The sequence below is a fragment of the Tenrec ecaudatus genome, chromosome 5 (genome assembly GCF_050624435.1).
Source record: "Tenrec ecaudatus isolate mTenEca1 chromosome 5, mTenEca1.hap1, whole genome shotgun sequence".
Taxonomy (NCBI): Eukaryota; Metazoa; Chordata; class Mammalia; order Afrosoricida; family Tenrecidae; genus Tenrec; species Tenrec ecaudatus.
In genome coordinates this window covers 100,765,106-100,836,868 of record NC_134534.1, presented here as the reverse complement: position 1 = coordinate 100,836,868, position 71,763 = coordinate 100,765,106, and the positions used below count along the sequence as shown (strand labels likewise).

The 71,763-nt window shown below is 43.4% G+C and overlaps 1 protein-coding gene and 1 non-coding gene across 5 annotated transcripts; one reads left to right on the top strand and one right to left on the bottom strand.

The window, feature by feature from the left end:
• Positions 1–33,843: 33,843 nt before the first annotated feature.
• LOC142448180 (uncharacterized) lies at positions 33,844–58,749 on the bottom strand. Of its 4 annotated transcripts, none has more exons than XR_012784508.1 (5): positions 58,468–58,743; positions 52,818–53,426; positions 48,040–48,222; positions 47,173–47,277; positions 33,846–35,984 (listed from the first exon to the last, which is right to left on the bottom strand). XR_012784508.1 is itself a non-coding variant. In XM_075549777.1 (5 exons), the coding sequence occupies exons 1-5, from the start codon at positions 58,520–58,522 to the stop codon at positions 35,752–35,754; spliced, it is 1,209 nt and encodes a 402-aa protein (XP_075405892.1). In that variant the 5' UTR covers positions 58,523–58,745; the 3' UTR covers positions 33,846–35,751. The 4 variants fall into 4 exon arrangements, 2 of the variants coding, with proteins under 2 accessions (XP_075405893.1, XP_075405892.1); XM_075549777.1 differs by having other exon boundaries at positions 52,818–53,450; positions 58,468–58,745; XR_012784507.1 differs by lacking the exon at positions 33,846–35,984 and adding an exon at positions 44,406–46,332 and having other exon boundaries at positions 52,818–53,450.
• LOC142449374 (U1 spliceosomal RNA) lies at positions 34,658–34,821 on the top strand. The gene has a single exon (XR_012784569.1). It is a non-coding gene; the product is annotated as a U1 spliceosomal RNA (small nuclear RNA).
• Positions 58,750–71,763: the final 13,014 nt, after the last annotated feature.

Genomic DNA, 71,763 nt, shown 5'->3' with positions numbered 1-71,763 from the left:
TCTCCCAGAACCGCAGAATCAATGTCGTCCTTTGAAACAAATTCTTTTCGGGGAGGGGCAGGAATCCACTTAATTTTTGGTGCTGATGCTAGCCTCACAGACCTCTCCACTGGTTCCCTACTCCATGCCGGAATGTTGCATTCAACCTTGTGGCACTGGGTGGAAGTCTGGTCCCACTTTCCCTGTGGAGATATAAACAATACCCTCCCCTTGAGTGGATTAGTGCCCCATGCCCCCACTCCCCTTTTCATCCTTTTATTTTCCTTTCCCCACTCCTCCACTGTTGTCTACCATGCACATCAACGGTTTTGATCTGGTCTCTGCCATACTACACAGTCTTCACCCCAAAAATGTTTGTATACAGTAGCTTTTTTCCCTATGCCCCTTTTGCATTTTTAAAAAATATTTACCTCAGCGGGCTCATGTTGTACTTGTCCTTTTGTGCCTGACTTACTTTGCTTAGCATGATTTCCTCCAGTTCTTCCCATGCCGCTATGGGCCTCATACGTTCATCACTGCCTTTTAGTGGTGCGTAGTACTCCATTGCATGTATATACCACAGTTTTTTAATCCAATTGTCAGTTGATGGAAATTTGGGTTGCTTCCAGCTCCTTGCAATTGTGAACTGTGCCACAATGAACATTGGAGCACAGATGTCTGGTCTTGGTTTGTTTCTTGCCTCTTCTGGGTATATACCCAGTAGGGGGATTGCTGGGTCATATGGTAACTCTATTTCCATCTGTTTCAGGTATCCCAGATTGATTCCCATAGTGGCTGTACATACTTACAGGCCCACCAGCAGTGTATGAGAGTTCCTGTCTCCCCACAGCCCCTCCAACACTGGTTGCTTTCTGATTTTTTGAATTGGGCTACCTTTGAGGGTACCTCATTGTTGTTTTAATTTGCATTTCTCTTATGGCTAAAGATCAGGAACATTTTCTCATATGTTTGTTGGCCATTCGGATTTCTGCCCCTGTGAAACTTCTGTTCAAATCCTTTGCCCACCTCTCAAGTGGGCTATTAGATTTTTTCTTTTTGGAAGCTAGCAGAGTATTGTAGATTTTAGTAATAAGGCCTTTGTCTGATGTGTCATTGCTAAAGATGTTTTCCCAGTCTGTGGACTCTCTTATTAATCTCTTGGTGAATTCTTTCGATGTACACAGGTGTTTGATCTTCAGTATATCCCATTTGTCAATTTGTGCCTCCTCTGTGTTTGTGTCCTTTTCTATTTCTGATAGCCTGTGTATTCCCTGTGCAAAAGTTCTCAGGTTGGTCCCAATTCCCTCATTGATGGCCCTAATAGTTTGGGGTTTAACTTCAAGGTCTGTGATCCACCTTGAGTTTTTTCTTGTGCATGGAGTGAGATAAGGGTCTTGCTTCATTTTTCTGCATGTAAATATCCGTTTTTTCCAGCACCAATTGTTAAAGAGGGCATCTGCTTCCCTTTTGATATATTTGGGGCCCTTATCAAAGATCAGCTGTCTGTATGCTGATGCTTTTATTTCTGGGCTTTCAGTTCTATTCCTCTGGTCTGAGTATCTGTCATTGTCCCGATACCATGCAGTTTTGAGTACTGTGGCTGTATAGTATGTGCCAAAGTCTGGTAAAGCAATCCCTCCCACGGTGTCCTTCTTCTTGAGGAGTTCTCTGCTAATTTTGGGCTTCTTCCCTCTCCATATGAAGTTGGTAATCAGTTTTTCCATTTTTTGAAGAAAGATTATGGTAATTGTATCGGGATGGCATTAAACTTATAGAGTGCTTTTGACAGAACTGAAATCTTGACTCTAAAAATAAAATAAAATAAAATAAAATAAAAAGAAATCTTGACTCTATTGAGTCTCCCAATCCAAGAGCATGGGATATTCCTCCATTTGTTGAGGTCACTCTTGGTTTCTTGAAATAGTGTTCTAGAGTTTTCCCTGTATAGATCTTTTGTTTTTTTCAGTCAGGTGTATCCCTAGATATTTCAATTTGTGTTTGGCTATTGTGAAGGGTACCACCTTTTTAAATTTCTTCTTCTGTGGTATTATCTGATGTGTATAACAGTGCGATGGACTTCTGTTTGTTGATCTTGTATCCTGCCACTCTGCCAAACTCCTCTATTGCTTCCAGTACTCCCCTTGTGGAACTTTTTGGATTTCCCCATAAATAAAATCTTATCATCTGAAAATAACGATAATTTCACCTCTTCCTTCCCCGGACGAATACCTTTGATGTCACTTCTTTGCCTTATGCTGTTAGCTAAAACCTCCAGCACGATATTAAATAGGAGTGGGGACAAGGGGAAGCCTTGTCTGGTTCCCTTTTTCAGTGGGATCGTGTTAGTCTTTTGACCGTTGACTACCACTTTGGCTGTTGATTTTTCATATATAGCTTGCATTGTCTTGAGGAACTTTCCTTCCATTCCTATCTTTGCAAATGTCTTATACAGGAATTGGTGTTGGATGTTGTCAAATGTTTTTTCTGTGTCTATTGATATTATCATGTGGTTCTTATACTTTTTTATGTCAATGTGACGCATGATACTAATGGTCTTTCGTATGTTGAAACATCCCTGCATCTCTGGTATGAATCCCACTTGGTCATAGTGAATTATTTGTTTTATATAATTTTGTATTCTGTTGGCTAGTATTTTGTTAAGGAATTTTGCATCAATGTTCATTAAGGATATTGGTCTGTAGTTCTCGATTCTTGAAGGATCCTTGCCCTGTTTCGGTATAAGAGTTATACTAGCTTCGTAGGAGTTTGGGAGTTTGCCATCTTTTTCTATGTTCTGGAAAAGTTTGTGTAGGATTGGTAGTAGTTCTTCCCTGAATGCTTGGTAGAATTCTCCAGTGTATCCATCTGGTCCAGGGTTTTTTTTTGTTGTTGTTGTTGGTACTCCCTTGATAACCTTTTCTATTTCTTCTATTGCTATGGGTCTGTTGAGATTCTTGATGTCCATCGAGGATAGTCTAGGGAGGGATTGTTTTAACAGAAATTTGTCCATGTCTTCCAAATTGTTGAATTCATGGGAGTACAATCCTTCATAGTACTGTGTAACTATCCATTTGACTTCTTTAGAGTCTGTTGTAATGACCCCTCTTTCATCCCTTATTCTTGCTATTGAGATTTGTTCCCTCCTTTCTTTGGTTAGGTTTGCCAATGGTCTATCGATCCTGTTTATCCTTTCAAAGAACCAACTTTTAGCGATATTAATTTTTTCCATAGTTTTCTTATTTTCCCTCTCTTGAATCTCAGCCCTGATTTTTATAATTCCTTTTCTTTTGCTATTAGTAGGGTTGTCCTGCTGACTCTGCTCTAGTTTTTGTAAATTTTGTGTCAGCGTATCCATCATGATTCTCTCTTCCTTTCTTAGGTGTACTTGTATTGCTATGAACCTTCCTCTGATGACTGCCTTTGCTATGTCCCATAAGTTTTGGTACGTCGTGTGCTCATTTTCGTTTGTTTCTAGAAATTTCCCGATTTCATCTCTGATCTGCACCAATATGCACTCCTTTTGCAGTAGAGAGTTATTCATCCTCCAATTATTTGCTCTTATTTTCTTTGTCTTCCTTCTGTTGATTTCCAGTCTTATGGCACAGTGGTCAGAGAGAGAGGTCTGTATTATTTCAATGTGCTTAAATTTATGTAGATTTGCTTTATGCCCCAGCATGTGATCTATCTTCGAATATGTGCCATGGGGACTTGAAAATAATGTGAATTTTTTATATTTGGATGAAAAGCTCTGTAAATATCGATCAGGTCAAATTGTCTAATTGTGGAGTTCAGCTCTCTAGTATCCTTGTTGAGTTTTTCCCTGTGATCTATCTTTCTCAATGAGTGGTATGTTGAAATCACCCACTATAATTGTCGAGTCTGTGATTTCTTAATCTTTTGGAGTGTTTGGTTGACGTATTGAGCTGGTCTCTCATTCAGGGAATATATGCTTACAATGCTTAGTGGTTCATTGTCTATGATTCCCTTGAGCATTATATAGTGTCCCTCTTGATCTCTTTTTATGTTTTGCACTTTGAGGTCAATTTTATCTGAGATTAGGATTGTAACCCCTGCTTTTTTTATATTGTTGTTTGCTTGGTAGGTCCTTCTCCAGCCTTTGATTCTCAGCCTATTTTTGTCTGTAGCCTTGAGATGTGTCTCTTGTAGGGAGCAGATTGATGGGTTGTTTTTTCTAAGCCATTCTGTTAGTCTCAGTCTTTTAATGCCTGAGTTCAGGCCATTGATATTCAGGGCTATTATCTCCATTGCGGACTCTGTGATGCCATTTCATACCTTTTGTGTTGGGAGTTTTCCTACTTTCCTTTCTCATTAGTGTGTGTTTTATGTGTGTATCATTCTTGACTTCTTTCCATTCTTAAGCCATTGCTGTCTTGGGGTCTGGTTTCTCTTTGTTGTGCTCTGGGTGAGGTTGTTCTATGTGTTCGTCTTTTATTATTGCTTGGTGAGTGTTGTTCTTCTGCCCATACTGAGTCAGCGAGGATCTTTTGTAAGTCTGGGTTTTTTGTAACGTATTTTTTGACTTTTTCCTTGTCTGGGAAGACTTTTACTTCTCCATTGATCTTGGTCGATAATTTGGCTGGGTAGAGTATTCTTGGATTTGTGTTGTTTTCTTTCAATTTTTGGAATATGCTACTCCACTGTCTCCTTTTTTCATAGTTTCTGCTGATAGGTCTGAACATATCCTTATGTGGAAACCTTTAAATGTGATTGCTTGTTTTTTCTAGCTGGTCTCATGATTTTCTCCTTTTGCTCAAAGTTGGATATTTTAACTCTTATGTCCCTTGGTGATTTCTTCTTGGGTTCCCGTCGTGTTGGTGTTCTTTCAGCCTCCTGGATGGTTGCCTGGTTTTCATTCATTAGGCTGGGGAAGTTTTCATCCAAGAATTCTCTCGTTATTGTTGCAGAAGACTTCTTTGTTGTGTCTTCCTCTGGTAGGCCAATAATTCTAATGTTCCGCTTCATAGCATGAGACATAGCCCTTAGTTTTTCTTCACCTTCTCTGTTGATCTTATTAGATCCTTGATCACGTTTATTAAAGTCTGCTTGACTGTCCTCCAAGACACCGATGCGGTTCTTTAATTCCTCCAATCGATTCTCAAGGAACATGATTCTGCTTTTGTATTTCGATATCTCCTCGCTAAGCTCCTGTAACGTTTCATCCTTTTTCTGTACTGTTTCCCTTATATCCTGCATGGCTCCAGGCAGCATTCTGAAAGTTTCTTTGTATGGCATCTCAATATCTGCTTCTTCTGTGTATGTTGCTATGTTCAGGACATCTTCTGCCTTTGTCTTTTGTTTCTCCTGTTTTTTCATTGAGGTTGTTGGGGCTGATGGCTGTTTGCGTTGAGATGTTTTAGAGGAACCAGGTGCCATTTTCTAGTCTCTCTCTTAAAGACTTATAGGAATGCTTCTTAGAACTGCCTACAGCTGATTTTGCTATGGGATTAACCTACCACTTTATCTTCCTGTGGTTTCCCTACCAGGGGAGTGCCTGAGATGGCAGGTCGACTGCCTGCCCCAGTGTTGCAGAGGCTGGGCTGAAGTTCCTGCTATTGGTTTGAATGTTGATAAGTGTTGGCTGAGCTACCTTATGTCCCCAGGTACACAGGCAGGAACTCCCTGGTGAGAAGTCCAAGGATTATCCCCTGGAGAGCAAGGAGGCCTTTCCCTAGCTTTGGGCTATCTATGCAGGGTGGATCTCACCTAGCTGGGTGTGGCCCAGGTGCAAATTTCCTAGGGCAATGGGAGTGCCCAGTTAGTCTGCAATGGAGTGTGAGAGAGCAGGGGAGGAATGAGAGGGGCAGATAAATTAAGAAGTGAGACTAGGGTGTGCAAGCGTATGTGGAAGTGAGGGAAGCAAAAGCAGCTATGTAGCTGGGTCCCACTCCCTGCCTGTGAAGCTGCAAGGGCTTACTTCCTGCCCCAAGCCCCAGCGGCAGTCTGTAGCTGAGCCCCAAGAAGAGTCGCAAGAAAGCAGCTGAGCAGCCCCTAGAGAAGTTGGGGGACAGAGAGCAGAGATGTTAACAGAAGCCGCAGTGTTGCTGAACCCTGATCCCTGCCTGTGGAGCTGTGGGGGTTGGGGTGTAGTCCCTGCTCAGATGACACGGTGCGGCAAGCTGTGGCTGTGCCGGGAAAAAGCCCCTGCGCAGCCCTACAAGGCTGTGTGGGAATAGAGAGCAGAGATGCAAACAGAAGCAACAATGTAGCTGAATCCAGATCCCTGGTGGAGCCACAAGGGTCCTGTCCCTGCCCTGAGGCAGGCAGGGAAAAACTGTGGCTGTGTTGAGACCAAGCCCGGCTACAGTCTCCAAATGATCCTGGCTCCTGCAAATACAGCGGCTGGGCTCCAAATAGTCCTGGCTCCAGCAGATACGGCAGCTGGGCTAGGGTCAAGCCCCAGCCAGCTTCCACTGAGGTAAGCCAAAAGCCCCCAGCCCCTCAAAACCCCGTGGATCTGTGCCTGCTTATCTTTATGATGTGCCTCCTGTGATCCAGTGGTGTTGAATTTCCCGCTACTTGGGTTAGTGAACAAATTCATTTGTTTTTTGTTGTTGTTATATATCTTAAAGATAAAATAATACCTCTCTAAGTTCTCTCATTTAGTTGTGTTATCATTGCTGTTACTTTTTCCACTTGTGATAAATTACCCTCAAATTTAATGTATTATGGAACTGAGAACTAGTTCTGCTAATATTGTTTCTAATTTTCTTCTAATTTGTATCTGTATCTAGAATGGTAATAAAATTAAAAGTAAATCACATGAAAAAAGAAAAAGTGATTAGATATGCAGCCTCATTAATAGAACTTGTGATATAATCAGGATTCTGAGATAATAAAGGTGTAATCTCAAAATTACTCTGTGGCAATTAGTGCTTGAATGACACACTTGTATGATGAGAATGGACATACTAGTTCTGAATGTGTGTGGTTTCTTATTGAGAAATAGTTATCAAAGGGGAAATGGGCCAGTTTAAAAAAATAACTGCTTGAGTGTCTTACTAGGCCTAAAAAATAATGCAAATTATCTAATTACTGTTATGTCTGAAAGTCAGAATAGTGATCTTAAGGTGGTTTATCATGTCATTTGAGGCACATGGTGATAAAAAGCCAGACCATTTGGTAACATCAATTAAGACATTTAGAATACACTGGGAAAAAAGGAAATAATAAACCTATTACACTGAACTGAATCTTGAGGCTTTTAAAACACACAGCTTTAAAAAAAACACAGAGCCTTGTACACTGAGGTTTAGATGTAGATGTAGTTAGTATCTTTCATTTAGATGTCCATTGCTCAAAAAAAAAAATCCTAAGGTACTTACTTAGCTCTTTCTTAGCAGCCTACGTCCTTGAGTGATACAGGCAATTAAATGCTTGATTACCAACTGGAAGGTGGGTGATGTGAACCCAGAGAAACCCGGAAAGACCTAGCAATTTGTTTCCAAAAAGTCACAGCCCTGCAAACTATACATAATTCAGTACTGTAGGTAACACATAGGGTCACCATTAGTTGCAATTGACTCAAGGGGAACTGTTTGATTTTGGGAAGCAGGGATTTGACATCATGACTTTATGTAATACAAGAGTGAGGATTATTTTTTCAGAAAAAATAATTTAAAAGGACAATTCATAAAACATAATCTGAAACCATGATTCTACTTGAAATGATTGTATTAAGATGACTTCATTGCTTATTCAAACAAATATCCAAGGTACTGGAAACAATGCTCTCTTCTCTTACTTAGTTCACTCACCCTGAGAAAGCAGCCCCATTCCTGACAAGGGACTCTACCCAGAGCAAAGAAGAATTTGCTGCAAGTTGAATTTTTGTTTTTACCTAGACAGAGAAGCAACTGGCATGCACAAGCTCTCACCTTTATATATTCTTTTAAATTTTATTTATTTTAAACTTTTTATTGTGATAAAAAGTTCAAGATTACAGAGCAAATTGGTTCTGGTAATTCATACATGTCTTGTTTCATGACATGGATTTATCTCCCCACATTGTGACAATGCTCTTCATTCCTTACTACCAGTGTCCATTTTCCATTATTCTTCCAGTCCTTCCTGCCTTCTGAGTTTATCCCTGGACCAACAGTGCCCTTTTGGTCTCTTATGATAGGTTGTTCTAAAGTTACTACCCCTCTGTTCACCCTATGGGCCTGTCTATTGTTTGACTTAAAGCTTAACTAATGAGGGATGAGTTAAAGTTGAGGTTATATGAGTTAAAAGATGCCTAAGGCTCGTAGTTTTGGGGTTTGTGTTAGGCAGGGTTGTCTAGAGAACCAAATCCAATGACACTCATCTATGTATAAGAAAGAGTTTTGTATCAAGAAGTACTTACATATCAAGAACTCATTCCAGCACAGTCCAACTCAAGTCCCTAAATTCAATGCTAGTTCATAAATTGACTCATGAAGCTTCAGGCTGGTGATGCAGAAAAGTGAAGCAGGAAGCAGTGGGTGCGGAGTCACGTGGCTCTAAGATTGGTGGGATCCTGGTGATTCTCAGGGTCAGGGGGCTCACATGGGGCTGCTCCTAGAGGCAGCCACAAGGTCCCAATGAAGTCCCAGCAAAGGGGAAGTTGAAGTGGCAGAGATCATCTCTGTTCTTCTTGCTTGTATACAAAAGATTTATGACATCAAAGAGATGTCATCAGGCTGTGGCTTAATTGACAGATTTGATTCCACCTCTGGCCTGGATTCCCTAGTTGACATAATCCTTAACTACCACAGGGTTCTACCAGTCTTTATCAGGCTAGTAGGCCTAATATTTTTATTATTTTTTGTTTTGCTCCACATTTTTCTCCCAGTCTATCAAGGACCTCCTACTATGATCCCCTTCAGAGATGGTGAAAGTGGTAGCTAGGTACCATCTAGTTCTTCTGGTTTCAAGGTTGTGGTTGCAGGTGCTCACCTAGACCTTTAATCCATTGAAGTAATTAATTTCATTTATCTTTGATTTTCTTCACAGTTCTTTACTGTGAATGGGAGAGACCAACAGTTGCATCCTAGATGGTAATGTCAATCTTTTAAGACCCCCAGTCACTGCTCACTAAAGTGAGAGGCCTTCTGTGAACAATGTTATGCCAGTTCACCTTGATGTCCTCTAAGACTCTAGTCCTGAGCTCCCAAGCCTAGTGATTTATTACCTTAAAGTGTTTGTTATGGCTAGGAAGCTCTCATAATTCTACCTCCGGTATCCTTTATTATCTACATGGCTAGACATCCAAGTTAGCACATGTCTTCCCTCTAGTTAATGATTTAGTCTCCCTTTGCCTTCTCCTCCCTGGCAACTTTCAAATAATGTTTCATTCTGTATGTGAACCTCATACAATATTTAGCCTTTTATGACTGACTAATTTTATCCAGCAGATGGTCCACCAGGTTCACCTGTTATGAGGTGTTTCCCAGATTCATAGTTTACTCTTTAATGCTGTATAGTATTCCATTCTATATATGTACAATATTTTTCCCAGTTATCCACTGCTGGTAACTTAGATTGTTTACATCTTTTTGCCTTTGTGAATAATGCAGCAATGCACACGAGTGTGCATATATCTGTTCTTGCTATGATTCTTATTTTTGTAGAATACATATGTAGTAGTTGGATCATGTGGTAGTTATATAATCTTGTGTCAACTTAAGGATATTAAGAGAGAAGGATGTGTTTAAGACAGGCTAAGAGTCTAGCATGTTCAACGGGTCACAGTCTGATGATGCCTCCTTCTGGGCATGGCATTCTCATGAGGATTCTGAGAACTTCTCTCGATTCTGACATCAGAAGAGACAGATTCCCCCCCCCACCCCCCTCTCTGCTTTGACCTTCTTGTTGACAAGCCACATGGAGCCGAGTTGAGAAGCCACACAGCTGGAGGAGCCACGTTCAGACCCACACCAGTGCTGAGATGCTTCCACTGCAACTGGATCCACAAGACTTTTCACCCACCAGCCTGTGATCTTCCTGCATTTGGCATCATTGCTGCATGAGTCTGAAGAGGAATTTATACACTAGTATTGGATATATGGGCTGATCTTGGACTTATGTACTTGATCTGTACTGGGCTGGGATGTTTTCTTGATACACAATTACTCTTTGATATAAAGCTCTTTCTTATACATATACGAGTGTCAGAGAATTTGTTTCTCTAGTTGACCTGGTCAAACACATCCAATCTCTATTTGTATGTTTGTTTTTGATGTTTATCTATACAAGTAATCCAAGGTAGGCAACTGGACCAATGGTTCTGGGGGACATGAGAAGGGAATGGGGAAGAGGAGTAGGTACCAATGATGGGTACAAGAGAATAGTAAATATCCTAAAATTGACAGCAAGGAGTGGGTAGCTTTTATTGATATATTTGAACAATTGGATTGTGTCTGAGAGGAATTATTGAAATGAGAATGATGGATAAGCATAACTGTGGGGTATGAGGGGAAATAAGCAAACAAATAAGCATATGTAACAGGGAAGCCGATGCTCTTTGGGCTTCAACTTAAACCCTGTTTCAGATAAATACATTTTCAGCAAAAGATGGAGATTGAGTTGGATTTAATTCATCCATTGTTTCTTCCACAAAGGCAGGGGTTACGAGTTGAGTAGAAATTTTGAAATTTCATGAGACGTAAAATGTGTCTGAAAATGACATTATCCTATAATCTTTTTAAATCATTTTATTGGGGGCTCATATAATTCTTATCACAATCCATACATACATCCATTGTGCCAAGCACATATGTACATTGGTTGCCATTATAATTCTCAAAACATTCACCTTCTACTTGAGCCTTTAATATCGGCTGCTCATTTCCCACCTCCCTTCCCAAGATCCACTCCCTCATGAACCCTTCATAATTCCTAAATTATTTTGTCATATGTTACACTGTCAGATGTCTTCCCCCCCCCCACCCTCTTCTCTGCTGTCCATCCCCCAGGGAGGAGGCCATACATAGATTCTTGTAATTGGTTCCCCCTTTCTACCCCACATTCCCTCCACTCTCCAGGCATCAGCACTCTCACCACTGGTCCTGAAGGAGTCATCTGTCCCGGATTCCGTGTGTTTCCAGTTGCTATCTGTACCAATGTACATCCTTTGGTCTAGCCATATTTATAAGGTAGAAATGGGATCATGATAGTGGGGGAGGGGCGGGGATGAAGCATTTAAGAACAAGAGGAAAGTTAAATATTCCAACATTGCTACCCTGCACCATGACTGGCTCATCCCCTCCCCACCATCCTTCAGAAAGGGGTGTCTGTTTGTATTCTATAGTTTTTTCAGTTGTGTTTTTAGAGTCAGAGGTGATGTGTTGGAGGAAGTAGCTGAGGATTTCTCATAATGATTTTTGAGCAAATAGAACAGAATTACCTTTGTTGGGGAAATTTCTCCTTTTCTGGGAGAAAACTGCTACCAGCTCCACACAGTGACATCTATCCAATGTATGATGCTCATAAAATATGAAGCATTTCGAAATTCAAGGGTTTTAAATTTTATAATCTTCTCTGAGTAATGTTGATCTCTAGTTGCCTTACATGATTCATGGTAATGACTAAATGAAATACCTATTTATTTCTTCCAAGAGTGTCATGCAAATTATTTACACATAGGTTAACATTGCTGGAGAAATTTTCAAGCTACTCATGTGGGTTAATATCTATTTTCTATCCTTCTTGCCAAAAAAAAAAGCTATGCACATACTAAGAAACCAAGGTATTTCAGAAACAAAACCAAAAAACCCTTAATATTTCAAGACTTTCAATTTTCAATTCCAGATAATTTAGTTGTTGTTGGGTGCCATCAAGTCAGTTCTGACTCATAGTGACGCTACTTATCTACCACACAATGGAACACAACCCAGTTCTGCATGATTTTCAGTCATTGATAAGTTTGAGCCACTTGTTGCTGTCACTGTGCCTAACCCATCATGCTGAAGGTCTTCTCATTTTTGTGGAAGCTCTACTTTTCAAATGTGATGCCCCTATCCAGGGCCTGGTGCCTCCTAATAACATATCTAAAGTAAATGAGACAAAGGCCTACATTCTCACTTCTATGGATCTACTCTGGCTTTGTTTTTCCCAAGAGAGATTGGTTTGAACTTCTGGGAGTCCGTGGATATATTAAATATTCATTGCCAACATAATAATTAAAAGATTTGAGTTCCTCAATCTTCCTTATTTTAGTTATGTGATAAAGAAGATACATGAGAAAAAAACCTCTCTAGGTTTCTAATTTTTTAATATGATATTAATTTTAATCTGAAGGCCCAGGCTCTTTTCTAACAAGGTGTTAGCCTTCAGTTCAGCAAAGTTGATCTTTGTTGCCTAGTCTGTAATGGTTTAGCTACAATGAATGAGATCAAAGTCCCTGTGAACGGTAAGCATTCTGTTTTAAATCTTTGAGCACTGGTGTGGAGGTTAAGTACAGCACTTCTAATTATTTTCTAGGGAAAGAAAACATTCTTGGTAGAACATTTACTTGTGTTTGTATCACTCAAGACCATATTTAATTGATGGCTAAAATCCCAACCTTCCCTTAAATGGGATATTTTTTAAGCACTCTAACTGCTAAATTATGAAGAAGCTGATGCTATATGAAATTATATGAGAAATAGCTAAATATACAGAAATTATAAAGAGATCAGTTGAGTTGCTCTCAAACTTAAACATGAACAATCTATCAGCAAGCGCTGCCCCAATACATTCCTATGACCATAAATAGCTTCCTTGAAATCTAGCCTGTTTTATGGAGAAAGGATTAGTCTTATAAAGCCTCCCAATATGACTAGAAAGAAAAGTTTTCTCTTCATCCCATGTGTTAAACTAAGGGACTGGATGAGAATGTAATACAGATAAATCATCCATGTTCATAATTAACGGATCTGGAAAGCTGACTCTATTGGGTTAAGACTCTCACAGTTATGAGATATAAATAAATCTTAATATGCATTCTCATCACTAGACACAGTCCTTCTAATAACCCCCCATAAAAAACTGTCATAAAGGAGCTACTGTATAAGATGAATCATTTCTGTGTCTGGTTACTCCACAACGCCTAAAGGTTATCTATAGATAAAAGCAATAAGGTCCTAAAACCAACCTGTCATAAATGGAGCCAACCCCCTGGAGAGGGCTCAGGGGGATTTGAGGTCAACTAGCATTAGGTCAAGACAATACTGACTTCATTCCTTGGTTATTATGTTACCCACTTATGATATACCAAGAACTATGTAACATGTTAGCTGTATGATGTGTATGCCTTATGAAAGATCTGAAAGCACCACTATATATACCCATTGGAAAATAAATTCACTCTCTCAGTCCTGACATGGGGTGAGGAGCCCTGTGCCCTGCTGTCTGTCTTTAATATTTTCCACAATTGCAAAGTCGCTTCTGAGAACTTGTTTGAGTATTGGAGACCCCCCCCCACCCCAACTATTCCATCTCTATTTAGAATGATAAATGATACATTTTCATTCTAGGGGCCCAAGTGAAAAGCAAGGACGAAATAAGTTCTTAAGTGGGCTGGAAATGAAGAGAGTAGAAACTCTATCCATGTAAAGCATGTGAGCCATAATGAAGATCAGACAATAGGTTAACCCCATGGAGAGGAAATGATGCACTAAGCAAATAATTAAGGATTATTAAATCATCTCAGAAAGGACTGTAAGACTGTAAAGGGCACATTGGTAAGCATATTGTTGATAAATGGTGGCAAAAAATCTGAATTAAATAAGATTTTTAAACAAAAATAAATAAATGAATCCTGCCTCAGTACAAGAATGGTTTGTTCTGATAATGTGGCATTGTATGATACTCACCTTCCTGACCTGATCACTGAAGACAAAATGAGTGCATAAGCAAATGTGGTGAAGAAAGTGTTGCAGGCCAGCTATAAAAAGATATAACATCTGGGGCTTTGTAATTAAACAAGCAGGGAAGCAGCAAAGCCCACAATGAAGAGGCACATCAGCCTGTGTGATTACAAGGTATCGACGGGAAGAAGTTTCAGAAGATCAAAAACACGCAACCCACTTGATGTGAAGGGGCATGAATGTAATAGAGACCCAAAACTCACCTGCAAGAAAGGCCACGTGGACAGGACGATAAATAAATAAATCCAGGGTGTGGCATGGCACTGATGAACCACATAATTATCTGCTAGTTCTTTAATATTTCCTCTCATTACTATTAAGGCATTTGTTTCACATCATTAATCATGTTAGATTTGCATATATTCATTTGTATATTTAAGATCATTTGGTACATGAAAGCCAAGACAGATAACCCTACAGAAATAGTAACAGGAATAATGGTTCCCTGAAGATATGGGGGATGTGAGGGGACGGGGAGGAAGTGGGGAGTTGATAACACTGATGATTGTATAACTCCACTTGAAGGGATTGTGTAAGATATGTCAATAAAATTATTATTTTAAAAGAGTTCCAGCCACTACATTCTCTCCGACATTTGCTGTTTCCTGTTTTCGAGAGCTTTGCTATTTTTAAAAAACATTTTATTAGGGGCTCATTCAACTCATATCACAATCCATACATATACATACATCAATTGTATAAAGCACATCTGTACATTCTTTGCCCTAATCATTTTCAAAGCATTTGCTCTCCACTTAAGCCCTTTGCATTAGGTCCTCTTTTTCCCCCTCCCTCCCTGCTCCTCCTCCCTCATGAGCCCTTGATAATTTATGAATTATTATTTTGTCATACCTTGCCCTATCTGTCGTCTCCCTTCACCCCCTTTTCTGTTATCCGTCCCCCAAGGAGGAGGTCACATGTAGATCCTTGTAATCGGTTCCGACTTTCAAACCCACTCACCCTCTACTCTCCCAGTATCGTCCCTCACACTCCTGGTCCTGAAGGTATCATCCACCCTTGATTCCCTGTGCCTCCAGCTCCTATATGCACCAGTGTACAACCTCTGCTCTATCCAGACTTGCAAGGTAGAGTTCAGATCATGGTAGTTGCAGGGGCGGAAGCATTTAGGAACTGGGGGAAAGTTGCATTCTTCATCGGTGCTACATCACACCCTAACTGACTCATTTCCTCCCCTAGACCCCTCTGTGAGGGGATCTCCAGTGGCCCACAAATGGCCTTTGGGTCTCCACTCTGCACTTCCCCCTTCATTCACGATGGTAAGATTTTTTTTTGATGATGCCTTACACCTGATCCCTTTTACACCTTGTGATTGCACAGGCTGGTGTGCTTCTTCCATGTGGGCTTTGTTGCTTCTAAGCTAGATGGCCGCTTGTTCACCTTCAAGCCTTTAAAACCCCAGACACTATCTCTTTTGATAGCCGGGCACCATCAGCTTTCTTTACCACATTTTCTTATGCACCCATTTGTCTTCAGAGGTCGTATCATGGAGGTGTGCAGCCAATGATATGATTTTTGTTCTTTGATGCCTGATAACTGATCCCTTCAGAACCACGTGTTCACACAGGCTGGTGTGTTCTTCCATGTGGGTTTTGTTGTTTCTGAGCTAGATGGCCGCTTGTTTATCTTCAAGCCTTTAAGACCCCAGATGCTGTATCTTTTGATAGCTGAGCACCATCCGCTTTCTTCACCACACTTACTTGTTCACCCGCTTTGTCTTCAGCAGCTGTGTCGGAAGGGTAAGCATCACAGAATGCCAATTTAATAAAAGAAAGTATTCATGCATTGAGAGAGTGCTTGAGTAGAGGCCCAAGGTCCTTCTGCCACCTTAATATTAAACGTATAAATATAGGCACATAGATCTGTTTCCCCATCCTCATATATAAATTTGCATATGTACATGTCTTTGTCTAGAGCTCCATAAATGCCCTTTGACTCCTAGCTTTTTCCTCTATTTCCATTGACTTTCCTCCTGCACCACTACCATGCTCCGTCCCCACCTGGGTTACAGCTATACCTCTTCTTTACGTTACCCTTGATCATGCCCTACCAGGCCTCCCACTCCCTCCTCACCACCAATTTGGATCCCATGTTGTTCCCTTGTCCCTGGGTTAGTTAACACCACTTCCTTACCCCCCACCTCCTCCTATCCCAAGTCGCCCCGGAACTGTCGGTCCCGTTGTTTTTCCTCCAGAGAGTTCATCCAGCCTGTTTTATTTAGACAGACCTGTGGAGATAATAACATGCACGAAAACAAGACAGAGGAAAACTAAGCAACAGTAAACAAAACAACAACAAACCACTGACAAAGAACAAAACAAAACATATCAAGAAAGAAAAGCTTGTAGAGTTAGTTCAAGGATCGTTTGCTGGCCTTCAGGAGTGTTTTCCAGTCCAGTCTGTTGGGGCACCACACCCTGGACCCAAAGTCCACTTTCAGCATTCCATGGGGACTTTGCTGCTCCATTCCCTTGCTGTTCCGCTGCACACCCCCAGTGCTTTGCCCCGGTGTGGTGGGATCAGGTCAGGTGCAATTCGCATACTGTGTCTCCAGTGCTCTCCCTTGTAGCGCCATTGGTCACTGAGGGGCATCATGTCTCATAGTGGGGGCAGCCATGTTCTCTGTGTGGACTGGCTGCTCTAATCAGGGATATCATCCTCACGGCCTGGTGGGCCAGGTTGTGCTCCACTGTCTCCTCCTCCCCCTTCCTCTGCTCCCGAGTGCTCTGATCAGATATGTCCATCTCCCAGAACCGCAGAATCTATGTAGTCCTTTGAAACAAATTCTTCTCGGGGGAAGGGCAGGAATCCACTTAATTTTTGGTGCTGGGGCCAGCCTCCCAGATCTCTCCACTGGTTCCCTACTCCACGCCGGAATGTTGCATTCACACTTTGCGTCACAGGGTTGAAGTCTGGTCCCACTTTCCCTGTGGAGATATAAACAATACCCTCCCCTTGGCTTGGTTAGTGTCCCATGGCCCCGAACCCCTTTTCTTCCTTATATTAATCCTTTTTCTTTTTCCATTCACCACCTCCTCCCTAGTTGGCTACCATGTGCATCCCTGGTCTCTGCCATACTACACAGTCCTCACCCCAAAAATGTTTGTATACAGTAGCTTTGTTCCCTATGCCCATTTTGCATTTTAAAAAATATTTACCTCAGCGGGCTCATGTTGTACTTGTCCTTTTGTGCCTGAGTTACTTCGCTTAGCATGATTTCCTCCAGTTCTTCCCATGCCGCTATGGGCCTCATACGTTCATCACTGCCTTTTAGTGGTGCGTAGTACTCCATTGCATGTATATACCAGTTTTTTAATCCAATTGTCAGTTGATGGAAATTTGGGTTGCTTCCAGCTCCTTGCAATTGTGAACTGTGCCACAATGAACATTGGAGCACAGATGTCTGGTCTTGGTTTGTTTCTTGCCTCTTCTGGGTATATGCCCAGTAGGGGGATTGCTGGGTCATATGGTAACTCTATTTCCATCTGTTTCAGGTATCCCAGATTGATTCCCATAGTGGCTGTACATACTTACAGGCCCACCAGCAGTGTATGAGAGTTCCTGTCTCCCCACAGCCCCTCCAACACTGGTTGCTTTCTGATTTTTTGAATTGGGCTACCTTTGGGGGTGCCAGGTGGTACCTCATTGTTGTTTTAATTTGCATTTCTCTTATGGCTAAAGATCAGGAACATTTTCTCATATGTTTGTTGGCCATTCGGATTTCTGCCCCTGTGAAACTTCTGTTCAAATCCTTTGCCAACCTCTCAAGTGGCCTATTAGATTTTTTTTCTTTTTGGAAGCTAGCAGAGTATTGTAGATTTTAGTAATAAGGCCTTTGTCTGATGTGTCATTGCTAAAGATGTTTTCCCAGTCTGTGGACTCTCTTATTACTCTCTTGGTGAATTCTTTCGATGTGCACAAGTGTTTTATCTTCAGTATATCCCATTTGTCGATTTGTGCCTCCTCTGTGTTTGTGTCCTTCCCTATTTCTGATAGCCTGTGTATTCCCTGAGCCAAAGTTCTCAAGTTGGTCCCAATTCCCTCATTGATGGCCCTAATAGTTTGGGGTTTAACTTCAAGGTCTGTGATCCACCTTGAGTTTATTCTTGTGCATGGAATGAGATAAGGGTCTTGCTTCATTTTTCTGCATGTAAATATCCGTTTTTCCAGCACCACTTGTTAAAGAGCGCATCGGCTTCTCATTTGATATTTTGGGGGCCCTTATCAAAGATCAGCTGTCTGTATGCTGATGCATTTCTGTGTTTTCAGTTCTTTTCCATTGGTCTGATTATCTGTCGTTGTACTAATATCATGCATTTGTGTGAAATGTGGCTGCATAGTATGTGCGAAAATCAGGTAAAGTAAGCCCTCCCACGGTGTCCTTCCTCTTGAGGAGTTCTCTGCTAATTCTGGGCTTCTTCCCTCTCCATATGAAGTTTGTAATCAGTTTTTCCATTTCTTTGAAGAAAGATGATGGTAATTGTATCGGGATGGTATTAAACTTACATAGTGCTTTTGGCAGAACTGACATCTTAACTATATTGAGTCTTCCAATCCAGGAGCATGGGATATTCTTCCATTTGTTGAAGTCGCCCTTGGTTTCTTGTAATGGTGTTCTATAGTTTTCCCTGTATAGATCTTTTGTTTTTTCCAGTCAGGTATATCCCTAGGTATTTCTATTTGTATTTTGCTGTTGTGAAGGGTACCTCCTTTTTGATATCTTCTTCTGTGGTCTTATCTGATGTGTAAAACAGTGCGATGGACTTCTGTTTTTTGATCTTGTATCCTGCCTCTCTGCCAAACTCCTCTATTGTTTCCAGTACTCCCCTTGTTGAACTTTTTGGATTTCCCATATATAAAATCTTATCATCTGAAAATAGCGATAATTTCACCTCTTCCTTCCCCAGACGAATACTTTTGATGTCTCTTCTTTGCCTTATGCTGTTGGCTAAAACCTCCAGCACGATATTAAATAGGAGTGGGGAAAAGAGGCATCCTTGTCTGGCCCCCTTTTCAGTGGGATTGTGTTAGTCTTTTCTCCACTGACTACCACTTTGGCTGTTTTTTTTTCATATATAGCTTGCATTGTCTTGAGGAACTTTCCTTCCATTCCTATCTTCGCAAATGTCTTAAACAGGAATTGGTGTTTTATGTTGTCGATTGCTTTTTCTGTGTCTATTGATATTATCATGTGGTTCTTATACTTTTTCATGTCAATGTGACGCATGATACTAATGGTCTTCCGTATGTTGAACAATCCCTGCATCCCTGGTATGAATCCCACTGGGTCATGGTGAATTTTTTGTTTTATATAATTTTGTATTCTGTTGGCTAGTATTTTATTAAAGTTTTTTTGCATCAATGTTCATTAGGGATATTGATCTTTAATTCTCGATTCTTGAAGGATCCTTGCCCGGTTTGGGTATCAGTTATACTAGCTTCATAGATGGATTTCTGGAGTTTGCCATCTTTTTCTATGTTCTGGAAAAGTTTGTGTAGGGTTGGTGTTAGTTCTTCCCTAAATGCTTGGTAGAATTCTCCAGTGTAGCCATCTGGTCCAGGGGATTTTTTTGTTGGTAATTCCTTGATAACCTTTTCTATTTCTTCTGTTGCTATGGGTCTGTTGAGATTCTTCATGTCTACCGAGGATAGTCTAGAGAGGGATTGTTTTTCCAGGAATTTGTCCATGTCTTCCAAATTGTTGAATTCATTGGAGTACAATCCTTCATAGTACTGTGTAACTATCCATTTGATTTCATTATGGTCTGTTGTAATGACCCCTCTTTCATCCCTTATTCTTGCTATTGAGAATTGTTCCCTCCTTTCTTTGGTTAGGTTTTCCAATGGTCTATCGATCTTGTTTATCCTTTCAAATAACCAACTTTTAGCGATATTATTTTTTACATAATTTTCTTATTTTCCCTCTCCTGAATCTCAGCCCTGATTTTTAGAATTTCTTTTCTTTTGCTATTAGTAGGATTGTCCTGCTGACTCTGCTCTAGTTTTGTAAATTTTGTACCAGCGTATCAACCATGAGTCTCTCTTCCTTTCTCAGGTGTGCATGTATAGCTATGAACCTTCCTCTGATGACTGCCTTTGCTGTGTCCCATAAGTTTTGGTGTGTCGTGTGCTCATTTCGTTGGTTTCTAGAAATTTCCGATTTTATCTCTGATCTGCACCAGTATGCACTCCTTTTGCAGTAGAGAGTTATTCATCCTCCAATTATTTGCTCTTATTTTCTTTGTCTTCCTTTTGTTGATTTCCAGTCTTATGGCACAGTGGTCAGAGAGAGAGGTCTGTATATTTCAATGTGCTTAAATTTATGTAGATTTGCCTTATGCCCCAGCATGTGGTCTATCTTCGAATATGTGCCATGGGGACTTGAATATAACGTGAATTTTTTATATTTGGATGAAAAGCTCTGTAAATATCGATCAGGTCAAATGGTCTAATTGTGGAGTTCAGCTCTCTAGAATTCTTGTTGAGTTTTTTCCCTTTGATCTATCTTTTTCAGTCAGTGGTGTGCTCAAATCACCCACTGTAATTGTCGAGTCTGTGATTTCTTTCTTAATCTTTTGGAGTGTTTGGTTGACATATTTAGCTGGTCTCTCATTTGGGGAATATATGTTTACAATGCTTAGTGGTTCATTGTCTATGATTCCCTTGAACACTATATAGTGTCCCTCCTTATCTCTTTTTATGGTTTGCATTTTGAGGTCAATTTTATCTGAGATTAGGATTGCAACCCCCGCTTTTTTTGTATTGCTGTCTGTTTGGTAGGCATTCTCCAGCCTTAGATTCTCAGCCTATTTTTGTCTGTAGCCTTGAGATGTGTCTCTTGTAGGGAGCAGATTGATGGTTTGTGTTTTCTAAGCCATTCTGCTAGTCTCAGTCTTTTAATGTGAGTTCAGGCCATTGATTTTCAGAGTTATTATCTCCATCTGCAGACTCTGTGATGCCATTTTATACCTTTTGTGTTGGGAGTTTTCCTATTTTCCTTTCTCACTAGTGTGTGTTTTGTGTGTGTATCATTCTTGACTTCTTTCCATTCTTAAGCCATTGTTATCTTGGGGTCTGTTTTCTCTTTGTTGTGCTCTGGGTGAGGTTGTTCTATGTGTTGGTCTCTTATTTGTGCTTGGTGAGTGTTGTTCTTCTGCCCATACTGAATCTGTAAGGATCTTTTGTAACGCCGTGCTTATTGTAATGTATTTTTTGTTTTTCCTTGTCTGGGAAGACTTTTACTTCTCCATTGATCTTGGTCGATAATTTGGCTGGGTAGAGTATTCTTGGATTTGCGTTGTTTTCTTTCAATTTTTGGAATATGCTACTCCACTCTCCTTTTTTCATAGTTTCTGCTGATAGGTCCGAGTATATTCTTATGTGGGAATCTTTAAATGTGATTGCTTGTTTTTCCCTAGCGGCTTTCATGATTTTCTCCTTTTCCTCAAAGTTGGATATTTTAACTCTTATGTCCCTTGGTGACTTCTTCTTTGGGTTCAATCTTGCTGGTGTTCTTTCAGCCTCCTGGATGGTTGCCTGGTTTTCATTCATTAGGCTGGGGAAGTTTTTCTCCAAGAATTCTCTCGCTATTGTTGCAGATGACTTCTTTGTTGTGTCTTCCTCCGGTAAGTCAATAATTCTATTGTTGTTTTGCTTCATAGAATCAGATATAATTCTTACGTTTTCTTCAGCTTCTCTGATGATCTTATTAGATTTTATTTCATGTTTATTAAAGTCTGCTTACCTGTCCTGCAAGTCACTGATGCGGTTCTCTGATTCCTCCAATCAATTCTCAGGAACCATGATTCTGGTACTGTTTTTTGTTATCTGCTCCCTAAGCTCCTGTGTTTCCCGTTGGTGTATGGCTTTTATCTCCTCTATCGTTTCATCCTTTTTCTGTATTGTTTCCCACATATCTGTTAGGTCTCTCCCTTCTGGGCTAGGTTTCAGCCTCGGTCCTTGGCTCCGCGCGAGAAAGTTCGCACGCTGAAGCCGGGCTCGTGATAAAAGTGAATTTAATGAGAGTTAAAAGAAGCTTCAGGTTTTTCGCGGCACCCTTATTAGGATTCCTTTGACCATGCGGCCTGGCAGAGGCTGCCCTAGGTCACGCAAAGCTCTCTATCCTCCCATGAAGATGACCAGAGTAGCCAAGCCCTCTCCCTTCTGGTCCCCGCCTTTTCAAGGGTTCCTGGGGGAGGTGTTGTGAATGACCCCAGATTGCTCCCATTGGCTGAATTGCAAACACCTGGCCCAGGTGGGCTGCTCCAGGTGTAATGCCCATCTGAGACCCCCGGTGAGAAAATCCAGGTCTGTCCTATGCGGGCTCTCCTGGGCATGCTTTAATGGACTTTCCCATCCCTGATGCTAGCTACCTAACATTCCCCCCTGAAGAGATATGGAACCAAATCTTTGGGGTACTGGACAACAAAATCTCTAGCCGCTTCCTACTGACAAAAGGGCGTAGTGGGTTTTGGGTCCATACCCTTCCTACTCTGTTAGAATGGGTTGTCCATTAAGAGCCCCGGATAGATAAGGTTGAGGTGGATTTGGAAGCAGTGATTTTGGAGCTGGCACACTTAGTTTATAGACCTTTGTAACCTGAGAACTTGAAAACAAACAAACAAACAAACAACAGGTGAACAGCTTAAATGAGACATGGTAAGATTGTAAGGTGGCAGTGCCCTTGAAGTTAGGTTAGTGTCACAGACTTTGGTCATTGTAAACACAGGAACAGAGGAAAGGTATTTCCTGGTCTAAAGGCAGTGAGGGGTTTTGAGGTAGACTTATCAGTCCTCTGGTGGCGATGAAATATCATCCTCAGACAGTCCAGCGGCTCACAGGAGTATTTGTCTGTGCCCACGGTTCCTGTGGATGAATCTGAGGCTCCTCCACTGTGATGAACACCTGGAAGCTGTAGAGGGAACTGGATGAGTCCCGATGACTGCAGGTGTGCAACTTGGACAGTAGGTCTTGGCCTATGAGAGAAGCTGGGCATTCAGGTATCACTGGGAAGCTATGAGAAAAACAGGAGTTAATTCAAAGACACTTGAGAGGCTTAGCAAAATGTTTAACTACAGGCTTTCCTGACACTTTCAGCATGGAGCAGGTGCGGGGTGCAAGGGGTTCAGGGAAGGATATAAGGACAGAAGTGGCTCCAGTATCCAGAAGGAAGTCCACTAACCTTCTCGCTACATCAATGCTCACCCTAGGTTTTAGACTAGTAACAGTTACCTCTTCCTGCTGGGCTGTCCGTACCAGGCGCCTTCAGTCCTCTTCCTCCATTGTCAGCTGGCCTGTGGGTGCCTCCCTTACAGGTTTTGGGCCTTAGGATAGAGGCCAGCCCAGTGGCCAGTCTGCTCACAATGGACGCATGGCGTCTGAGGAGGTTCGTTCTGGTCAGGACAGTTCCTAGCCCAATGACCCGGTCGCCGGCAAATGTAGCACTTGGTACCTGGTTTAAAAGTCTGGGAAACCTGGGAGGCATTGAACGGGCGTCTGCTATTGAGTGCAGCTAATAATTGGGCATTCCTAATGTCCTTTCTTTCTTCCTTCTCCTGGGCTCTAGCCTCGCTTTCCTGCTCCCTATTGTAAAAAGCCGTGTTGGCACAAGCCACCATCTCCTCCAGGGTAGCTCCTTCAGGCCTTTGCACTAGTTTTTGGACTTTCTTGTGAATGTCCTGTGCAGCCTGTGTGAGGAATTTGTCCTTGAGCAAGACTTGCCCCTCATAGGAATCAATATCTACAGCAGTATGATTATTTAGGGCTTCCTTTAGCCTCTCTAAGAAGCTTACAGGAGACTCTGTAGGTCCCTGGTGAATTGCTGTCCCCTTGGCATAATTAATGGCCTTTTGCCTGCCTGACTTTAGTCCACCCGTGATGCACATCAGGAAATGTTCCCGTGCCCACTTGTGCTGAGGCTCACTGTGACTCCAAGCAGGGTCTGTGAAGGGTACAGCAGTCTCTGCCACAAGGTATTTTTCATTCATCACATGTAACTCCTCTACAAACCTTCTAGCACCTTTGAGCACACGCTCTTTCTCAAAATCCATCATGGTCTGTCTTAGTATGATCATGACATTTTTCCAGGTTAAATCATAGGCTAGGGTGAGGTGCTGGAAGTGTCCTATGTACTGTTTGGGTTTGTTAGAGTAACTGCCCTAGTCATTTTTAATTTGCTTGAGTTCAGTTAGGGTGAAAGGTTTGTAAATTGCTTGGGGACCAAGCACCCCCGCTGCCTTTAGTACAGGTAGAATACTCTGGGCTACTTCAGGGTTGAGACCACAGTCTTCCTCTTGTCCAGGGTCCTTCAAGGGGTCCTGGCTGCACTGGGCATAGAGATCCCTATTTTTCCTTAAAAGGAAGAATGCTCGAATAATGGCATCTCCTCCACTCTTCCATCCTTCCACACAACAGTTCTAGCTGCTGCAAAGTTGAAAGGGAAAGTGTACCATTGATTGGCCATGATTCTCCCGCGTCTAAAACATATTGCGGCCAAATGGAATTGCAGAATGTAATCAGCTTCGGTTTGTCCAGCTTTTCCAGACAAAGTCTTTCCCATTGAACAGGATGCATCCGAGGGGGCAATCCCTGGGTATAGGTATCAAGCTGGTCTGTCCTATCTGGAAAGCAAATACACGAAGATTACCAAGAGCTCGAGGTCTCGAGGTTGGATAATCACAGATTCAGCGCCCATCGTGAATCTGAGGCCTTAGGAGGGTGCCCCTGCTCAAGGGAGGAGTCTGCGACCAGTCACGAAACTCTGGTCTGACCGCTTTCCAGATTCCAAGCTATGAGGGCCACTGCATGGCGTGGCACCCTGGCCTTCAGAGATGCCTGCTGGCAGGAGCAGACTTCCAAATCTCTGAAGGGAAGGAGGACGTCTATCTGGCAGCTTGGGAACCTATAAAGAATCGGGATCTCTGGCTAGAGCATCCTGGCAGTGGAGCCGTATTAAGAGCTTTTCCCAGAAAGTGCCAGAGGCAGCATCACTGGAAGGCAGAAGTTATACAGTTACTTGGGCTCGACTTAAGAACGCCTTGCGCCTAGGCCTGGGCAATGGAAGACAAGCCGGTATTAAGGAACAAACCCACACAGGTAGAATACCAATGCAGCATGTTTGGAAGACCAAGGGAAGCTAAAAGGGAAAAGTGGGGAAAGGGGAACATTTGGATCCGGGACTAGAGCAGGGGATAGCTCCCAGAACCGTAGGAGGGGTTAGCTAACCAGGCACCGTCCCACCATGCGGTTGGAGGGGTGTGCGCCATCTTGGCAGGGTCACGTACTCCGCTGACCCATAGCAAAAGTGGCGGACACCAGGTGGCGCCATGTTGCCATGGCTCCACTACTCATGTGGTCCGGAAAATGGCGGCTGCCACTTGTGGCCTAGAGGGAGATCAGCATGGGGCAATTGGGATGCAAAGAGGCTTGGGCAATGACCTTTAGCCCACAGTGTCCCTGTCCCCTCCCAGCATTCCAGCTGGGGGAAGACATGCAAAATCTCAAGAAGGCGAGCACAGAGAGACAGATGCAAAATCCCGAACACTTAAAGGAGAGGACTTCGGGATTACTTTACTGATATCTCCATGGGTCGCCTTGAGGAACCATCCATCTCCCAGACGTTGCCAGAGTACTTCAGCCTGAACTCCTTAGTTATGGCCGTTTTCCAAGGGTGGGTGTCGTGAAAAGAGTCCAGAAAGTGCCCCAAACCAGTGAGACCAGGATGGGAGGAAGGGGAGTTCTTGGTTCGCTCTTTACCTGTGTTGATCCGAATCACATGGCACCATATGTTAGTCTCTCTCCTGGCTAGATTCCAACCTCAGTCCTTGGCTCTGCGTGAGAAAGATTGCATGCCGAAGCCGGGCTCATGATCCAAGTGAATTTAATGAGAGTTAAAAGAAGTTTCAGGTTTTATGCGGCACCCATTAGGATTCCTTTGGCCATGCGGCCTGGCAGAGACTGCCCCAGGTCACGCAAGGATTCCTCCCACGAAGACAACCAGACCACTCCTCCCTTCCAGTCCCTGCCTTTTCAAAGGTTCCCGGGGGAGATGTGGTGAAAGACCCCTGGTCGATCCCAGTGGCTGAATTGCAATCACCTGGCCCAGGTGGGTTGCTCCTGGTGTAACGCCCATCCGAGTCCTCTGGTGGGAAAATCCAGCTTTCCTATGCTGGCTCTCCTGAGCAGGCATAAATGGACTTCCCAATTCCCTAGGCTACGGTGCCTAACAGAAGCTTCAGGTTTTACACGGCACCCATAGGATTCCTTTGTCCATGTGGCCTGAAAGAGACTGCTCCGGGTCACTCAAGGATCTCTTTCCTCCCACGAAGACGACCAGACCAGCCGAGCCCCTCTTCCTTCTGGTCCCCGTCTTTTCAAGGGTTCCTGGGGGAGGCGTGGTGAACGCCCCCAGGGCGCTCCCATTGGCTGAATTGCAATCACCTGGCCCAGGTGGGCTGCTCCAGGTATAATGCCCATCCGAGCCCACCGGCGAGAAAATCCAGGTTTGTCCTATGCGGGCTCTCCTGGGCATGTGTTAATGGACTTTCCCATCCCTGATGCTAGCTACCTAACAATATCCTGTATGACTCCAAGCAGCCTTCTGAGAATTTGTGTGGCATCTCAATGTCAGCTTCTTCTATGTATATTGTTATGTTCAGGACATCTTCTGCCTTTGCCTTTTGTTTCTCCTGTTGTTTCGTTGAGGTCCTTGGGGCTAATGGCTGTTTGTGTTGAGTTGTTTTAGAGACACCAGGTGCCATTTTCCAGGCTCTCACTGGGAGACTTATAGGAATGCTTCTTTGAACTGCCTACAGATGATTTTAATATGGGATTAACCTACCACATTATCCTCCTGTGGCTTCCCTATCAGGGGAGTGCGCCAGATGGCTGGTCGGTTGCCTGCCTTGGTGTTGCAGAGGTTGGGTTGAAGTTCCTGCAATTGCTTGGAATGGTGAGAAGTGTTGGCTGAGCTGCCTTATGCCCCCAGGTACACAGGCTCAATTCCCTGGTGAGAAGGTGGGCTGAGTATTCCCTGGAGAGAAAGCGGGCCTTTCCTTAGCCCTGGGCTAGCTATGCAGTGTGGAGCTCACCTAGCTGGGTGTGGTTCAGGCGTAAATGCCCTAGGGCATAGGTCACCAGTGGAGTATAAGACAACTGGGCAGAGATAAGGAGGAGGAGAAAAATGAAAAAGTAAGACTGTTTAGACTGTGCAGGGGTACAGGGAAGTGAGGGAAGCCAAAGCAACTCTGTAGCTGAGTCCCACTCCCTGCCTGTGGAGCTGCAAAGGTTTATTCCTTTGCCCAAGCCCCAGCAGCAGGCTGCAGCTGAGCCGCAAGAAGAGTCGCAAGAAAGCCGCTGCACAGCCCGTAGAGAAGTGGGGGAACAGAGAGCAGAGATGTTAACAGAAGCAGCAATGTAGCTGAACTCTGATCCCTGCCCGTGGAGCTGTGAGGGTTTGGGTTAAGTCCCTGTTCAGACGATGCGGCGGGGCAAGCTGTGGCTGTGCCATGAAAAAGCCCCTGCACAGCCTTCCAAGGCTGTGTGGGAATAGATAACAGAGATGTAAACAGAAGCAACAATGTAACTGAACCCTGATCCCTGCCGGTGAAACTGCAAAGGTCCTGTCCCTGCCCTGAGGGAGGCGGGGGAAAACGGTGGCTGCGTTGAGACCAAGCCCTGCTACAGGCTCCAAATGGTCCCGGCTTCAGAAGATACAGTGGCTGAGCTAAGGTCAAGATCCAACCGGCTTCCACTGAGGTAAGCCAAAAGCTCCCAGCCCCTCAAAACCCCGCGGGTCTGTGCCTACTTATCTTTATGATGCACCTCCTGAGATCTAGCAGCGTTGAATTTCCCTCTAAGCAACTCTCCTGGCCTGGACTCTGCGGAGTCCCCCTGGTATGTGTCACTCCGTCGCCATCTTCCCTGACCATCAGAACTTTGCTATTAATGCTGGGGTGAGATGATATCTCATTGTTGTTTTGGTTTTCATTTCTTCATGTGTTAGCCATATGAATATCTTTCTTTGGTAATGTGTATATTCATGGCTTCTGTTCACTTTTAAACTGGATTGTTTGTCTTTTGTTCTTGAGGTATTAAAGCTTACTATATATTTTAGAGATTGGAACCTTGCCCGGTGTGCCACTGCCTAAAATATTTTCCCCAGTCTATGGGTTCTCTTTTTGCCTCTTGGTAAAGTCTTTTGGTCCACATAAATGTTTAATTTGTAGATCAATCCAGTCATCTAGTTTGTCTTTGGTTGTTGTGTGTTTTTATTTATGTTTTTGTAGTGTATTTATGTCTCACATTAGGGATCCTAAGCTTGTCCCTATTTGTTTTTGTAGTTTTAGCTTTTACGTGCAGGTTTTTGATCAAACTTGAGTTAGGGTTTTTATATATGATGAGAGATATGGATCCTGTTTCATTTTTCTGTAAATGGATATCCAATTTTGCCAGCCCCTTTGTTTAAGAAGGAGCTCCTAGTTAAGTGTTGGACTGCTAACCATGAGGTCAGCAGTTTGAAACCACCAGCCACTCCTTGGGAGAAAAATGAGTCTTCCTACTTTCGTAAACTGTTAGGATCTCAGAAACCAAAAGGGGCAATCTACCCTGCCCCTGTAGGGTTGCCACAAATCAAAACTGATTGAATGGCAATGAGGTTTAAAAAATTTTGATCATCTCTTCTCTGTTTAATGTTTTTAGGCCCATTTTCCAAATTCAGCAGTCCATAGATAGATTTATTTCTGGGTTCTCAATTCTGTTCCACTATTCTACGTGTTCATAATTTTACCTGCATCATTCTGTTTCGACTGTGTAGTAGATTTTGAGAATAGGAAGTGTTATTTTGTTGAGCACTTTAAAAAAATCATTTTATTGGGGGCTCATACAACTCTTATCACAAGCCATACATACATTGTGTCAAGCACATTTGTACATTTGTTGCCATCATCATTCTCAAAACATTTTTTTACTTGAGTCCTTGCCATCAGCTCATTTTTCCCCCTCACTCCCTCTTGAACCCTTGATTTATAAATTGTTAGTTTTTCATGTCTTACACTATCTGACATCTCTCTTCGCCAACTCCCGCCACCCCCCCTTCACCCACTTTATTGTCTGGCCCCCAGGGAGGAGATTATATATAAATCATTGTCATCTGTTCCTCCTTTCTACCCCACCTTCCCATTACCTCTTGGTATCACTTCTCTCATTATTGGTGCTGAAGGGTTTATCTCTCCTGGATTCAGTGTGTTTTCAGCTCTTATCTGTACCAGTGTACATCCTCTGGTCTAGCCAGATTTGTAAGGTAGAATTGGGATCATGATAGTGGGGTGGGGGTAGGGAGGAGAGGAAAGTTGTATGTTTCCTCCGTGCTGTACTGCACCCTGACTGGATTGAGCACTTTTTATGTCTATTTTTATCAGGACTGTTGTTAAATAATTTGATTTTTTTAGAAAATTTGTCTAGTTCGGGCACCAGGGCTATGTTTGCTTTTCAGAATGAGGTTGGGGGTTATCCATCCTTTTCTATGTCCTGGAACAGTTCAAGTAGAATTTGTGCCAGCTTTGCCCTGAATATCTGTAGAATTCACCAGTGACCTTGTCTGACCTAGAACTCTTTTGGTGTTGATGGAAGTTTTTCTTAATGGCATGTTAGATTTCTTTTGTGATGAATCTGTTCGAATTTTGTACTTAAAATTGTGTTAGTTTGAATAGTTTGCTCCTAGAAATGTGTCCACATCTCCTAAGTTTTCAAATTTGTTAGAATATACTTTTTTCATTATTTTGTTATCCTTATTATTGTCGTTGGTTCTGTTGTGACATTGCCTATTTAATTTCTTACTTACACCTCCTCATTCTTTCCCTTTGTTAAATTTGCCAGTGGTTTGTCAATTTTATTAATCCTTTCAATGAGCCAACTTCTTTTTGTTGATTGTTTCTAGTTTTACCTTTTTATTTATTTTATTTCTGTCCTAATCTTTATTGTTCACTGTTTTCTGGTGAGTATAGGTGCTTTCTTTTGTTCCCCCCTGTTGCGTTTCTGGTTACTGGAGAAGTTTGGTTAAGGGATTTAGGGATTTTCTTTTTTTCCATGTGTGCATTTATTGCTATAAATTATCCTCTAGCATTGCTTTTGCTGTGTCTGAAAGGTTTTGTCGTTTTCATTCTCATTTGAGTCAAGAAATATCATTTCATTTTACATTTCTATTACTCCAAATTTTTAAACATGGTGTTTTTAAGTTCCAATGTATTTATTTTTTCCTTTGATCATCCTTTTATTGAGGTCTAATTTTATAGCATTGTGACCTGAGAAGATGCTTTGTAGTATTTTACATTTATTAAGGCTTGCTTTGTGTACTAACTCCCAATCTGGGAGAATGTCTGGTGTGCTCTAGAAAATGATGCATATTGGGTGGAGTGTTCTGTATATGTGCATAAGGATAAATTTTTGATTATGTTGTTTAAATAGTTTGTATCTTAGATGAGTTTTTTTTTTCTAGTTAATCTATCCTTCATAGACTGCTGTGCATTAAGTCTCCTACTACTACTGTGGACATGCTATCAGGAGAAATCAATGCCTGGAGAAGGATATCATGCTTGGTAAAGTGGCGGGGCTGCAAATAAGAGGAAGACCTTTGACAAGATGGATTGACACAGGGGCTATGACAATAGCTCAAACGTAAGAACAATTGTGAGGGTAGCTGATTTGAGCTATGTTTCATTCTGTTGTACTCGTACAGACAGAATCAACATGACAGCATTTAACAATAACATTATTATTAAATTGTCTAATTCTCATTCCAATTTGATTTATATATTTTGGAGCTTTGTTTGGATGTGTATACATTTTACTTATGTTTATATCGTATTATAAGACCAGTATTTTATTCATTATACAATGACCTTATTTGTCTCTTTAGCTGGTTTTTGCCTTAAGGTCTGTTTCATTAGAAATATTCTCATACCAGTTCTTTTTTGGTTGCTGTTTTCCTGATATTTCTCATCCTTTAATTCTTAGCTTATTTTTGTGTTTGTGTCTAAGATATGTCATTTGTAGACAGCATATTGATGGGTAATGTTTTTTCTTAATCTATTTGCTACTGGGGGTAGAAAAATGGGCTGCAATTCACAAGGTCAGCAGTTTGAAACCACCAGCCACTCTGTGGGAGAAAGAGGGGGTGTGTTCTACTCCCATAATCAGTTACAGTTTCAAAAACTCAGGGGGCAGGCAGTTTGACCTTGTCCATAAGGATACTATGAGTCGACATTGACTCAATGGCAGTGAGTTCGATTTTGGTTTGGCTGACTGGTGCACTTCATCCACTTACTTTCTGTGTAATCATCAATACTTATGAATGTATTGGATCATTTTGATGTATTGGAGGCATTTCATATTTTCTTTTTTGGTGCAGATGGTTTCTTTTCTCCATTATTTTACTGTTATTTTATTTATGTACTCTTATCATTGCTTTCCATGCAGTTGTTTTAATAGTTACTGAACATGATTTTTAAATGAGATTTATTAATTTTTAGGACACCTTGTAATTTATTGTTTTCTCAAGTTTCAAATAGTCTGTTGTATCTTGATTTTGCCTTGACTTCCTCTCCAAGTTCTGTAACTACACCACATATTTCCTCTTGTTACATTGTTACTCTGTACTTTGTAAATCAACAGATATTTCTGGATGGAGATTCATTTTAGTTTTGCCCTTTTTAATCTGTCTTGGAAGAAGTACAACCAGAATGTTCCATAGAAACAAGGATAGTGGGACTTTATCTCACATACTTTGAACAAGTTATCGGAAAAAATGAGTCCCTGAGAAAAGGACACCATGCTTGCTAAAGTACAAGGGTAGCAAGACAGGAGAGCACTGATGAGAGGATTCACACAGTGGCTGCAACAATGAATTCAAACATAACAACTGTGAGGATAGCACAGGGCCAGGCAGTGTTTCATTCTGTCTTGGCACCTAACAACAATAATTCTCCCCACAACTGCTTGGATGCTTCACAAAATATCTCATTATGGGGTTGACTATGCTGTGTTAGATTATCATGGGAGAAACCTGCCCCACTCAAGTTGACATAAAATGTAATTACCACAAAATCTAGGATACCCGATTTTGGTTTATTTTGATGTGAAGCAATATGAAGACTGGTCTCAAACATCACAACAGTTGCGAGGATGGTGAAGGACAGGGAGTGTGGCACACGGGGTTACTATGAGAGGGACCCGACTAGATGACAACCAACAAGAAAAACATATCTATGTTGATTTCTGGGCAATGTGATCATGTGTCTCTTTCTCTAATCAGTAGTTGAACAACTATTTTATTCTTTCTTTTTGAAGTCCTGAGTTCCAAAAATCCATGCATATCTGTTTCAATTGGTTTCTTAGGTTTTGTTCTAAAGGACCTGGGTGGCATATCAGCCTAGTCTGCCATCTTGGATCTAGTCTCTACATTTTTAAAAGATTTTCTATAGCACTAGAAATGGAAATATAACTGAAAACAACTTTCAGGAGGGAAACTTGGTAATAGATACTGAAGTTTCTTAAAATCCTTTATGAAAATATACATATATGAAGAGTGTTAGAACACTCTTACACTCTCTTGATTCTGCATTCATATCCTCATTCTCTGACCTCCTGAGCTTTCATCTTTCTGCCTGACCTGAAAAATTTGAATGTGCCAGCTTCCACAACTTCATGAGCCAGTAGCCTGAGGCCTAACCTGTTTATTTTGAGCTTATTGGCCCCTGAAATTATGTGTTAGGAATAGCTTCCGGTGTGCTGACTGATTTCTGGATTTGGGACTTACCATCCTCCGTAATTGTGTGAACCAGTTCCTTGAAATTAATCTCTATGTACATATAAGGAACTGTGGTGATGTGGGGGAAAGGCTAGCCCCCCACAACTAACTGCAGGTTCAATAGGCACAGTTGTATGATTCAGATATATAAAGATTATAATAAAATCATAGAGAGCATGAGAGATAGAGGAGAGGTTGAAATAATGGAGTCAGACACATTTCATGGTAGCATGCTCACCTCAGCACCGCTTGGTGGTCCACGTGGAGATGGGAGACTGGAGTGCAGGAGAGAGGGGGAGGGGAAGGAGGACAAGGGGAAAGGCACAGGGGAGAGACTACAGGAGAGGAGAGGGAGCTGATGAGAGGCCAAGGGGAATCTTTATTGTTAACCAAGGCTTGTATATCTTTGGGGGCATGTAAGCCCACTAATTACAGGTAAAGACATACATCACAGGAAGGGGTTGTGGTATAGGTAATACAGCAATGAGAGTGGGACAATGTAGGGATATACATCCAATAGGAAGAGGAGGGATTAGGGGCACAGATGTGACAAGTAGGGTGGATCCAAGATTCAGGATGGCAACCTGACTTTGGATGTCACTGAGCTGGTTTGACATGTTCTTTGGATCTCCATAGAAACCATTATCAGTAGGGTGTAAACTTCATCTACAGGGACCTGACTGATAGCCGCAAGCTTTTAGGGAGAAGTAGCCTTAACAGCAAGGAGTGGGCCCTACTTGTGGTGGGCCCAGACAGTAGTCTGGAAACTGACTGCCTTCAGGGAGGTAACTTGACAATCATTTACCATTAGCTGCAAGCAGTGTCCTAAATCTAACATATATTTGGGGGGAGACGACTTAGGAGAAATCTTTCTGTTTCCCATATGGTGGTGCTGAGGTACCTACAAGGTCAGCAGTTCAGTGAGAGAAAGATGAAGCTGTCAGCTCTCATTAGGATTTACAGTCTCAGAAACTCTATATAAGGCTTGAAGTCATAATCAGTTCAGTGGCAGTGATATATATATTTCTATTCAGTTTTGTTCCTATAGAGAACTCAACCCAAGAAAATAATAAATACCAAAAGCAAATGAAAACATATTTAAAAAAATTCTATTTTATTTCAAATGAACTCTCTTGAGCTCTACTCAAGAAGAAAGAACTAATTCAAATAGCAGATGAACATAGTATTTGGTAGGGTAGGAAGAAAATTACAAATATAGTATTTTTCATTCTTTAATAAATTGAAGGTGGGGTAGTGGTATGAGTGAAGCAATTCTGAAGCATTTTAGATGAATACAGAATTCAATACAAAGATAAATACAATACAAATGTGTTAATATTGGTAGTAGCCAGGGTTCCCACCTTTGAACCTCACTTACAAATATGGGAGGAAACAGGAAAGAACCCATGGTGTTGGATTTCTAAAATATCTGTCAGTGTGGGTTACACAGAACAAATTACAGCATAAAGAATAACATACCCTCACAACTGCACCAATAAGCCACATTATGAGAAATGAAGGCACTATTGACGTTGTCACAAATTTCATTTTACTGGGATCTACAACTAATACTCATGGGAAACAACTATCAAAAGATCAAATGAGGTACTGCAGTGTGGAAATCTGTTACAAAAGAGCTCTTTAAAATGATGAAATGGAAGATGTCACTTTGAGGACTAAGGTACACCTCACTCAAGCCAAGTTAGTTTCAGTCTCCTCATGTGCATGAGAAAATGGGGCAGTGAATAAGGAAGATCAAAGATGAACTGGTGAATTTTAAGTATGGTGTTGGCAAAGAATACTGAATATGTCATCACTTCCTGAAGAAAAAAGATATCTGGCTTGGAAGAAATAGAGCCAGAATACTGCTTAAAAGCAAAGATAATGAAAATTCATCGCATGCATTTTGGACATGTTATCAGAGGGCTCTGGATACGGACATCATGCTTGGCAAAGTAAAAAGTAGGTTATATGTACTTGTCAGGTGAGATACCATGATCACGAAGGTAGTTTTCCCAGGGTGAGGCTTATCCATTGCACTCCAGATGTGCTGACCCCTGCATTTTCCCCAAATGCGGGAAACTCAACTGCATAATTTGTGGTAGTGGGGGGGACTGCATTTGCACTCTCCCCTTAAAAAGAAATGAAAAAAAAGGTCATTGAAAATGAGGAAGAATTTCAATAGGATGGATTGACATGGTGGCTACAAGAATGGGCTCAAACATAGCAACAATGGTTTTGATGGTACACGACTAAGTGGTGTTTCATTCTTTTGTACTGGGTCACTATGAGTCAGAAATTACTCAACAGCACATAACAACATAAGGATATGTAAGTGAGTATATTTTTATGTATGCCTACACACACACAAAAACACACCGTCTATATATTGACCATCAGCTGCTTTGCATTCCAATAAAGGGTTTTGTATTCCAATAAAGAGTTACATTCCAATAGAGTTGTATTCCAATAAAAAGTTACAGTCTCAGAAACCCACAGGGGGTTGCTATGAGTCAGCACAGACTCCCTGGCAGTGAGGTTTTAGCTATATGAATTGTAAATACTGAAGGCTACAGTCCTTAATCTTCATTGGCAAGTGCATTCAGCAAGCAAAATTGGATCATCTGCACATTGCAGGTTGATAGTAAGCTTTCCTCCAATCCTGTTAAGTTTTTCTTCACCTAGTCCTGCTTCTAGGATTATCTACTCAGCACAAAGATTGAATAAGTATGGTGAAAGCATACAGCCTTGAAACACACCTTTCTTGACCTTGTCCTGTTCAAAAGACTATCTCTTGGTCCATGTACAGTGTTCTAGAAATCCCATTATTTTCAATGTGATCCATACTTTTTTATGATTTATGCAGCTGAAAACCTTTATATAATCAATAGAACATCAACAAATGTCTCTCTGGTATTCTTTGTTTTCAGTTAAGATCTATGTAATGTCAGCAATCCTCTTCTAAATCTGGTCTGAACCTCTGACAGCTCCCTGTCATTGTACTGCTGCACTGTTGAGCAATCTTCAGCAACTTTTTACTTCATGTAATATTAGGGCTTTTGTTCAATAATTTCTTCGTTCTCTTGAGTAACATTTTTTTTTGATTGGGCACAGATTTGGAGCTCTTCCAGTTGGTTGGATTATATTAATGAGTGCCTCTAGCACTTCATCGTCTTGTTGAAAAATTTCAATTTGTATTCTGACAATTACTGGAACGTTAGTTTTTGCTACTGTCTTCAGTACAGCTTGAACTTCTTCCTTCACTATGATCAATTCTTGATCATATAGCCATAAATCTGTAAATGGAAAAACAAATGTGATACTTCTATACAGTGGAATATTATGCAACAACAGAAATGAACAAACCACTAATGCATGCAACAGAATGGATAGTCTTAATATAAATTGATTGAAGTAAGGGTAAAACCTGATTCCTACCAAGCTAATCATCTTTTTTTCCTGTTAGATATTCACTATTGGGCTGGCATTCCAGTTCTGTAATGTATTGAGGAGTGATGCAATAAATACAATAAGATAATAGCTCAGGGTAAAAACCTTGAACCAGGTGCACAGAGAAGAAATGTTGTCTACAGTGAGAACAGTATAGAAAGAGCGATATAACAGGTGACCTGAATGGAAAAAGTTATCTAGAGGATAGAATTGTGGTCTCCGGTGGCTTTCTAGTCTCTCATTCCATTACTTCGTTTGCTACAGCCCTGCCTTTTGGATTCCAGAAGGCAAGCTCGAATCACTATAATAAACTCTTCCTTCTACATTGTAAACTATGTGGCTGTCATTTGCCAACGACTCAGAAAAGAAAAAGAAACCCACTGCCACTGAGTTGTAATGAACGTAAAGAGAACAAGGCAAACTGCCTTTAGCGGCTTCTGAGATTGCAACTCTTTATGGGAGTAAGAAACCTTGTCGTTCTCCTGCAAAGTGGCTGGTGGTTCTGAACAGCCGGCTTTATGTTAGCAACTGTATAACTAATACACTACCAGGGCTCCTTTGCTAATGAAGGAACATTAATGAAGACTATACTGAGTAGGAGACAAAAATCAAAGGGGCTGAAGAGAATAGAGGTTAAAAAGAATAAAAATGATTTGGGAGTTTACAAAAAGGAAGCAACTGTTTACACCATTTTTTCATAAAATAAACCCAAGGATTTGAAATAGGTGTTTTAATTGTCCATTTATGTTCTTTCCAGTAATATCGCAATATGGGAATTATTCTCAATTCAAGAGCAATGATTATAATACTAATAGAATGCAGCATTAATACATGTTTAATTTTATTTTGGAATTTCTCTGTGACCCTGAAAAGCTAGTTTTGAAAAATCTTTAAAAATATACCCAAATTTTCTATTTTAAAGAATTCATTACGCTGCTGTGCACACTTCTGCTTCCTAGGTTGTAATCGTTGTGGGTGCTGACAGGCCTTTCTCCTATTCAGCAGCTGGTGGGTTCAACCAGTAACTTCTTTCATTAGCAGCTGTGAAAGGCAGGTTTCTTGTGTCAACCTGGCCAATAGGAACATGTGGGATTAATCAGGTTGCAGTTTGATTGGAGGGCAAAGAGATATATGATTCTGCAAGACCCACCCCCGTCTCTTGCTCTCTGGTTATTGGAGCGTGCTAGAGTGTGTGTGCTGCTGCTTTAGTTAGTTCTCTGCCTCAACCTGTGAGCTACACTATCTGTGGATCAGGCCAACCCATGATCCTCTCACTAGAGTTTGAGGATCCTTTGAGACCTGCTGCGCTACACTACTGGTGCATAAATCGCTTGAGCTTGAGGCTGGTGTATCCTGTTGCCTTGTATTACTTGCATTAGATATTCCATGTGGGCCTGCTTTGCTAAGCAATCCAGCTACTGACGGTGACCCACCCTGCTGCTTGCTGTGGGCAGACGCTGCTTGCCTTGCTGAATGGAGGACTCTGCTCTCTGCTTACTTGACCTTGATCCAGGCAGCCCATGGGATTTGAAGGACTTGCAGTATATTAACTGTTGCACAGAGTGAGTTGAACTGAGCCCTCTGTACTGCTATGCGGACTACTTAGCTGTATTCCTTCTCATCGTATAAACCTATCCTCTTATATCTACATAAAACCATGTGTCCTGGTTTCATTTCTCTAGAGCAGAGGTCCTTAAACTTTTTAAACAGGGGGTCAGTTCACTGTCCCTCAGACCCGTTGGAGGGCCGGAATATAGTTTAAAAAAACTATGAAAAAAATTCCTATGCACACTGCACATATCTTATTTTGAAGTAAACAAACAAAAAACGGGCAAAAACACTTGGCGGGCCGGAAAAATGTCCTCGGGAGGCCGCATGTGCCTTGGGCCCTAGTTTGAGGACACCTTTTCTAGAGAATCCTGCGTAACAGCAGCCAAGCACTTAATCAATGCACAAACTATCTGAAGACTCAAAACAATCATATCAATGTGAACAAGGGGCGGGGGTGGAGTGGAGACCCAAAGTCCATCTGTAGACAGTTGGACATCCCCTCACAGAAGGGTCACAAGGAGGGGACATTATGGTATAGGCAGCCAGGGTGCTTTACCATTCCTCTAGTTCTTTAATGCTTTTCCCCCTTGGCCAACATGAGATGAAAAAAATAATAACTTATAGTTTAACAAGGATTCATGAGGGTGGGAGTGCTTGGGGAGGGAGGAAAAAAATGAGCTAATACCAAGGGCTCAAGTGGAAAGAAAATGTTTTGAAAAGGATGATGGTAATATATGAACAAATGTGTTTGACACATGGATGTATGGATTGTTATGAGAACTGTAAGAGCCCCAAATAAGATGATTTTTTTAAAAGAAAAACACAACCAAAGTTCCCTTTTTTGAAGTTCACACACCTGAAAGAACAAAATCTTAAGGATCCAACTTAGTCTCTACTGTATGCTATTGCCCCCTCGTGGCTGCTAAGAGCATAAACTTGAATTAGTTACTGCCCAATTTTGGGCTCAGTTCTATGACAAAGCCACTTCATTTCATCTTTACTGACAACGCTAACCATTTCATCTTTACTGACAACGCTTGTTGGGGATCTGCTGTCCTCAAAAGTGTTCTCTGAAGGGGCCACTATTCATCTTTCCCTAGAAAATACTGCTCCCAATGATGTAATTTCTATCTCAGAATCTCAGTTCCCTACAGCCAGGGCTGAGAACGCTTTTAAGTTGTGAATATATCAAGAAGTTTCTCACTCAGAGAAGATGCCCCCAAGCAAAATCATTTGGTTGTCATGCCCCAATCCTTGGAAGGAACAAGCAAACTGCCATGATTTCTGCTTCATCTCACAAAATACTGGGTAAAGTGAAAACTGTGGAGACGAGTAAACTCATGGGAAGGGCACCAGCAAGTTCTCAACTTGATCAAAAAGAGGTGCTGCCCTATTTGTGAAAAATATGTGGAGTCTGCACTTACTGTTGAGTTACCTTGGGTTAGTTTCAATTTCTTGAGTCTGGATTTCATCTGTAATCTCCTGCCCTGTCTAGTTTTCCCCAAGCTGCCATTCTTGGCCCAAATAAGAATTAGCTTTACATGTGTCCAGAGCCCTTAAACCTACTTCTATAATATAGTTAGTACAAATGATAAGAATTCTGTTTGTTTTCCCTGCTGGGTAGGGAATGTTTTAATTGCTTTGACTTCTTTATGGGGCCATACCTGACACATTATGATTGTCACCACAGTCAGTAACCTTCTACAAGTTTATCTTCAATAGCCCCTTAAAAGTGCCTAGACAATGTCATGGTGCTCTATTCCAACTCAATCAAACACACCATGTCAATTCTGAAGGGCAGAGTAGAACTGCTCCACACGCTTTCCAAAACAGTAAATCTTTGAGAAACAGACTGCACTATCTTTCTCCCTCAGAGGGACTGGTAGGCTTGAACAAACCTTTTGTCACACAGACTAAAACTTAACTCCCTGTGCCACCAGAGTGCCTTTAGTGCCCTTCAATGTAGTGGGAAAAGAGCTAGTTCCCTTAGAGTGAGGTGTGTGTGTGTGTGTGTCTTAATTCTGGCAGAGCTCTGAGACTCAGAATAATTTACTTCACATCTTTGGATCATGGTTTCCTCATCAGTTAAATGAGTAAGTTGAGTGATAAATTCTCCAAAGTTACTTTCATTTATGTAATTAAATGAATATATTCTCCTCTAATTCAATATGATATAACTCTTTTCCTTCTTGCTTTCACTTTTTCATTTCTTAAAAATCATCCTTGTCTCTAGAGAAGAAAAACATTGAAGCTTATATACATGTAGCGAGAAATTAAATCACGAAAGTGGCTTGCACATTTGTAGAAGAGGGCAAGTCTGGACAGACTCCAGGGTGGGGGTCACATGTTAGGCTGGAGGAGTCTCCTGACACAGTGGCTTCAGAGGCTGATGAATTTGATACTGGAAGGAAATGATAGGCTGGTGGTGGCACAGGTGAATTAAACGAAGGCTACTGGTGACTGAATCAGCAGGCAGTGTGGCAGGCTGTTGGTTTAAGTCCAAAGAACTGGAGATTGAAGAGCCAGATGCAGGATCCAGACCCAGCAAAAAGCTTTTCTATGCTGTCCACTTAACGTATATGTTTGAATATAAGCCAACCCAAATATCAGCCAAGGCACCTAATTTTACCACAAAACTGCATAAAAAATGTGCTGGAAAACTAGGTTTATCCATGAGAATATACGGTATATTTAAAGTAGGCCACACCCCAAGGAAACTTCCTTTTAATTCATTGTATCGGAGCTGTGAAGTGAGTAAGGGTGTTGTATTTCACTGTTATCTTTTTTCAATTGATTGATTGCCTACAGCAGATCTCATCATGGAAGTGATTTCATTATGTTAGGTCACATCATGGGAGATTTTTAATTGCCAAACCACTGAAAATACTGTCCCAGTAAAGTTGACACAAAACCTAACTATCATAACCCTCATGAAGGCTGGAATGATTCATGTGGTATGGAGCTGGAGACATTGTTATGAATGCATGTGTAACATATTTAAACATGTGTATACACAAATTAATAGATACTGTATATACTCGTGAATAAGCCGAATTTTGCCTTGGCTGATATTCGGGTCAGCTTAGGAGTATACACAGTACATAGATACTAATAGATGTGTACACAAATGGGTTAATATACACATATATTTCATTATTCTGACAGCTGAGAGGGCTTAGAAGTAATGACACGCTACATGCAATGGCATTCCCAACACCCAGATCTTAGTTTCTACTCACTTTTTAAAAGAAAAAAAAAATAGAAAAAGAACCAGGACATGTTAGAGAAGAGGTGGGTTCTAGCGAGAGGACAAGGTATGTACAAAATGAGTATGGTGTATGTGTAATGTCAGAAGGTAAGGAAGTGCTCAGGCAAACTGATGGGAGTTTGTCACAGGGACACAGGAGCCACGAGAACAATCTGAACAAAACAAGCAAGATAGCATGGATACCCAGGAGTTCTTTCTGATATAAATAATTCATTGAAGGGCAGATGGATAAAGTAGGAAGAAGAGACAAGTTTTGTACGCAGAATACTAAATAATTTATATAGATTCTTTCCCTCAAGGAGGAAAAACTTAACTCCCAGTCATAAGGTGAGGTCACACTTCGTGCCTTGCTCAAAGAATACAGTATGGAAGGAAGCAGGAGGAAGCAGCTTTCCAGTGAAGCCTGGCAAACAGTACCTCAGCCAACATCACCAGTGAGAAGTCATGTTGAGAGTACATATCCTTGTAGATATCCTCTGAGAATGGCACTTCACTTCTTAAAATCCTAACTACAGTCTGCTCAGGGGTAAAACAGTAGATGAAACCAAATTGGGGGACATCCTATGAAATACTGAACCAGTGCTCCTCAAAACGATTAAGGTCATAAAAATTGATAAATCTCTGAGAAGCCATCACACCCTGAGAAGAGTCAGCAGAGCCATGGCCAGGTGGAAGGGAAGATGTGGGATCCTGGATGGGACCCTAGTGAAACAGCATCCAGTGTGGCATGGGGTCAGCAGTAATACACCTGAGTAGTACACCTTAGTCACAGCAAATGTTCCACGGTAATGTAAAAGGGGCTTCAGGGGAGGCGGCATACGGGCATTCTCTGTATGGTCTTGGCTGCTTTTCTAGAAATCTAAAATGATTCTAAAATGGGAAATTAATTTTGTTAAATAAATACAATCACTCCCACAACAGTAAAGTATTCACAATTTTGACATGTGTTAACCTCTTGTTTTGCAGTTGACACATTTCCATAGAAATTCACTAGCAGGCACTGTGCTAAACAATTTCATATTAAAGTAAAAAAACCAAACCAACCCTGTGAGGTAGTCACTCTCAGGATCCCTGTTTTACCTAAAGGACAACAAAGAGGACTGAAGTGTGAGCGCACAGAAATGTCAGTTTTGGTGATGAAGGAATTCACACAAGAGCATCTTCGTAAAAATGACTGGAAGATGATGTCTACTGACTTCCCTTCCCCCATCAAATCTCTATTTTGCTTCCAGGTTTGGTCTTCACTGGGAAATGCCAACGACTATGGACACAGACTCCGTAGAAAGAACCTGGGCCTTTCCTCACTAAAGCCCATGCACAACCACCTCTGCTAGCACTATCAAAGCAGAGCTGGTTTTAAAATTTGTTTCATGGTTTCTTTTCTTTCTTCAAAAGATCATTTTATCAGGGGCTCTTTTAACAATCTATGCATTAATTGTATCAAGCATATTTGTACATATGTTGCCATCATTTTCTAAACATTTACTTTCTAATGAGCCCTTAGTATCAGCTCATTTTCCCTCCCTCTCCTCCCACCCTCATGACCCCTTGATAAATGATAAATTATTTTCATATCTTACACCGACCGCTGTCTCCCCGTTTGTTGTTCCTCTCCCTAGTGTGTGTGGTTGTGTCAATCATTGTAATTGGTTTCCCATTTCTCCCCTTTCTTCCCTGTACCCTCCTGGTAATACTCCCATTTCTGTTCCTGAGGGGTTTATCTTACCTGGATTCTATGTGTCGTGAGCTTTTATCAAAACAGAACCTTTTTTGTGTGTTCCTAGTGCTGTCCTTTCATGAACTGTGCCCTCCCCAACCCCCCTCCCCGCTTTAAAGCTATGGCGTAGTGCATGTGAATGTGGCCATGCTTACAAATAGGTGCTTTCCTTGAAGATGTTACCAACTAAAAGAGGTCAAAACAAAGTAGGGAAATATTTTCTGAGTGAAGCAGAGAAGGGACTTAGACACAGAGTCTCACATGGCGAAGACAGCACCATGTGAAAAGGTACCTACAAGCCAGGGACTGCCAAGGAATACCCAGACACTGAGGGTGGCTGGGCGGTTCTGTCAGTCTAGTCCTCGATTTAAAAACTTAAAAATTAATTACATTCAGTTAGGAAAGCCTGGTTACCAGCCTTACCTGGGGCTGAGCCTACAAGCTCAGATGGTGGCATAGGACACTGAAATCAGGGTTCATTTAGAGGAGTTCTGAACCTGTCGTGTGTGTGTCAGTTGTGTGTGTCAGGTGTGTGCATCTTAAGTATGTGTGTGCTGAGCTGTATGCATATGTATATATGTCAGATATGTGTATGTTGGAGGTGTGTCAGGTGTGAGCTTGAGTGTAGTGAGGTGTATGAATGTGTCAGGTGTCTGTGCCTGCTGGATATGTGTGTATGTATATGTCGTATGTGGAATTCAATGCATATGTACATTGGGGGAAGTGTGTGTGTATGTCAGGGCATCTCCTCTCCCCAACCATTTATTGAGGTGGAGGCTATGGGAGGATCAGCCCTGGGCCCGGGTGTGGAGGATGGGTGCAGTGTGCCACCCCTCCAGTGTCCAGATACTAGAAGTGGAGACTGAGGTATGGTCATTCCGTCCTTCTCTGCCCCCTTCCTCCAATGACGACATGAGCAGGTCTGCGTGAGAGGTTCTGGTGGGCCTCCTCTCATTCTGCTCCAACATCCCGGGAGGCTGAACTCAAGGTTCACTCTGGGGCCATGTGCTCTGGGTCCCTGGGGCCCTGCACCTAATGGTGAGTTGCCTGCTCACCTGGCCTCCTGGGCACAGTCTCTGCCACAGGTTCATGGAGGGTGTGAGGAGAACTTCCAGGAGAAAATTATAAGGAAAGGTGTGGGGAGTGATGTCCAAGGGACCCATGAGATGCATGCAGGGCCAATGGATACTGGCATACCCCCAAAGAAGGGTCCCGGACACCTCAGACCTGGGAATACCCGATCATTCCCCTAGAGAGACAAACTGAGTCGTAACCTTGTACCCGCACACCTGTCCTGTTTGGTCCTGACAAGGGGGGATAGTGGTGCTCACCACCTCACTTGCCAACCCTAGGAATTTAAGGCCTAATACCTCCTGCTGGGCTGATGCTGGGCTCTCTCCCAATCCCCTGCACCCAGAGGCTTCTGCTGTACATGCCCTCCCTGTCCCCCCATCCCACCCCCAACTTCCTACTATGGGTTATATTGGTGGCTTTCAACCTTCCTAATGCCACAACCCTTTAATACAGTTTCTCATGTTGTGGTGACCCCCAATCATAAAATTATTTTCGTTGCTACTTCATAACTGTCATTTTGATATTATTATGAATCGCAGTGTAAATATCTGATATGCAGGATATATTTTCATTGTTACAAATCGAACATAAGGCATAATGACTAACCATAAAAAATACATAATTATATATTGTGAAGTATTTATTTCCAATTACAAATAAATGAAATTTTGTCTTGAAGCATAGAGTAGCATGGGTAACAGTCTTAATATAACACCAGTAAACTACATTGCCTCACTTAGAGACAGTATGTGTAAAAGCCATCGTCAGTGAGAAGGTTGAGATAGCTTCTTTCTCACCAGATCAGAAATTCTTGGGGAAGTCTTTGCAAGAGCACAACGAAGATCATCTTCCACAACAAGTCTACTTCTGTATTTAGACTTGATAACCAACAAGCTGGAAAACCCTGCTTCACAAAGATATGTTGTTGGAAATGGAAGAAGAAGGCGCAACACAGTCTCAGACAGAACAGGATATGACTGCAAACATTTGATCCAGAATTTTGTAACTGGCATGGTAGAGAAATCAGTTCTCGCTGCATCACTGTTAATAAGTTCAATGAACTCCTCTTGTGCTGTCTCGGGAACATCTTCAACTTTGACTGTGAATGGGCTTCTGACAAGTGCAAATGGGGTGTCAGGTAGATTTGGGAAGTACCATGAAATTTCATCTGCAAGTTTGTGCAAGTGTTTTTTCACATAAATTATCATCGTAATCCTTTGGTCTGGTTCAATGTCATGTTCCTCAAAGAAAGCAGATAAGGTAGGCAACATGTAAATTTTATTTTCATCCAATTTTTTTTGCCAAAGGTGAAGTTTCATTTGGAATGATTGAATCTTTTCAGACAAATCGAGGCATGTTGCATTTGGTCCTTGCAGTGATAAATTTAACTCATTCAAGATGGCAAAGATGTCAACCAAGTAAGCTATTTTCTGCAGTTCACTTTTATCGCTGAAAAGGGCTTCGAACTGCGGTTTTGCTTTCTGCTTAAAAAACGTTTTGAGTTCATCACGAAGCTCAAAAACACATTTTAAAACTTTTCCTCTCGACAACCATCTCACTTCAGTGTGAAATAGCAAAGCATTGTTCGGTACATCTGACTCGTTGCACAGTTGCGAAAACAGTCGACTGTTTAAAGTGCTCGCTTTTACAAAATTGACAGAACTTATGATACTTTTCATTACTTCTTGTAACTCTTGTGGCAGCGTCTTCATTGCTAATATTTGCTGATGAATCATACAGTGCGTTCCAATGACTTTTGGTGACTCAGTCAGTACCAAATGTTGAAATCCAGATCGACATCCTAGCATAGCTGGAGCACCATCTGTACAAACACCACAAACCTTTTCCCAAGAGATCTTATGCTCTTTCAGAAATGAACCAACTGTGTCAAGTACATCATGTGCAGTAGCTGTCGTTTCAAGAGGTTTGCAAAAAAGAAACTCATCTTTAAAGTCGCCATCATTAATATACCTCACGTAAACCAGTACCTGTGAACAGTTTGCAACGTCTGTAGATTCATCAAGCTGGATGCTAAATATTGGAAGTGGAGCAGATTTAATTTCCTGGATTACCTGATCAAGAATATCAGCAGACATGTCATCTATTCTTCTGCGGACAGTGTCGTTAGATAAAGAAATTGTACTCAATTTTGTAACAAATTCATCTCCAATCATAACTCGAACAATGTTTTTAGCTGCTGGCAAAAGTAAGTCCTCAGCAATGGTGTGAGGTTTCATAGCTCTGGCAATTCTGAGTGCCACCAAATAGGAAGCCTCAACGGCTGCTACGTTTTGTTTGTGGTACTTGTCACCAGGGTCAAGTCTGGCTTTCTTGAGTCCATCAGCTTTGCTTCTAAAATAGTTGGTATCCTTGCCGGCAAAGCTCGGATGCTTGCTGTCAAGATGGCGTTTTAGTTTGTTCGGCTTCATAGATTCGGCTGACAGAACTTTACAACAAATGACACACTGCGGTTTCTCAAGTCCTGCTGTCATTATGGAGGTAAAGCCATACTGTAAAAAAGCCTCACTATATTTTCTTTTCTTAATGTTCTTCTCTACACGATCCATTGTCATGGGATGGTTTGCTAATGAAAATAATATATAACAATAGCTTTAATAATACAAAAGATGATATATGGCACAGTTCAGTCAATCAGTTCATTAAAGTTCCTATAGCTTACCATTCTCTTGTTTTTTTTTTACATCCCTGTTACTATCACAAGGGGGCAGTGTTCACATCAACCACAGCTGACTATGAAAAGACTAATCAGATTAAGTTCCCATGGTACAGATTATTTTTTGTAGCGGTAGTCGATGATTTTACAATATTTGAGTTTATATTTACTCAGTAATTATAATTCATGAAATGTTTTACTTCTAATACTGCTGCTTTTAACACAGCAGCTGCTTTCTACATAGTACCTGCTCTCTACACATGTGTCTGGTCTGCATAAGTACATTATGGTACCAACCCTGTCACATACACCTGTATTTGTACAGGGTATTTGTGATGAGGTTGGTATAATGATGTTGTCACGCCGGGTACTCAGATGTGGGCGTATCTGCATGCAGGAGGACCTGCCTGGAGACAGATAGAAGAGCAGTGTTTCAGTTCCTAAGACCATCGAAAGATGTTTTCCATGGTCTTAGGCGACCCCTGTAAAAGGGTCATTTGACCCCCAAAGGGGTAGTGAACCATTGCTTTAAAGCAAAGACTGAAAGGCAGAGGCAGAGAGATAGAGCACTGGACATGAAGCAACCAGAACCCAGTTACGAGGAAATGCCGTCAACACACTGTGAAAAATGTAACAAATGTCACCCAAGGATCTCTATCAAAATGCTCAAAACGACCAAATTCGCTGGTTGCTTTCACCAAAAACACAACACAATGTACCAGAAAAAGAAAAATTAAGGAATTGGGATACCTTTTGGCATCTCAGAGTCACTCTCCGCTTCTGAATCAGATGCAATCCCATTCTTGCGCTTCATTCGTAAAACTTCGTCTTCACTGTCACTGCCTCTTGCAGATTCTAGAAAAGAAAGGGAGACCTTCTGCATGATCACATCTGCACCCCAGCTTAGAACGTACCTGTCTCTTAATATGTTCTTAAAGCAGCTGTGGGGAGAAAATAACTGTGGTACATACAAATGATGGAATACCACGCAGTAATAAACATGGGCGAACTCAATTCATATCAATCTTAATGCGGCATGCTCCTGGAAATGAGCCAGTCTCACAATGTTACATACTATATGTGTGATTCCACTTGTATGACATTCTCGGAAAGGCAAAACTATAGCACCAGAATAGATCAGATCAGTGGTTGCCAAGGTTTAGAGGTAGGGGTGCGACTACAAACAACTGCATGAGGGAATTTTTGGGGACAGACTGTTCTGTAGACTGATTGGTGGCGGCTGTAAAAAGCTATACATATGTTAAAATAACCAGTGTATATGCACACAGACAAATCAACTTTACCCTTAGGTTAATTTTAAAAATTAAATTAAAAAGCAGCATTGGTTGTCTTTGAACAAAAAGACAGTGGAAATGAGAACAATATTGACATATGACTTGTTATAGTAGAAAAAACAAGAGGTAAAAATACTGGAAAGGAATATATCACTAAATACATCATAAAACAAACTTTTCATTAAATACATCAAAATATCTTGGTAGAACAGAACTATTGTATAATTACTGCATATACTCGTGTATAAGCCGAGTTTTTCAGCACATTTTTAATGCTGAAAAAGCGCCGCTCGGCTTAAAGTCGAGTGAGGGTCCCACTTACCTGTTCTCTGGTGCAGTGTAGGTGTTCTTTGGTCTCTCCCGCTCATCTGTGGGTGCCTGCAGCCTCTGTGGGTGGTCAGATGACCGGTGGTATCACCGCTCTTCTTTTCTTCTGCATTCCCACAGCCTCTGTGTTGTCCGTGCTGTACTGGGCAAGAACCTGCCCACTTCTGTGTGCTGGTACCTGGGGCACACCGCATCCTTGTCAGATGAATGGTGGATGTAGCGCTCTTCTTCTCCTGCTCTTCTCCAGGGCTGTGACCAATGACGTAGCCTTCACAGTCTTACCTGTGATTGGTCATGCCCCCTTGCTTGACCCAAGCATTGCTGAATACAAACTCTGGTCTTGAATATGCAGTACGTTTATTTACAGTACTTAGTCTGCTATATTTTATTTTCTATTTTCTTATTAACCACTATCTGGACCCAGTGTTGACTATGCTTGCATAGAGCAGCCTGTTAGGGTTCATAATATACACTGTGTGTTGTGTATGCACTGTTACTGGATGTGTGTTTTAGCACTTCCCCTACATATGTGGTAACATTGCAGGATTCAATAATGCAGCGCATGCAGTAACAGTGCGTACACAACACAGCGGGTATATTATGAGCCCTAACACAGGCTGCTCTATGCAAACAGTCATGTCATCACATTCTGGAATATCATCATCTTGTGTTAGGTCTCAAACTATACAAGCTGCATTATGTACAGGCAGTAAGGCAGCATATGTAGTAATGCAGTGCATGCAATAACACAGTGTGTATAGTATGAGCCCTCACACAGGCTGCTCTATACAAATATAGTCATGTCATACATTCTGGAATATTATCATACCAAACTCTCCAAACCCCAAATTACTGTCAGCTCCCTTGGTGATTGCGATAGTTCATTGTGCCAGCCTGGCCGATAAACACTAGTAGGATTAATTGAAGGGCGGAGAGATAAATGGTTCAGTGAGCCTCACCTTGCTAATTCTGTGCCTCAATTTAAATGTACATACCTGTGGGACGCCTAGCCTGTGGACTGTGTCGCTGTAAGTTAAGGTCCCTTTAAGCCCACATGATTGGAATGTTCATTTGTGGAGCTGGGGACCGACAGTTGACCTGCCTTGCTGTTTGCTGCCTGGGCATATATAGCCCAGTTCTTTCTACAGAAAAGGGACTGGCGGCTCTCAAGACTTAAAGGACAGCTAGTGTCTCATTGCTTTATAATTTATAATTTAACTGTTAATTTCTTGTATTATCTATCAGTATATAATTTAACGGTTCACTTCTTGTGTTATATATATATCTATCTTTATAAATATATTTATATATAATTACTAGCAAACTGATTTTATCTCTCTAGAGAACACTGTCTAACACAGTGATCCAGTGTTTTGGGTCTCGTGGTGTCTTTTGAGTATGATTCTATTTTGGGGGGGCTATCTGTTTTCTGTGACGAAGTCTTATCTGTCTTGCTGCATTCTATTATCAATTAATTTTACTTGTTTATATGTATAGTTGCCTGGGCACCACTGCTTTTACTGTGAATTAACCTATTTTAAGAACTATAACTAGGGCTTATTTTTGGAGTAGGGCTTACAGTATATTTTGATAATTCAATCGCTATGATATAGCATGCTTTTTCAAAAAAAGTCTTTTTTTTTTTAATCCTGTTAGAAATTATCTCAGTACTTCTAATCCTGGACCAACACAAAATGCAGGTTATACAAAACTGGTTTCAAACTTAAGGTTGTGTCAAGAGCAGAAGAAAGCAATAACAGTATTGCAAGTAGGAAATTTTGTGTTGACGAAAAGCAAGTGAGGTAGTGACGGAAAATGAAATCTGACTTGGAAAAGATTCCAAAGGCAAAACAAGCTCGATGTGGTTTAATGACTTAATATGGGGCTCTAGAGACTGAATTGCATAAATGGGTTGTCAAAATGTTTATTGCATAACATGCATGGGAATTCAATTACGTACCCTTCAAATAACTAAAGACGACAAGTTAAAAGCACCAGGCATTGAAAATGCTGTTGTTTTAGCAGGATAATGTACCCGCTTCATGAGTAGGTTTGCCCTATGTTTGCGGCAAAGAACAAAGATTTCACAGAAGTTGCCAAAAGACCTTGATGAAAAAGTGAAGGCATTCCATTCATTCATCATAAAACAAAGAAGGATCCATAACTATGACCTGGGAGATATTAGGAATATGGATGAAACACCTATGACCTTTGATCTTCCAAGCAGTAGAACTGTGGCAAGTTTGTGAGACGAAACTATTTTACTCAGAACCATAGGAAACGGGGGAAAAAAAAGCATTTTACAGTCATTCTGTCATGTTTGGCTAAAGAAACTAAGCTGCAGACAATCATTATTTTTAAAAATAAAGCCCTTGCCTAAAAAGGTCAAATTCTCACAACAAATTACAGTGCAGGCACATATTAAAGGATGGATGGACGAAGACGGAACAAAAATGACTGGAAGAAATTTGGAATGGACAACCAGGAGCAGCCTTAAAGAAAAACCATCATTGCTAGTTTGGGATATGTTCAGAGCCCACACATCTGATGACATCAAAAAATTGGCAAAGTTAGTTTGGCCGTTATTCCAGGTGGGCTTACATATCTGTATTGCAGCCCCTAGATGTGAGTTTAAATAAACCTTTCAAAAACCATGTGTGAAAGATGTGGCATGAATGGATGTCATCTGGTCAAGTTCGACTGACAAAAGTTGGAAATCTGATGAAGCCCGACAGAACTGATAGCAAAGTGGGCTCATGATGCATGGGAAAAGATTCCAGAGGGTGTCGTGCAATGTGCCTTCAAGAAGTGTGGCATCAGTAATGCTATGGATGGCAGTGAGGACAGTGCATTGCACGAGAACGACAGCAGTGATAGTGATGACTGCGAACTCAGTGATGACGACAATGTCTCTGCTGATAACCTCACACCAGCTAAAGCTGAAGCTCTGTTTGCACATACAGATGATGATGAGGAATCCAGTTTTGAAGGGTTTTAACTCTTGTGTTTTAGCTTGGTTGCTGATTGAGTTAATGTTTTTGTACTTTTAAAGTGATTGTTGATACCATATTGTTTTTGTTGACCTTTTCCACTTACAGAGCTAGTTTAGTGTTTTTCTTTGAAATAAATATTCAAAAACATTTAACTTACTGATTCCTCAATTAATGTAATTTTACTGGTAGCTATTTTGATTTTGAAATTTACCAGTAGCTGCCGCATTTCCCACCATAGGCTTATACTCAAGTCAATAAGTTTTCCTAGGTTTTTTTGTGGTAAAATTAGGTGTCTTGGCTTATATTCAGGTTGGCTTATACTCAAGTATATATGGTAGTAAAAGTTAAGCAGGGTAGTCAGTTATATATGGCCCTCATCTTATGTTAACCAGCTAGTATTTGAAAAAGTATCTGACTAGGAGCCCTAGTGGTGCAGTGATTAGAGTGTTCTACTGATAACCACAAGGTTGGCAGTTTGAGCCCACCAGCCATGAGAGAAAAACATGCCAGTTCTAGTCTGTCTTACAGGGTCAATAGGAGTTGTAATTGACTGGTGAGCAGTGGGTATTCAATATTTATGAATATTAAATATCGTGATATCAATACAAATAACTCAACTCTGAATATTTATTGAATGATTACTGTTGTCTCATATTTTACACAGACCTGTATCCATCTCTGGAAATATTCTGACCTTTCTCCTAATATTGCTAGAATGTGGTTTTGAATGATATCCTGGGAGGTATGTGTTACAAAGAGTCCTTCCTATTTAAACTCTCTAATAAGAGAGTATAAAAATGTAATTAATATAATCAGTCACCTAAAGAAAATGAAGCAATCCAGATAAAACTTTAGGAAGATTTCCCACCTAATCAAGATGGTCACTATATAACATAAAGAAATGAGATACCTAATCTTCATATATCATACTCTATTATTAACTTCATCAGAATAGCATAAATAGTTACAAAAGGAAGGCCCACAAAGCCAAATTTTGGTTGTGCACTTCCATTATCCTTCATGGAATGAGGGCACTGCCCTAAGCCCGTATCCCCCTAGGGCTGGGGTGCAAGTGGCAAGCTAACACAGCTCAGGAACACTGGCCAGGGAGACCACCCAGCCACCTTCATCATTTCTAGATTTTATGCTCCCCAAGAAACCTTCTGATTAACAGAGGTTGGCATCCACTATAGCTTTGACCCCAGAGAAAGAAGATATTAAAAGAGAATAACTGATAATCTTAATTGCAATAGACAGTAGATTCTTATGCATTTGATTAGCTGAGTACACACCTTAAAACCCAATGGGCTCTTTTGCGGCCCCCAAAGCTGAGCTAGAGCCAGGTGCCACCTCAGTACACTCTGGGGGGAAAATGCAAGCAATATTGTTCCCACTACCTCCCAGACAAATCTATTCTCACCCAAGGCTCTTTAAACAGTTAGCCTGAAGAATGGAAACGACTCTACTGGTGAGGCATTCTAGCATCAGCCGTATGTCTAGGACTGGCTTCTTTTACATTTGTTTCCTGGTTATTAACATATGGGACGAGGAGAGACAGAAGAAATATAGATCAGAAAAATGTATAAGATTAGAAGAGGTTGCAATAGAGGACAAGAGAAAGAAAAAATAGGGTTATGAAGGCAGAAGTGAAACAAGAATACAGGTCAAATGAATGGGTCCATGAGCACTTCTACTAAAACCCATGTCCTTATTGAGTGGAAAACGATGTGTAAACTTTCCTAAACACTATGAAACATTTTAGTGCTCAGAAAGGTCCTACCTGACTTGTGGTTCTGTTCTTCTTCGTCGAAATTCCTGCATTCTTCATCCAAAGCCTGTGGTCTTTTATCATCAGAATTCGGCACTTTTTCCTCATCAGGTATCCGAGGCCATTCCTCATCATCAGCATTCTGTTTCTCAGCATCATTATCAGAAGCTGGGAGCTGGTCATCATAGGAGTTGGCCTTCTCCTCCTCTGACACCTGGGGCTGCTTCTTTTTATCAGTGTTCTGCAGTTTCTCCTCCTCCTCATTGGAATTCTGCACCTTGTTGTCATCGGACGGATCACTTTTATCCTCTCCATTCCATTTCTCATCATTGAACTGAGCTTTCTCAGAACCATCTGCTTCTGAATGATGGCTCCCTGCATCAGACTGAGCACCTTCATCTTCACCTGGGCCCTCCGAGCCACTACGCTGGTCCATGTTGGAGGGCTCATTGTCTTCCCGGTGGAAATGCTCCCAGGCTTCTGTTCTGCTGTCTGATCTTTTGGAGGCATGGCCACTCCTGCTGTCATCTCCAAACAGTTCTTTATAACTTGGCTTGCTTAAGTCACCTCTTCCATCCTGGTCGCTTTTGCTTCCTGAGGCAGCATTCTCTTGATCAGAATCTGAGATGGAACCAGAGTCAGAATCTGTGAGAGAAAACTTAGATTCAAATTTTCAGAAGAAAGGGAGTAGTAAGGCACTCTGAAAGCTCATCTCAACATAAAGGCAACCACAACAGTAAATCTGCCCCAAACAGTTAGCACCTGCTTTTTTTTCCCTCTCTGCACTCTAAACAGAAGTTGTATCAGGCAGGAAAGTACTTAATTAGGAAGACAAGCTGAAACTGTGCGAGCGCTTAGTGTGCTTTCACTCAGCCTATCTCTACCTTAGGGGAACCTTGAAAGTAATAAGCCATGATATCCATGTAACTTATTTCGCAAAGGATCAGGATTATTGCCACTCAGTCACATTCTACTGTTTGCTCCTCTCAGGTGGCTCTCTGGAGGGCCGGCTTATAGGACTTGGACTTACCTTTACCATACTGATGTAGACCTCTCCTGGTACGGAGGCAACCAGGGAGAGGGAAGGAGGCAACTGTAAAAAATACCTACATTCACTCTTCACTTGTTGATATAGTTAGGTCCCAAAGACTGAGTTATTATGTGAAAACTGGCATTATGCTTAAGTTGATGGTTTCCACGTTTTAAGACCATTTGGCTGTTTTTTTTGGTTTTAATTTAGAAAATATGACCATATAAATAACAATAGCTGTAACTTACCGATGTCTCAAATTGATGGGTCCCATTTTGCATTCTGAAGGTGGCCCAGAGGAGGCCAAACTGGATAAAACCAGGCTGTGAGGCTGGAGGGGGGGGGGTCACAGCTTCCCCACTTCCCCATCCTCCTTTGCGAGTTCACAGCATCCCTTACAGGATGCTGCCAGGGATTCACTCTCACCCCTGCAAGCCCTGCTTTCATGATCCATCCGGCTCTGTCCTTTGGGCCTGGCAAGCCACTGCAGCTCAAGGCTGGGCACTGAGAGCAAGTGCCCACTGGTTGAGCACTGCCTGTGCATCGCCTGGAGGCTATGGGTACAGAGCAAGCAACAAGCCACCCAGAGAGCGTCCTCATGGCACAGGCAGCTCCACAGCCATTGCCACGAAGTCTCTTTCTGTGCAAGATAGTCAGAGTAGATTTTTCACTCTTGCTGCAGATGTAAAATGTCGAACAACAAGAAAGCTACTAAATACGGAGCAGGTGTGCTGCCGTATGTATTAGTTGCTAGGATAATGTACAGCATGGAGGACAAGAAGAGCCTAAAAAGGCTCACAGGAAAGGCTGGGGAATGAGGTGCTTGAGCCAGAGGAGCTGTCAAAAGTGCCCACATATTCCTAGGACTCTAGAAGGCCATACCTATGCCCAGGAAGAGTCTTTAAGGCATACTACATTCTCACCTTTGGCTCATTCACCTTCAGCATCTGTACCATCTGAGGCAGGATTTGTAAACTGCCTGTCAAAGGGGTGACCGCAAGCACCAACACAGGCACGGGGCCAATCTATGATGATGTAGATATTTGAAAGGCACTGAACAAAACTTCTGGGAATTATCAGTTGACCACTAGGCTAAAAGAATTGAGATGTCTGTGGTCACCCATATATATAATCTATGAATATAGATTTTAAAACATTAGTTACTAACAAAAGTTACTAACAAGCAACAACAAAAATTGCAAGAAGCCTTGGGAAGGGAAGAGAAAGCAACTTCCATAATTATTAGATTATAATGTTTAAATGTTCATTTTCCAACAAACTAATTACAAAATAGGGTCTCCATGAGTCAGAATTGGCTCAACAGCAGTGAGCTTGGCGTGCTTGATTTTGGTAATAATGTGTTTGTAACATGTTGGGTTGCTATCCACAAGGTCCGCGGTCTAAATCTACCAGCTATTTGGTGGGAAAAGGATGAGAATTTCTGCTCCCATAAAGATGCATAGCCTCAGAAATCCACAAGGGATCTACCTATAAGGTCACTGAGTTAGAATATGAGTAAGAATCCATTCGATGGCAGTGGATTTGGTTTTTCTTTTTTTAAAATATGTTCAAAAAACAATAGTAAATCACAAATAACTTTTAAAAATGTCTCTTTATACAGTGAATATCCTAAAATTTGATTGTGGTGATGATTGTACAACTTTTTAAAATATATCTGAATCACTGAATTGTATGGTACATGAATTATGTCAATTAAACTTAAAACAAATTCAATTTAAACATCTTAATTAATTTTTTAAAAGTATCAATAATGGGCAATTATAAAAAGCAAGAAATTAAAATTTTTGTAACTGGTTAAGTATATTATTGTTGTTGCTAGGTAGATGAAATGAAAAATTCACTGGAGGGATTCAATAGATTTTAGCAGGCAGAAACAAGTTCTTTTCCGTAACTGAGAATTCAAAAAAGTAATGAACATGCTAGGCATACCAGAAATTGCCCTGTCACATCCATACTACCTTTAGAACTATCAGTGGCTTTCAGCAAGAGCCAGTCCATCACATTTTGCTAGTTCAACCCCTGGTATGCCTACAGTGTTTGTTCTCAGTTTTAAGAAGCTTTATGAACATTATTAATCTCCATAATAGATTGTATGCCCCCATCTATCTTCCCCATAAAAAGATTCTAAAATCCAACCTTCATATAACACACTACATTTCCAAATATTTCCCAGTCCCAATGACACGCTTGACCGCGTGAACTGCTCTGGCCAATCGAATGTGAGTGGCCGTGATGTGTGCCATACCTGATCAGAAGCTTTGAAAGCAATTGCAAGATTCAGCTTGCACGCACATTCCTGCCCTCTGCTACAAAATGAGAAGTTTTAGATAAAAGCTACTTCTTCAGGCTGGATCCCAGAAGGAAAAGAAACAAAGACACAGCACATGCTCACTCCTTATATCATGTGAGCATTGCTGTAAGAGATTGACATCTGCAGGGTTTTTTTTGGTTACTGTGTAAAGCTGACTAATACAATCTTGTAAAGTACAGTACATTCAAAAGCAAGATATTTAAAGAGAAATGGTCTAATGAGAATGAATGGGAAGTGTAACTTTAAATGTTATGAGTTCCTGTTAGAAATTCCCATCATGCCTAGATTTTAATATAAATGTCTACTCTCCACATTAACAGGAATGTTGCAGGCAACCTTTGAGAAACTAAAGGATAGACAAGCCCTCATCATCTAAGTGAAGTAAAGAGAAAAATAACTGACCCATGACATTTGAAAGAAACACACTAGGTGTAGGGAGGGATTCTACCCACGTTAAGAAACTTGCCAAGTGCAATTTCCTTTCACAATTTCTAGACTCCAGAGAGATACCGGAGCTACATCTATACTACTTTCAGGGAAATCATGCTGGATTTTGAAGGTAAGAATCCCATTATAGAAGGAGTCCCTAGGTAGCATAAACAGTTAAGCATTTGACTATTAGGCAGAAGGTTGGCAGTTTGAATGCATTCAAAGGCCCATTAGAACATGATCTGCCTCTGAAAGATTACAGCCCTGAAGACACTAGGGAGCAGGTCTACTCTGCACACATGGGGTAGCACCTAAGGACAACACAGAAACAAGCAGCTCAGACAGGAAACTGCAGGCTACACCATATCAAACTATCATTTCTAGCCATCCAATTATTTACCATATTAAGCATTATGTAAGTTTCACCATTATAACTATACTTTAGATTAAAGAAGTAGATCATCAGGCCTCTTCCCAGGCAGCTTTGAAGGATTCAAGCTTCCGTTGTTTCAGTTTGTACCACCCAGGGATAGGGATGAATAAATTAAGCAGTCCCTAATTTATGATGGGGTCTGTTCCTCTAACTCCTTCTGACTTAAATCAAATGGAATACTTGTTTGCTTTAAAGTTTTCATTATGAGCGCTTTTTTAATTTTAAAAATCTGATCTTTGTTTTTTGGGGATGGAAACATCATGATAACACCAGCAAATTACACAAGACAACACTGACTGTGTTCTCCTAACTCGAATACTTCCTTCTGAGAGGGAACTACCTTACTTACTGAGAGAATGAACAGTGTTATGGGTGAGAGTCACTGGGGAGAAGGGCTCACATGGAACGATGCCTTGAAGGATGAATGCAATATGGACACAAAAACTGGGGTGAAGGGAAAAACAAGGGCAAAACCCCATGGGACCAAATCAGTAGACAGGGCTCTACATTTCCAGGCTCATGCTGACTGGAGCCTCCCAGGTATCCCACCCATTGAATCTCTCACATTAGAAGTCAAGTCTCTGTTCCTCCGCCAGTGCTCAGTTCATTACATTCTACAAGTTATTAATGAACTGAAGTTGAAGAAAAAAGGCACGGGGCGGGGGGGGAACAACGCATTTTGTGAACAAAAAAAATATGATATATATGGAGAGAAGGTTTGAGTACAGGGTTGGGAGGATATTGACGTTGACCTTGGGCCTCTTCTCACTTCAATTCATATTTCAAAAGCTATAGCCCAGTCCCTGGGCTAGAAATGCTTACACAGCAAGCATGACCAACCCTCCCTACACACCATTCATTCAATCAACAGCTATTTCATCCTTGATCTCTAAACACAAGGCCTGCAGGCTCCTCTAAAGTACGACCACAGATTCAATAACTAATTCTGAAGTTTGTTCAGGCTCTTAGAAGATGTACTCACTCAGGCCATAACGCTGTGCAGCCCCATCCTGGTGCCCTCCTCACCCTCACGCCTCGCACTCCCCATCACCCTCTGTAAACCCGCCCACTCCAGCCCCCAAACTACCGGACAGCGTGTCCCCTTATCCCCGAGCTGTCCAAGATGTTGCAGAGGCCGGTGCAAAGGCAGGCAGGATGGGAGTCGGGGTTCCTCTCCAAACCGCGCCCATCTGCCTGCCACCCAACCCGTTCTCGCGCGCTCTCAGGTCTCCCGCACTCGCGCGCCCCACGGGCACCCCACACCTACGACTACGTTTGTCCCCACCAGCCGGAGGTGGCACCGCCCAGAGCTCAGGGACGCTGGGGCTGGAGTGGAGGACGCGGCACCTCCTGCGGACGCTGAGTTCGCAGACTGGGAACTGGACCGGGACCCGAATATCTGCCGAAGCCCTGCCACGCACCCCTCTCCTGAGCCCACCTTTGCGCTCAGCATCGCGGTCGTCGTCGCTGCCCCAGAGATCAGCCATTACCATGATCTTCGGCGGCAGCCTGACTGCGGGCGGCTCGGCGCCAGTCTTTACGGCACCAGGCCAACGAAACGCGACAGTGTCGCAAAGACACAGGCACCGCGACCCTTTCCTTCTGTGGCCCAGCCCTCCTCAGTTCCTCTATCTAGGTCCACGCGGGTGGGTATACCCCGACCTATTGTTCCCGTTGAGGAGTTGTTAGCTAGCAAGATAGGGGGTGTTCCTCTCCAAGCCTAGTCCCCCCTCCCCCCCCAGGAAGTTGGAAGCCGAAAAAGGCTAGACAGCGCCAATTCAGGCCCCCAGCGGGGGAGGGCGGTACAGTTAGGAGTTAGGTGGGCGGTACACCTAGGCTTAATTCAACTAAGTGCTCTCTGTCCTCTCTCTCTCCCTGCTCCCCTCTCTCCCTCCCGGCTCTCAGGCTGCCATGAGGGTACCTGTGTTCAGTTTGTCAGGCCTCTATCCTTTATAGAAACCCACTTGGATCACAAACTAGGCTTCCGTGTGAATTCTTTCTCCTGGGAAATTAATTCTCACTTAAGGAATCTAACACATTCTCACGCCAGGTGGGTCCTTGGCAGTCTTATAAAAAAATCATTTTATTGGGGCTTGTACAATTTCTATCACAATCCATACATACATCCATTGTGTCAAGCACATATGTCCATTTGTTGCCATCATCCTCAAAACATTTGCCTTCTACTTGAGCCCTTAATATCAGCTGCTCATTTTACCCCCTCCCTTCCCACTCCCCCTTCCCTCATTAACCCTTCATAATTCATAAATTATCATTTTGTCATGTGTTACACTGTCTGATGTCCCCGTGCCCTTTCTCTGCTGTCCATACACCAGGGAGGAGGCTATATGTAGATTCTTGTAGTTGGTTCTCCTTTTGTACACCACATTCCACCCTCCAGGCATCGCCACTGTCACCACTGGTCCTGAAGAAGTCAGCCATCTGTCCTGGATTCCCTGTGTTCAGTACAATGTACATCCTCTGGTCTAGCCAGATTTGTAAGGTAGAATTGAGATCATGATAGTTAGGGGTAAAAAAAAAAAAAGATTGTGTGTGTGTGTATGTGTGAAGCACTTAAGGACTAGAGGAAAGTTGTATGTTTCATTGTTGCTACCCTGCACACTGACTGACTCATCTTCTCCCCACAACCCTTCAGTAAGGGTGTGTCCAGTTGCCTACCAATGAGCTTTGTGTCTCCACTCTGCACTCACCCACATTTATGAAGATATGATATTTTGTTCTTTGATGTCTGATAACTGGTCCCTTCTACACCGCGTGGTCAGACTGGTGTGCTTCTTCCATGTGGGCTTTGATGCTTCTCAACTAGATGGCTGCTTGTTTATGTTCAAGCTTTTAAGACTGCAGACGCTATATCTTTTGTTAGCTGAGCACAATCAGCTTTCTTCACCCTATTTGCTTATGCACACGTTTTTCTTCAGCAAGCGTGTCGGGAAGGTGTGCATCCTGGAATGCCAATTTAGTAGAACAATGTGTTCTTGCATTGAGTAAGTGCTTGAGTGGAGGCCCAATGTCCATTTGCTGCCTTAATACTAAACCTATAAAGATATGCATGATAAATATATTTACATATGTACATTCCAGTCTTTAGACCTCTATAAATACCCTTTGTCACCTAATTCTTTCCTCTATTTCCTTTTACTTTCCTCTTGTTCCACTATCATGCTCAGCCTTCATTTGGGTTTCAGTAATTTCTCCCGGTTACCTTGCCCTTGCAGAATCCCTACCAGGCCTCTCACACCCTCCTTGCCACTGATTTTGGATCACTTGTTGCTCTCCTGTCCCTGGGTTGGTCCACACGACCTCCTTACCTCGCCTCCTCCTCTCCCATATCCCCCCCGAAACCATTGGTCCCATTGTTTTCTCCTCCAGACTATCCATCCAGTCTATCTTACCTAGATAGACATGTAGAGATAATAATATGCACCAAATATCAAGTCATAGCAAGATAGGCAATGAATGATAACACAGTGATGACAACAAAAAAGAAAGCCAATTACCCATAGAAGAATAAATTAATTAAAAGAAAAAAATTTAAAGAAAGAAAAACCTGTAAATAGGTAAAGGTCTTATTTTTGATTTCTAGGCATGTCCCTCAGTCAGGACCGAGGGGGTACCATGCTGTGACCCCAGAGTCTGTCCTTTGTACTCCCTCAGGTGCTCCCTTCTTGACTTCCATGGCTGCTCTGCCACACGCTTTTAGTGGTTTGCCTCAGTGTCACAGGATCAGTCTGGGCCAGCCCCGACACTGAGTCTCTAGCGTTGTCCCCCTTAGGGCCCTGGACCATCAAGGGATGGCATGTCTGGTAGTGGGCTCAGCCATCCATATTGTCCACTCTACCCATTGGCTGTTCAGCATGGGGATATCCTCCTCCAGGCCTGATTGCCAGGATATGCTCCACTCTCTTCCTCCCCCTTCATATGCTCCCATTTGCTCTGATCAAACATGCCCCTCTCCACACTAGCGGCAGTTTCAGTGCCATTCTCTCAAGTAAATTCTTCTGGGGTGCAGGGCAGTTGTCCACGTAGCTGGTATGGGAGCCGAGCCCTCAGGCCCCTCCACTGGCTCCCCACTCCTTGCTGGCATGCAGCATTCATCTGGCACTGGCTTTATATTTGGCCCCTCTTTCCCTATGGAGACACAAACAATACCCTCCCCTTGGGTGGGTCAGTGCCTTATTCGCCCATCACACACCTTTTTTTTTTTTTTCTTTCCCCTTTCCTCCTTCCACCACAGTTTTAGTTGGCTACCATATGTATCCCTGGATTTGGTCTGACCCCTGCCATACTACCTGGACCTCACTAACCCTGGAGTGTTTCGGCATTTACCTTTTTATATGTATGTATATATATATATATATATATATATATAGATATATATATAGATATATAGATATATATATATAAAACTTACCTCACTGGATTCATGTTATACTTGTCCTTTTGTGCTTGGCTTACTTCACTTAGCGTAATTTCCTCCAGTTCTTCCCATGAGGTGATATGCTTCATGTGTTCATCACTGCTTTTTAGTGATTGATAGTATGCCGTTGTATGTATCTACTACAGTTTTTTAATCCATTCATCTATTGATGTAAATTTGCGTTGTTTCTAACTCCTTGTGATTGTGAACTGAAACACAGTGAACATTGGAGCACAGATGTCTGGCCGTGGTTTGTTTCTTGCCTCTTCTGGGTACATGCCCAGTAGAGGGATTGCTGGGTCACATGGTAACTCAATTTCCATCTGTGTGAGAAATCTCCAGATCGATTTCCATGGTGGCTGTGCATACCTACAGGTCCACCAGCAGTGGATGACAGTTCCTATCTCACCACCACCCCTCCAACACTTGTAGCTTTTTGATTTTTTGAATTGGGCTATCTTTGAGGGTGTTAGATGGTATCTCATAGTTGTTGCAATTTGCAATTCTCTTATGGCTAATGATCGAAAATATTTTCTCATATGTTTATTGGCCATTTGGATTTCAGATCTGTGAAACTTCTGTTCAGGTCCTTTTCCTACCTCCTCAGTGGGCAATTAGTTTTTCTCTTATTGAAATTGGTGGACTCTCTTATTACTCTCTTGGTGAGTTCTTTCGATGTACACAGGTTTCTTATCTTCAGTATATCCCACTTGTCTATTTGTGACTCCTCTGTATTTGTATCCTTCCCTATTTCTGATAGCCTATGTTTTCCCTGTGCCAAGGCTCTCAGGTTTGTCCCAATTCCCTCATTATTGGCCCTAATTGTTTGGGGTTTTTTCTCAAGGTCTGTGATCCAACTTGAGTTTATTCTTGTGCATGGAGTGAGGTAAGGGTCTTGTTTCATTTTTCTGCAGATAGATATCCATTTTTCCAGCACCATTTATTGAAGATGGCATCTGCTTCCCATTTAATATTTTTGGGCCCTTATCAAAGATAAATCGCCTGTATGCTGATTTTTTAAAAATTTCTGAGTCTTCAGCGCTTTTCCATTGGTCTGAATATCTGTTATTATGCCAGTACCACACTGTTTTGACTACTGTGCCTGTAGAGTACGTGCTAAAATCAGGTTGAGCAAACCCTCCCACTTTGTCCTCCTTCTTGTGGAGTTCTGGGATAGATACTTCGCTCTCCATATGAAGTTGGTAATCTGTTTTTCCAATTCTTTGAAGAAGGATGGTGGTATTAGTATTGGGATAGCATTGAACTTATATAGTGCCTTGGGCAGAACTGACATCTTTACTATATTCAGTCTGCCCATCAATGAGCATGGGATATTCTTCCATTTGTTGAAGTCACTCTTGATTTCTTGTAGTAGTGTTTTATAATTTTTCTCATACAAATCTTTCATTTTATGTCCCTAGGTATTTTAGTTTGTGCTTGGCTATTTTGTAAAGGGTACTACCTCTTTTATCTTCTCTTCTGTGGTCTTGTCTGATGTGTAGAGCAGTCCAATAGACTTTTGTTTGTTGATTTTGTATCCTGCGACTCTTCCATATTCCTCTATTGCTTCCCACATTCCAGTTGTGGAGTTTAAGGGATCGTCAATATATAGAATCATATAGTCTGTGAATAATGATAATTTTGCCTGGGTTTCGGGGGGTTAGGGTTAGGGGGGTTAGGTTTAGGGGGGTAAGTGGGGCTAGGTTTAGGGGGATTAGGGGAGTTAGGGGGATTAGGGGGGTTAGGGTTAGGGGGTTAGGGAGGTTAGGCTTAGGTGGGTTAGGGGGGTTAGGGCTAGGGGGGTTAGGCGGTTTAGGGTTAGGGGGTTAGGGGGGTTAGGGTTAGGGAGGTTAGGGTTAGGGGGGTTAGGGCTAGGGGGGTTAGGCGGTTTAGGGTTAGGGGGTTAGGGGGGTTAGGATTAGGGAGGTTAGGGTTAGGGGGGTTATGGGTGTTAGGTTTAGGGGGTTTGGGGGGTTAGGGTTAGGAGGTTTAGGGGGGTTAGGGGGTTAGGGATAGGGGGGTTAGGGATAGGGCATTAGGGGGCTTAGGGTTAGGGCGGTTAGGGGGGTTACGGTTAGGGGGGTTAGGGTTAGGGTTTTTAGGGGGTTAGGGTTAAGTGGGTTAGAGGGGTTAGGGTTGTTAGGGGGTTAGGGTTAAGATTTTAGTGGGGTTAGGGTAAGGGTTGTTAGGGGGTTAGGTTTGTTAGGGGGGTTAGGGTTAGGGTTGTTAGGCAAATTAGGGGGTTAGGGTTAGGGTTGTTAAGGGGGTTAGGGTTAGGGGGGTTAGGGCATTTAGGGGGGTTAGGGTTAGGGTTGTTAGGGGGGTTAGGGTTAGGGTTGTATGGGGTTAGGGTTGTTAGGGTTGTTAATGGTTAGGGTTAGGGTTGTTAATGGTTAGGGTTAGGGTTAGGGTGGTGGTAAGGGTTAGGGTTAGGGTTAGGGTGGTTAGGGTTAGGGTTAGGGGGGTTAGGGTTAGGTTTAGGGTGGTTAGGGTTACGGTGGTTAGGGTTACGGTGGTTAGGGTTACGGTGGTAAGGGTTACGGTGGTTAGGGTTACGGTGGTTAGGGTTACGGTGGTTAGGGTTACGGTGGTTAGGGTTACGGTGGTTAGGGTTACGGTGGGTAAGGTTATGGTGGTTAGGGTTACGGTTAGGTTTAGGGTTAGGGTTAGGTTTAGGGTTAGGGTTAGCGTTAGGGTGGTTAGGGTTAGGGTGGTTAGAGTTAGGGTGGTTAGGGTTAGGGTTAGGCTTAGGGTTAGGGTTTGGTTAGGGGTGTTAGGGTTATGGTTAGGGGGGTTAGGGTTGGGCATCGGGTTGGGGTTAGGGTTGGGGTTATGGTTAGGGTTTGGGTTAGGGTTAGGGGGTTAGGGTTAGGGTTAGGGTTGGGTTAGGGGGGTTACGATTAGGGGGGTTAGGGTTGGGTTAGGGTTAGGGTGGTTAGGGTGTTTAGGGTTAGGGTTAGGGTTAGGGTGGTTAGGGTTAGTGTTAGGGGGGTTAGGGTTAGGGTTAGGGGGGTTAGGGTTGTGGTTAGGGTTAGAGTTAGGGGGAATAGGGTTAAGGGGGTTAGTGTTAGGGGGTTAGGGTTAGGGGATTAGACTTAGGGGGGTTAGGGAGGTTAGGGTTAAGGGGGTTAGGGTTAGGCGGTTTAGGGTTAGGTGGGTTAGGGGGGTTAGAGGGGGTTAGGGGTAGTGGGGTTAGGGGGTTAGAGTTAAGGTGTTTAGGGGGGCTACTGTTAGGGGGGTTAGGGGGGTAAGGGTTTGGGGTGTTTGGGGGGTTAGGGTTAGGGTTAAGGAGGTTAGGGTTAGGTGGGTTAGGGTTGGGGTTAGGGGGGTTAGGGTTAGGGTTATGGGGGTTAGGGTTAGGTTTAGGGTTAGGGTTTGGTTAGGGGGGTTAGGGTTAGGGTTAGGGGGGTTAGGCTTAGGGTTATGGTTAGGGGGGTTAGGCTTAGGGTTAGTGTTAGGTGGTTAGGCTTAGGGTTAGTGTTAGGGGGGTTAGGCTTATGCTTAGGGTTAGTGGGGTTAGGCTTAGGGTTAGGCTTAGGGGGGTAGGGATAGGAGGGTTAGGGTTAGGGGGTTAGGGTTAGGGTTAGGGGGGTTAGGGTTAGGGTTAGGGGGGTTAGGCTTAGGGTTAGGGTTAGGGGAGTTAGGCTTAGGGTTAGGGTTAGTGGGGTTAGGCTTAGGCTTGGGGTTAGGGTTAGGGGGGTTAGGCTTATGGTTAGGGTTAGGGAGTTAGGCTTACTCTTAGGGTTAGGGTTATGGGGATTAGGCTTAGGCTTATGGTTAGGTTAGGGGGGTTAGGGTTAGGCTTAGTGTTAGGGTAGTTAGACTTAGGGTTAAGGTTAGGGTTAGGGGGGTTAGGCTTAGGCTTAGGGTTAGGGGGTTAAGTTTAGGCTTAGGGTTAGCATTAGTCTAAGGCTTAGGGTTAGGCTTAGGCTTGGGGTTAGGGTTAGGGGGGTTAGGCTTAGGCTTAGGGGGGTTAGGCTTAGGTTTAGGGGGGTAAGGCTTAGGGGGGTTAGGCTTAGGGAGGTTAGGCTTAGGGATGTTAGGCTTAGGGGGGTTAGGCTTAGGGGAGTTAGGCTTAGGGGGCTGGTGCTTAGGCTTAGGGTGCTTAGGCTTAGGGGGTTTAGGCTTATGGGGATGGGGGTTAGGCTTAGGGGGCTGGGGCTCCAGCTTAGGTGGCTGGGGCTGGGGCTTAGGGGCCTGGGGATGGGGCTTAAGGAGCTGGGGCATAGGGGGCAGGGGCTGGGGCTTAGGGGGCTGGGGCTGGGGCTTAGGGGGCTGGGGCTGGGGCTTAGGGGGCTGGGGCTTAGGGGGCTGGGGCTGGGACTTAGGGGGCTGGGGCTGGAGCTTAGGGGGCTGGGGCTGGGGCTTGGGGGGCTGGGGCTTAGGGGGCTGGAGCTGGGGTTTGGGGTCTGGGGCTTAGGGGGCTGAGGCTGGGGCTTAGGGGGCTGGGGCTGGGGCTTAGGGGGCTGGAGCTTAGGGGGCTGGGGCTGGGGCGGTTAGGGGGCTGGGGCTGGAGCTTAGGCTTAGGCTTAGGGGGTTGGGGCTGGGGTTTAGGCTTAGGCTTAGGGGGCTGGGGCTGGGGCTGGGGCTTAGGCTTAGGCTTAGGGGGCTGGACCTGGGGCTTAGGCTTAGGCTTAGGGTGCTGGTTTTGGGGCTTAGGCTTAGGCCTAGGGAGCTGCGGCTGAGGCTTAGGGCCTGGGGCTGGGGCTGAGGCTTAGGGGGCTGGGACTGGGGCTGAGGTGGTTAGGGGGCTGGGGCTGGGGCTGAGGCGGTTAGGGAGTTGGGGCTGGGGCTTAGAGGGCTTGGGCTGGGGCTTAGGGGGCTGAGGTTTAGGGGGCTGGGGCTTAGGGGTCTGGGGCTGGGGCTTAGGAGGCTGGGTCTTAGGGGACATGAGCTGGCGCTGGGGCTTAGGCTTAGGGGGCTGGGGCTGGGGCTGGGTCTGGGTCTTAGGCTTAGGGGGCTGGGGCTGGGGCTTAGGCTTAGGGGGCTGGGGCTGGGGCTTAGGCTTAGGGGTCTGGGGCTGGGGTTGGGGCTTAGGCTTAGGGGGCTGTGGCTGTGGCTGTGGCTTAGGCTTAGGGGGCTGGGGCTGGGGCTGAGGTGGTTAGGGGGCTGGGGCTGGGGCTTAGGCTTAGGGGTCTGGGGCTGGGGTTGGGGCTTAGGCTTAGGGGGCTGTGGCTGTGGCTGTGGCTTAGGCTTAGGGGGCTGGGGCTGGGGCTGAGGTGGTTAGGGGGCTGGGGCTGGGGCTGAGGCTTAGGGGGCTGGGGCTTAGGCTTAGGCTTGGGGGGCTGGGGCTTAGGGGGCTGGGGCTTAGGGGGCTGGGGCTTAGGGGACTTGGGCTGGGGCAGGGGCTTAGGCTTAGTGGGCTGGGGCTGGGGCTGGCGCTGGGTCTTAGGCTTAGGGGGCTGGGGCTGGGACTCAGGCTTAGGCTTAGGGGGATGGGGCTGGGGCTTAGGCTTAGGCGTAGGGGGCTGGGGCTGGGGCTTAGGCTTAGGCTTAGGGGGCTGGACCTGGGGCTTAGGCTTAGGCTTAGGGGGCTGGGCCTGGGGCTGAGGTGGTTAGGGGGCTGGGGCTGGGGCTTAGACTTAGGCTTAGGGGCCTGGGGCTTAAGGGCTGGGGCTTCAGCTTCGGGGGCTGGGGCTTAGGGGACTTGGGCTGGGGCTGGGGCTGAGGTTAGGGGTTGGGACTGGGGCTTAGGCTTAGGGGGATGGGGCTGGGCCTTAGGTTTAAGCTTAGGGGGCTGGGCTGGGGTTTAGGCTTAGGCTTAGGGGGCTGGGGCTGAGGCTTAGGGGGCTGGGACTGGGGCTGAGGCTTAGGGCCTGGGGCTGGTGCTGGGGCTTAGGCTTATGGGGCTGTGGCTGGGGCTGTGGCTTAGGCTTAGGGGGATGGGGCTGGGGCTGAGGTGGTTAGGGGTCTTGGCTGGAGCTTAGGCTTAGGCTTAGGGGGTTGGGGCTTAGGCTTAGGGGGTTGAGGCTGGGGCTGAGGCTTAGGGGTTGGGGCTGGGGCTGAGGTGGTTAGGGAGCTGGAGCTGGGGCTGAGGCGGTTAGGGGGCTATGGCTGCGGCTGGGGCTGAGGTGGTTAGGGGTCTGGGGCTGGGGCTGAGGCGATTAGCGCGCGGTGGCTGGGACTGGGGCTCAGGCAGTTAGGGAGCTGAGGGGATTAGGGGGCTGAGGGGGTTAGGGGCTGAGGGGGTTAGGGGCTGAGGGGATTAGGGGGTTAGGGGGTTTGGGTTAGGGGGTTAGGGAAAAATAAATAAAATTGATATGTGACTTTACAGGGCCACTAATAAGCCAGCATATATAAAAGACTTACTCCCTCCTCCAACAGAATGGGTTCTTTTCCCCAAGATTTCAGGAAATATGGCATGACCGGGAAAGACAACCGGTCGAAGTTACTATGGCCACCAAGGTGGAGGTCGTCCCTCCCCTCCCCTCCCGTCCCCTCCCCACCCCCCTCGTCTTTATCCCACTTAGCAGGAGGACTAGGGGAGCTGGAGAGCTGGCTTAAGACCCATTGTGACCACTGCCTGCCTATCAGTTCATGGGAGGCCAGAGAGATAGAAATACCACCCCTTTTAAAGTCACCCCCCAACACGGGCACTAGGGCTAGCATGTCCTCTCCACCCCCGGAGAAGGATCATTGGGCAGCAGCATTCTCTGCTTAAGGCAAGCAGCCCCAACACCTGATGAAACCCCCCAGAGTCCCTCTTTGGGTCTATGTCTCCTTTTCTTCCAGGGATTGCATAATTGGAATCAAAAACCCCCCTGGTCTGACAAACCACAAGGTCTGATTTCTTTGCTAGGCAAGCTTTTCCACATGCATCAGCCCACCTCAGACAAGTGCCAGCCACTTCTCCAGGTGCTGTTCACAACAGAGGAACGGGAGCCCTTCCAGAGAGAGGCCCAGAAAGCAATCAATAGACCTGAAGGTCAGCCAGAGGGCACTCCCCACTGAACAGAAACTCTCTTTGCCACTCCACGAATAATGTGGGACCCAAACTCCCAGTAAGGCCCCGAGGGCTTAACCAGGTATCACCAGTTTCTCTTGCAGGGCCTCCGTGGGACAGCTAGGAAACCTAAGCATTTATCTAAGGTCAGTGAGAATTTTCAGGCGCCTACAAGAGAATGTCTGCCTGCCTGTCTGCCTGCCTTTTTAGAGTGACTGATGGAAGCCTGCGGTCTTTGTACCCCCAAGGCCCAGAGGGCCCCGAGAACAAGAGGGCAATAAGTATTGCCTTTATTACTCAGCCCGCCTCAGACATGAAAAAGAAATGGGAAGCATTTGAAGGGAACAATCTTAGTGATTTGGTAGAAGTGTCTTAGTGGGTGTATCACAACACAGATGACCCTACCACGACAGAGACAAAGAAATAACCGAAGGAATAGGAATTGCCATGAGACACACCAGAGACTCAGGAAAAGAGATCATGGCCCACTCACGGAGAGACTGACCTGTGGCACTACCAAGCCCCGAGGAAGGAAGGATCCGTGTGCCTACTACAGAAGAGACAGACATCGGAAAAACCGCTGCATTGAAAACCCCAGGAGAGACGGACAAACCTCCACTAGAGAGGACGGGCCTCGTCCTCGCCTAGAAAAACCCAAGCGAGAGACAATAACGCTTGAGGAAGCTGAACAAATGTCTCAGGGCTCTGTTTCACTGGCCCCCAGGATCCCGTGGTAACTGTCCAAGTTGGGGGCCAGCCAGGAAATGTCTTGGAGGACACAGGGGCCATCTTCTCAGGTTCAAAAAAGAGAACGGGCACATTGTCAAAGGAAAGATTGGAATTACTGTCAGCCTATGATTGCTTCCAAAGATAAATCACACCAGAAGGTTTGCATGGAGATTGGGGGTTTCCCAAGCCATCAAGGTAAAAAATGTCTCTCTGCCCTATTTCCCAGTTAGCCACATGGTTTTCATGGCACTGGCTCCCAGCTCGGCTGTTGAGCCAGCGAAAGTCTTTTAGCAGGAGTTGAGGTGGCCATCATCGGAAGGACAAAACCTCCACAGTGGGATTCCCGTTTCAATACGAAACCACCTATATCACCTCTTCGACATTATCATTGTCCTGGACTCTGAATCGCCACCCCAGATCTAGAATGCGCCTGACATGTGCACATGGTTTGAATCAGGTTCGGGTTAACCCCTCTTGATCACTTAGTGACATGGGACACTAGACCATGGAATTCATTTACTTTCCAGATGAGAAAACTCACTCAAAAAGACACAGGTACTAACCCACAGGAACACAAATGGTTAACAACAAAGCCACATTCCCAACCAGTGTCTGGAGCCAGAGCTCGGAGCCCCACATGCCTGTGCCCAGCTGAGCAGTCACTCTCTCTTGGAACATCTAAAGATCTGAGCAGATCCTCCCCGCCCCCAGTTGCCCCCCTCCCACACCCAAATATATTTTTTCATAGGATGGCACCGAATCTGCAGCTCTGGGAGAGGGACATATCCGATGGGAGCACACGGAGAAGATGGAGGTGTAGGAGGGGAGAGTGGAGCACATCCTGGCCCACCAGGACTTGAGGATAATGTTCCCACTCAGAGAATACAGTCCACACAGAAGACCACATGGCCAGCCCAAGATGAGGCACGACGTCCCTCAAAGACCCATAGCCCTAGAAGGGACAACACTGGAGACACAGTGCGGGAACCGATCCCGCCACACCGAGGCATGGCACTAAGGGGATGCAGCACAAGAGCAAGGAAGTGGAGCAGCAATGTCCCCAGGGAATGCCAAAGGAGGACTTTGGGGGCAGGACTTGGTGCCCGCACAGACTGGACTGGAAAACACTCCTAAGGGCCAACAAACAGTCCGTGAACTAACTATGAGCTTTCCTTTCTTGATGAGTTGTGCTTTCTTTGATGGTCATTGGATTTTGGCTGTTTTCTTTCTTTTGGTGCTTGCTGTTGCTCTGTCTTGTGTTTGTGCAGGTTATTACTTCTACTGTAAGTCTAAAAAGAGATGCTGAATGCACAATCTGCAGGAGCGAAAAAGGGGACCAACGTTTCGGGGGAGGGCCACGGGAAAGAGGGAGTTGGGGGGAAAGGGAGTGGTGTCAAGAAACCCAGAGACATGGGAACAACAAGTGGATGCAAATCCATGGTGAGGGCGATGTAGGAATCCTGGTACGGCGTGATCAAGGGTAAATGAACCAAGAGGATTTACTGAAACCCAAATGAAGACTGAGCATGGCAGTGGGCACAAGAGGGAAATGAAAGGGAATAGCAGAGCGATCGAGGAAGCACGGGCCAGTTGTAGAGGTCTAAAGAAAGGCATGAACAGATGTAAATATATTTATCTGTGATCATGGGGAAATACACCTATGTCCATATCTTTATAGGTTTCCTATTAAGGTAGCAGATGGCCTTTGGGCCTCCACTCAAGGACTCTCTCATTGCAAGAATACTTTGTTCTATTACATTGGCATTCTATGATGCTCACCTTCCCGACACGATCCCTGAAGACTAACCGGTTGCATAAGCAAATGTGGTCAAGAAAGCTGATGGTGCCCTGCTACCAAAAGATATGGCACCTGAGGTCTTAAAGGCTTGAAGGGTAAACAAGCAGCCATGTAGCTCAGAAACAAGAGAACCCACATGGAATAAGCATACCAGCCTGTGCGATCACGAGGTTTCAAAGGGATCAGGCATCATCAGCACAAAAAAACCTCATCATTGCGAATGAGCGGGGAATGCTGGGTAGAGAGCCAAAGCCCATTTGCAGTCCACTGGACATTCCCTTAAGAAAGCTCTCAGTGAGGAGAAAAGCCTACACAGGGTACTAGACAGCTACGATGAAACACAACTTTCCTCTAGCTCCTCAATGCTTCCTCTCCCCTCACTATCAAGATCCCAATGATAACTTACAAATCTGGCTAGACCAGAGAATGTACACTGGGACAGATAGGAATTAGAAACACAGGGATTTCAAGGTGGATGAGCCCTTTAGGACCAGTGTTATGAATGGGGATGCTAGGAGGGTGGAGGGAGGGTAGGCTGGCACCAGGGAACCGATGGCAAGGATCTACATATAACCTCAAAAGAAAAGGGGTGAAGGGGGACATCAGACAGTGCGAGATATGCAAAATAATAATTAGTAAGTGATGAAGGATTTATGAGGGAGGGGTAGTGAGAATGGGGGCAGGCGAAATGAGCAGCTGAGGTCACGGGTTTGGGTGGAGAGACGATATTTTGAGAATAATGAGGGCAATGAATGTACAAATGTGCCTTATATCAGTGATGTTTGCACGTATTGTGGTTATTGTTGTATGAGCCCCCATAAATGGA

Excerpts from the sequence above, each read along its gene's own strand:
- LOC142448180 (XM_075549777.1), bottom strand. The coding sequence starts at position 58,522 with ATGGTAATGGCTGATCTCTGGGGCAGCGACGACGACCGCGATGCTGAG. Across the intron at positions 53,451-58,467 it reads CCGCGATGCTGAGCGCAAAG|ATTCTGACTCTGGTTCCATC; the intron begins GTGGGCTCAGGA and ends TTTCTCTCACAG. Across the intron at positions 47,278-48,039 it reads TACACTGCACCAGAGAACAG|AATCTGCAAGAGGCAGTGAC; the intron begins GTAAGTGGGACC and ends TTTCTTTTCTAG.